General features: G+C 40.2%; 4 protein-coding genes across 5 annotated transcripts in view; 3 read left to right on the top strand and 1 right to left on the bottom strand.

The window, feature by feature from the left end:
* Window positions 1-14,617: 14,617 nt before the first annotated feature.
* On the top strand, window positions 14,618-22,606 carry nubp1 (nucleotide binding protein 1 (MinD homolog, E. coli)). The gene is made up of 10 exons (XM_054607227.1): window positions 14,618-14,709; window positions 16,129-16,233; window positions 16,399-16,532; window positions 17,406-17,474; window positions 17,562-17,594; window positions 17,701-17,791; window positions 17,899-18,053; window positions 20,174-20,284; window positions 21,359-21,545; window positions 22,038-22,606. The coding sequence occupies exons 1-10, from the start codon at window positions 14,679-14,681 to the stop codon at window positions 22,088-22,090; spliced, it is 969 nt and encodes a 322-aa protein (XP_054463202.1). The 5' UTR covers window positions 14,618-14,678; the 3' UTR covers window positions 22,091-22,606.
* A 6,995-nt stretch (window positions 22,607-29,601) lies between these two features.
* Window positions 29,602-43,173, top strand: ciita (class II, major histocompatibility complex, transactivator). The gene is given in 23 exon segments (XM_054607222.1): window positions 29,602-29,714; window positions 33,217-33,279; window positions 33,599-33,646; window positions 33,874-33,945; window positions 34,460-34,564; window positions 34,662-34,727; window positions 35,258-35,305; window positions 36,375-36,581; window positions 37,010-37,060; window positions 37,264-37,377; window positions 37,475-37,534; window positions 37,637-37,854; window positions 38,050-39,268; window positions 39,271-39,382; window positions 39,705-40,241; window positions 40,562-40,741; window positions 40,868-40,939; window positions 41,043-41,123; window positions 41,227-41,310; window positions 41,483-41,566; window positions 41,714-41,797; window positions 42,215-42,298; window positions 42,627-43,173. Coding segments are annotated over 22 exon segments (3,657 nt in total). The 5' UTR covers window positions 29,602-29,714; window positions 33,217-33,224; the 3' UTR covers window positions 42,703-43,173.
* Window positions 43,174-45,222: 2,049 nt separating this feature from the next.
* dexi (Dexi homolog (mouse)) lies at window positions 45,223-49,804 on the bottom strand. Of its 2 annotated transcripts, none has more exons than XM_054606942.1 (3): window positions 49,643-49,804; window positions 48,431-48,955; window positions 45,223-47,661 (listed from the first exon to the last, which is right to left on the bottom strand). In XM_054606942.1, exon 2 carries the CDS (start codon window positions 48,850-48,852, stop codon window positions 48,583-48,585), a length of 270 nt encoding a protein of 89 aa, XP_054462917.1. In that variant the 5' UTR covers window positions 48,853-48,955; window positions 49,643-49,804; the 3' UTR covers window positions 45,223-47,661; window positions 48,431-48,582. The 2 variants fall into 2 exon arrangements, with proteins under 2 accessions (XP_054462917.1, XP_054462918.1); XM_054606943.1 differs by lacking the exon at window positions 49,643-49,804 and adding an exon at window positions 49,205-49,352.
* clec16a (C-type lectin domain containing 16A) overlaps window positions 49,433-72,089 on the top strand; it is a 44,739-nt gene continuing 22,082 nt past the window's right edge. The window contains 16 exon segments of the mRNA XM_054606944.1: window positions 49,433-49,754; window positions 50,902-51,030; window positions 52,724-52,857; window positions 53,512-53,660; window positions 55,464-55,569; window positions 57,722-57,727; window positions 59,090-59,213; window positions 59,557-59,731; window positions 60,709-60,759; window positions 61,276-61,392; window positions 67,602-67,871; window positions 67,873-67,921; window positions 69,295-69,406; window positions 69,520-69,620; window positions 70,397-70,516; window positions 70,885-70,994. Coding sequence (XP_054462919.1) covers window positions 49,681-49,754; window positions 50,902-51,030; window positions 52,724-52,857; window positions 53,512-53,660; window positions 55,464-55,569; window positions 57,722-57,727; window positions 59,090-59,213; window positions 59,557-59,731; window positions 60,709-60,759; window positions 61,276-61,392; window positions 67,602-67,871; window positions 67,873-67,921; window positions 69,295-69,406; window positions 69,520-69,620; window positions 70,397-70,516; window positions 70,885-70,994 — 1,827 coding nt within the window. The 5' untranslated portion in view covers window positions 49,433-49,680.

Here is a 72,089-nt window from a genome sequence, read left to right as displayed (position 1 = left end):
TGTCATTCTTACTCACAAGATCCAATCCTCAAGCTTTCTGTCCAATCATTTTACCTCTTTAAACTGTCCCAGTTTTGTATCTTTTTTTTTTTTTTTTTTTAACCATTCAAATGGTTTTCACCTCGTTCTGTTTTTAAGTTGTTGTTTAAGAAACAATTTCATATTTGGGGAAATAGGTTTCTTGGGTTTTCTTGCCAACAGTTAGACGAGCAGATTGATACCACTCTCATATATGTTTGGTAAATATGAAGCTCCAGCCAGCAACTGGTTAGCTTAGCTTAGCTTAGCTTAGCTTAGCAGCACAAAGAATAGAAACAGGTAAAACAGTCTGTCTCTGTCCAAAGGGAACAGAATCAGCCTTCCACCACGGTGACGAAGAGACTCCAGGAAGTCTCTGTGCTAGGTGAGGCTAGATCGTTTAGATAAACTTCCAGCCGAAGGTGTAAAAGGTGTGTGTTCATACAATGCCACACCCATCTCTAAAGGCATATCTGACTCTGGGGCCGAGTCAACAAACAACTCTCGACACGCTCCATATGCAAATAATTGATAACTGAAAAATCAACACTTGACTGGAACCTCAGCAATTATCCAGCATGCAATGGTCTGCCGTGATCTGCTTACTACCTGGTTCATTTTACATTATTACCTCAGGATTTCAGTTTTTTTTTTTTTTTGTGCCTAGTCATCAGTGGTCCGATGTTACCAGGGCGACGGGATGGGATCGTTTTGTAGGGTCATAAGGAGACAGTTAGTTAGGACAGGCACGAGGTAGTGAAGAGGGCATTGTCAAGGGTTGGTATGCAGCCCATAATTCTTTGCATTTTCCAGGCGGCCACAACACGGGACTGCCATCGCTGCTGGAATAAACGAGGAATCCAGCCATCCAACCGGATACAAAGTTTGACATTCACAGTTTAAAGTCTTTACATCTTGATTAATGTGAGCTTCTTCATACAATTAATTAAATTCTAGATATAGAACACAGACACACAGACTCTGTAAGTCAGGAGGGGCACATTAGCCAGGCTGCCCAGGTGACCCTCTCATGTGACATTGGGCTTGGAGATGCTGTGTGCTGTTTTAAGCCAAACTAATTTGGGACAAACATAGCACTGAGTCTGAGAGCTGCTGATTAAATTATATCCCCCCAAAAAGTTACATCTAGTCAAATTAAGTGGTAACAAGCTTCATCACATCATTTATGCTATTTATACAAAAAATAAATAAATATATATATATAAACTGGGCGGCACGCTGCGGAAATGAAGTGTGTCTCCTTGCAGAACCAGCTCTCAAATATCATTAAAACATTTGATATCCTCTTTTAAAGAAAATTGTGTGAGTGGTATACATAATAACCCCAGTGTCATTAAATTTTTTCCTTACATAAAAAGTGAAGAATGATTATAAATAGAACCAAAATGTGACGCTTCACCAACGCCTCCAGGAAAGATTCCCAGAGTGCTTCAGTCTTTTTACTTTTCACTGACTGGCATGTATGATTCACAGTTAAGCTCCAATGTTAAATAAAAATGTGACTTTGAGGCTTTAAAAATGACTATGATACTGCTTGACCCTTCATTGTCGGCCTTCCATGTTCTTATATCAGACAGCGGGAAGGAGTGCTGTTAGGATTCTTTTGAAAAGCCTCTGGACGCTCGTGTTGCTGTGAGACAATAGCAAGTAAATCCCGTAATTACACCCATTCTCAGTTACCCGGTTGCACACATTCACGTTTGCAAACGCACAGCATGCACAGGCTCATTGAAATTCACAAGAGTTAAAACATACTATGTGCATACTCTCCAGAATCCATACAGATAAAGTGTTGTGCAGGCAGGAAAGGGATGGATGGACTCTGTATGTTGAGCTGATGCTGCCTCATTGTAATGCTTCATACAATGGACTCTCTCTCTCTCTCTCTCTTTTGCTTTCTGTTTATGCCTCATCGGAATCTTTGCCAACAGACAAGCATGCACACACACCTTTTCTGTATGTCTTCTATGTTTTTATATGTTTATTGATGTTTATTACAGACAAAGACTGTAAACTGACACAGGATTAAAATTGTTCTCTATTCTGGAGGATTTGATACCTTTAACATTTAATTAGATTCTGGATTTTTGTGGTCTGAGAGGTCTTTTGCATGAATAGCATCATAAAAGTGGATATCTCTTTTTTTTTATATTTCTGTCCGCCTCCTGTGTGTCACCCTTCTGCATGCTTGTTGTCCTTTTCAACATAGCATCGCTGCACATAACAGCACCCACACTCACTCACACAGGCCCACGGCTAGTGCCTGTTTAAACAACAAAGCAATCCCATCATCCTCAGCTCCTCAGGGGACTGACCCCAAACACACACACACACACACACACACACACACACACACACACACACACACACACACACACACACACACACACACACACACACACACAGGAGGGAACAGGTTTAACCTCTTTTACAGGTGTCCTCCACACAGGTAAACACCAGAGACCCACTCACACACATATCATCTTCTTGCTATTGTATTAGACATATAGGTGGAGACAATAATGTGTGTACACAGCTCCACCCTGTAAGAAGGTTTTTTCTTAGTACAGTGTAGTGTCTCGCCTGGGGCAGAAATAGGTAATTGCTGCCTCATGCTGTTTGCTGTGTAGTCTTCATCTTTAAGACAAGTATTAGTATTAACCCGCACTTTTTTCTGCAATCCTTCATCAACAAAAAATCGTATGTTATGAAGTATTACTACGTAAATAGCCTGAATGAGAGATCTTTCTTTTTCTAAAGAAGTATTCCACCCAATACTAAAGAAATGCAGGAATAGGGTTGCTTTTCTCCCCCAAAATGTGAAAAACAATACAAAAAAGTTAGTATTGCTCACCGTGTATCACTTTAATTATATATGGACATGAGTGTTATGGTTGAAAGTGGAAAAAAAGAACAATAGCAGTAAAAAACAAAACAGCAGCACAATCTTAGTAAGCTAACATTGTGAAATACAGTGTTTTAGAAAGGCCATTCCATTTCTGGAGTAAAATACCAAGAAACAAAGAGTATTGCATAATAAACGTGGAGGAGGTCCAAGTACTGCAAATCTACATGTAAACATCAAAAATGATCAGTGGTGGAGGAGGTATTCAAAACCTTTATTTAGGTTAGAATATTGTACATTAATGGTACTCATTATGCAAAATGTTTAATATATAATAATGCATTATATTTGTGGAATAATTTATTGTTTTGTGTAAAATCTTAACCTGCAACTCTTGCTGTCCAATTTATGTTGTGTGAAAAGCACATTTCTAGAAAACGATGGATGGTTATTGGACCACGAAATGCATTCCTCTTACGCAGCCCCAGCTTAAAGCTCTCATTTATTACATCCAAGTCATGAGGAGAAGCAACCGATCTTCAGAAAAATGAATACTATCTCTGGAAAACTTCAGCAGGTTGTTTATCATCCTTTACTACTGTTCTGTATGCATTTTCAGAATTCCTCTATGAGGCTCGAAGTCTCCTCTGTTCATCTGGGTGAAAAAAATATTCAAAAAGATCTTTCAACGCACCCAGGTAGCCGAGAAATTGAAGCGATAACTTTATTATCAATTATATTGGTATCTTTTTTATAGCTTTACACAGAAAACCACATTACATGTTACTTGTGTTTCACAAAAAAGAGCAGGCATGTTTGTAATTTGTGACTACAATTAGGATACACAGTCACAAAAGGAGAAACCAAATTTTTTTTTTTTTTGCCGTTTTTTTTCATCTTTATGGTTATTGGAGTTCTTGAAGCTTCAGCAATAAGTGTATCCAGGAATTTGTTGATTTTTCAAACTTCGCCTGGTATTGAATGCAGAAGTCTATGACTCAACTGTTACTGAAATAGAAGCACAAAGTGGGACGCCTCTTTCTCTTCCTCCTTCTTGTTCTGCAGGGTTTAGTATTTACAGTTCCTCCCGTGTAGAGCAGCAGTGCAGCAAGCATGTAGGAAAAAAATCTGATTAAATAGAAGGTTAAAGGGAAATGTCAGAATAAAAAAAAAGATATATTAATATATAAAACTGTTCTTCCAGAGATATTTTGTTTTGCCTATAACACGAAACTCCTTTAAATAAACTTCAGCGAGTGTCTCCTGTGTGACCATCAAAACAAAAATGCTCTCCTTGCCCGGCACTTCTACTACCTGGATGCATGCCAGCACACACACACACACACACACACACACACACACACACACACACACACACACACACACACACACACACACACACACACACACACACAGAAAACACACACACAGCCAGACAGGAAGCAACCCCCACCTCTCCTGTTCCTGTTTCTCACAGCATGGATGTGTGTGTGTGTGTGTGTGTGTGTGTGTGTGTGTGTGTGTGTGTGTGTGTGTGTGTGTGTGTGTGTGTGTGTGTGTGTGTGTGTGTGTGTGTGTGTGTGTGTGTGTGTGTGTGTGTCCGTGCTCCCTCTGTACAGGCCTTCTACTGGAGGCAATCAGCAGGAGACAGATTGAGAAGCAGAGGAAAAGAATGACACAAAAACATAAGATAGAAGATAGCGGAGGATAAAAGCAATATTAACGGAGTGTGGGGGAAAAAAATGACAAAAAAATTATACAGAGCAAAAAAAAAAAAGGATACAATGACCAAGTTTGAAAGATGTGATTGTGGGACAATGCTGGCGGTCTAACTGTTTTCTACACCTCCCTCCTCCCTCCCTTCCTCTCCACTGGCAGTGGGAGGGAGACTCTCAGGCGGTGTTCACACTGACGCAGACAAATGTGAAAACTGTTTACATTCCTAAGGCATTCTCTAATCGTTTCCACACACACTGCACTCAGTTTTCACGCAACTATAGTCTAACAAAAGTTGCGTATTATTGCAAATGGACATACAAAATATGAAATAAAGGCATTGCTTTGGCATGTTGATGTTGTCCGACAGCTCCGTGAGTTTAAAATACTGGTTTTATGGAGGACCGTAAATGCTGGAGCACTAAGATACATCAGTGCTCAGGTGAAAATCTGCACACAGAGAGGTTTGACACATACAGTCATTTAAGAGTTTTAAAAAATAAAACAACACTATGAACACATTTTCAGATGTATCCATGGACCGAGGAGAAGCTCCTTGTGACAACGCCACCTTAAAGAGAGCCAAGGACTCGTGTGCTTTTGTCTTAACTGGAGTAAGCAGTAGAAAGTACCCCAAAATATAAGACATGTAGCTTAAAAACAGCAGTCAAAAATATAAATACAACAACTATTACTGCAGATATTAAAGACTAAACTGGCCACAGCCTCACATGTCCACTTTTCTAGTGGTCCAAACCAACAAAAGAGCTGGAGTCCAAGAGAAAGAAAAGGAAATGAAATGATAAAACTTATTTAACTAAGCTGACATCAGCATTTGCATCAACAGCCTGAGGGAGACATCAGGTTTCAGGAAGCAAACAGGTAGTAATACATTCAGCAGCTGCACATTTTTGCCTCCACCTTCCCTTTCTCCTTCTCTCTCCACACCACCCATCCTGGTCAACCGCGTGTATGTGCGTGTATGTGCGTGTGTGTGTGTGTGTGTCTGCGTTGTAAAGATAAAAGATCACACACAGTCATACAAACACATGCTACTTTCCATTACATTTGCATCCCCAGATTTTCATTCATTTGTTTAAGCACCTGGCCACATGAGACAATGTTGGACAGAGAAGCAGCCATTAGAGCAGACTGGAATTTAACTGAAAATTTAAAATGGAGAAAGAAATGAAACTGGGAGTGGACTGTAGAATTTAGGTCAGGGTTTGTCTCTATTAAACACATGCATGCACACAAATAAACAAAGAGGGCAGAGCCTCCCGAACCCGACAAGACAACAAGGAAATGACCACTGGCACTGGTACTGCACTGAAATGAGGGCAGCCATTAAGGATCTGTTATTTACACAGTTATCATGGTTTATCAGCACTTCGTATCTGGAATGCAAACAGTTTATTCCAGGTTCATATTCTGCTGTATTTCAAAAGTTCGAGCAGTTGTAATTTTAATATTTTTCTAATTTAAACATGTCTCCAAACCTTCAGTGTCAAGTCATATCTGCACAAAGTCTGAAAGTTAAAATGGGAGATTAAATACAGTATTTAAATTAACAATACGTTGGCTTTTCTTGCCTGTTTGTGATTGTGTGTATTTCTTGATGTCAGAGTAATTGTGGCTCGATCACATACAGCAGATAGTTTTATTTCAATGATAGGAAATGCAGTGCATCCTTTTCTCCTGTTGAATGCAGAGGAAAACACTTCTATCCAACTCTGTGTGACCAGAAATAGGCTGATGTCTAATCTTCCTTCCGTTACATAAACACTCTGACAGTCGAGGACACACACAACTGGCCTCCCTTCCTCGGAAACAAAGATATTTTCATTGTCATCACAACTGCCCGCCAACTGTCAATTCAGACACACACCCATGCGGAGAGATAACGCCGGTTATTCTGGGGTTATTCTGCTCAGGCGGCGAGTCGGGACAGCTGAGACCTCTCCTCTCTTATGACCTCTGACCTCTTCAGACTGTTTGTGTGTGTTTGTTCACATGTACGCGTAGGCTCTCTTCGCCTTAAGTCACTGTGATGGAGGCCGTTTGAAGTGGGATGGTTTTGGCAGGCCGAAGGTCAAGCAAGGATACGATCCCCTCACAAACACACCGCCGTCTCACGCTCACACACACCAACACTGTCTTTTAAAACTACTTCAAAATAACATCAACTCATTAATCAGCCTGGGACTGAGCAATAATTCAATATGATAATTTAGGATCTTACAGTAGAATTGTATCCTGATGCAATAATATATATATAGAGAGCTCGTGATTCACAATTACGTCTACTAAATTGATAATTACAAGCACATTCTAACTCAGTTAAATCAAACTATTCTCTCAGTCTGAATACTCTGTATTTGTGTGCATGCATGCAAACATAGTCAGTGCATATCTGGAAACAAATATATATGTATATTTTTACATTTTTACTGTTCTTTTTTTGCACTACAGTTCTTCATAAAATTATACTTTTTATTTGTCAAGTATTGACAAACAGGAGTAAACTAAAGTAGTCTTTACCATGTGGTTATTTTATATAGACTTTATATTTATTGAACTACCGGTAAACATATTGTTATTTATCATTATTGAAATATGATTTTTTTCTTTTTACTTTATTATGATAGAATATTTTGGCCAGATAGCACTACATAATCGTGGTAGTTGTTTCTAGTTTCTAAAGGGTGGATTAGTTTGGTCCAGTGAGCAGGGTGGTGTATATGGTCAGTGGTTTGAGTTGTGGGCTGGTGTGATGGAGGCTGGGGGATGGAGGCACAAAGATAGAATCGATGTCTGGGATTCCTCTGGCTGCAGCCTGACCAGAATAACTGCAAGAAATATCTGAAATTCCATGTGGATATCATGTGGGTGCACATATGCTATTGCACAGTATCTTGGAAGATACTACATATAGAAATGATTTTCCATTTTATATATAGAGCATTTATTTATATTTGATATACTCATTTATATTGACATTAAGCCACAAAGAACAAAAACAAAACAAAAACACAAATCAAGATTTCTGCAAAGAACGGGGAATTTTAAAATGTGGGATGCAGTGTATGGGAAGCTGGTGAGGGATCATGTCCTACGCTTTCCAAGAGTATGGAAAAATCAGTACAGTCTTTGCAAATTAGGGGAAAATTATAAATAATATTAATTGTTTTCTTAGCATTTCATCGATTATAATGTCAGGACACTGACTTTTAGCTGAATGTAGTCTCCTCTGAGTGCTCGATCCAGAAATGCATCGCTTCTTTTTCTGTGTGCATCGTTAGGAGTCTGTCTCTCTTCTCTGAAGAATAAGCAATAAAACAAACAATCTTAAGTATGATCTGGATGGGTGACTGGTAGAGATTTGCATGTGTTATCACTCAGGTAGTGTCCACACACAAACACACACATGAAAGCATGACCAAAAATGCATGCACGTACATGTACACAATGTGTCTCTTATGATGGTGAGCAATGATTTTGCATAGTCTATGTTTAATGTGCGTGGGTGTGTGTTACTTTGCATCATCGTTGGGTGTGGACTCTGCTCTGCAACAAACATTCCTGTTTCTGGGGTGAAAGGGGAACTTTAAAAGTCTCTCTTAAAAGCAGGTGAAACCTCTCGCAGTTTATTTATTTAAATGTCAAACACTAATGTCAAGATATTTGGCACTCTCTACAGACACACACATGAGTGTCGGCCAACAAGGTGCCGTTAAAATAGTCTCCGAGGGGATGACCCGACGTGACCGTAGCAGCTGAGAATTTCGTAGGAGAGGGAGGAAATAGAAGAATGGAAGGGGAGAGAGAGAGGGGAGAGAGAGAGGGGAGGATCAGAGGCGGGAGAACGATGGAGGAGGATCTCAAACCACACAGAAGTGGTTGTTTAAAGAGCTGAACCTGGTGCATTCTGTCATCCTGCTTCTGAGACTCTGGAACCACCGGGCCACCCTGACTCTGTCACTGATTTCAATGAGACCACCTCGTTGGACCAGCAGGGTGCTGCAGTGCAGATCTCAGCCAAACAAGTCTTCCACATTAAACTAAAAAAATATTTTTTTTTTGCAATTGACTGTTAGCTAAGCCCCGCCCTCTGGAGCCCACACTGTCACTAACTGCACTCACTGAATAAATATTATCGATTAAAAAGAAGAAAAAAATAATTTGTGCTTGAAGAATATATCAAGGATGTCAAACTGATTCAGCAGTGAAAACAGATTAAAGAGATAAAGGTAGAAGCTAAAGTCTACAGATCACAGTATAACACTGAAACACCACATCACCTGGACAATGAGTTAAAGAACAACACTGTTCATGTAAAGCCGGGTAAATCTTTATTGACTGTTTCAGTAATTACAAAGCAACATACGTTGGTCAGATTAAGGCACAAAAACAACTTCATTAGGGCTATGAAAATATTGTGGTTTGGGTAAAGAAACAATCATTATCAAGGTTTAAAAGACATTGACTGTTGTTGGGAAACCAGTCCCTTATGTTTTTTGGTCCTGATCATCCACCCTGACCTTCTCCATCTGTAAAATACTCACAATTATCAATGTTGCTAGATTGCTTTGTCACTTGAACATAAACAAATGTTGTTATGGGGTTGTTTGCTGATTATTTCATTTTTCTTGGGAGGACAGTTAATAAAAAAACCCACAGGTTTAGTTCTGCAAAAAAGTTGGCACTTTGTGAACTTTTACTGCAGGGCAAATATGTCAAACCGCACATTACAGTTTATTTTCCTTGTACACATCCACACCAAGGCAGCCCATTGCACTGTTCTTCCAGAGCAGAGACAAGAGCAGGAGTGTAACGCGAAGCTTGGCAGAGCATTCAAATTAGGACCCCCTGCTGTTCGCTTACTGCTGTCACAAATAGGCAATTATACACCAAGCTCTAAGATACCTGAGTGACGTTTGGAATGTGAAGAGAAAAGATTCAGTATCAGCCGTCGATGCAGCTCTCATGAAATGAAATGTTATCCACAAACTATTTGTTTCCTTCTGTACATCTGTAACCGCTCCATTACCAGATCACACCCATCTTTTTTCCATAACGACTCGCTTCCTGTTTCCTCTTCAGTTGTGTGACATCTCGCTTTCACCCGAACACACACAAAACTTCCTCTGTTAATCCTCATAGAGAAAGCGTGAGTTATGTTAAGGCCACATGGCGTATGTGTGTGTGTGTGTGTGTGTGTGTGTGTGTGTGTGTGTGTGTGTGTGTGTGTGTGTGTGTGTGTGTGTGTGTGTGTGTGTGTGTGTGTGTGTGTGTGTGTGTGTGTGTGTGTGGCATTGTTCCCGGTGTGATGACTGACCAAGGCTTAACTTTAGTGCTGAGTAACTCTGTGACCGAAGTCTGACCTGAGTCTATTAGTGTGTGTGTAGGTATTTGTACTGCTATCTTTGTGAGAGCCAATATGAGTTTTAGACTTTCGGAGTGAGGACCTTTTAGGAATGTGAGGACATTTTGGCCGGTCCTCAAACATTCAGAGGCCTGTTTGAGGGTTGAGACATCATTTTAAGGTCAAGGTTAGAATGAGGTTCAGTTAAAGGTAACTGTTGGGGTCAGATATTTGGTTGTGAAGGTTAACGTTAAGGGGCCAGTGGATGCATTATGCATTATGTCCACACAAAGATAGAAGAACGAGGCTGTGTGTGCGTAAACCACTTGCTGATTCGACAAAATGTGCGTGACTTCATGATGGACTATCTAGTCTAGTGTGTGTGTGTGTGTGTGTGTGTGTGTGTGTGTGTGTGTGTGTGTGTGTGTGTGTGTGTGTGTGTGTGTGTGTGTGTGTGTGTGTGTGTGTGTGTGTGTGTGTGTGTGACTGACTGACTGACAGATGATGTCATAGCTCAAATGAACTGCATGCATTTGCACAAAACTCACAAAATGTTTGAAATGTTTACACTGATTAGGATTAATAATTCGTACTGGACCTCTTTGTTTTTATGAAAAAGAGAACAAATCAGTAACTATTGAACAGATTTCTATGAACTTTTCTACAGACATTCATGGTCACCTGAGGAGGAATCCTACTGACTCTGGAGATCCCCTGACTTTTTAGTGCCACCATGAGGTTCACATGAGTCCTTAACTTTTCATCTTGTCCCATCATCAGGTCCATTTCAATTCTACCAATATTTAGTTTTGGATAAATATTAACATTCCATCAGCCTTAGCTGTACTTTGTATTTACTGCTAATAAGGAAATGTTATCATGCATTGTTTTGAATGGATTGGATCAACACCATGCTGCTGGTAGCTTCATATTTACCATACAGACATTAGAGGATGGTATCTCATCTAACTATCTATCTGATCTCCTCAGGGTCATCACACCGCATTCGTCACATTTCAAACACATTTTAATTTCAAAAGAGTCTTTCTGCACATTCAAATACCCATACTATCATATTATTTAGTATGCCAGAGAAATATTTTGATATTTTGTCATATGCAGTGTGACAAAAAAAAAGGGTGTAATTCAGAATTATGCAGTATGCAAGCAAGAATGCTTTTCTAACAAATCTGACCCACAATCCTCTGCATAGCTGATTTATGAGAGGATCAGAGGAGTTGTAAGTAAAAAGTAGCATGTCCCAGTTGAACAGTACGGACTTTGTAAAGGCAGCTGTACATAAAGTAAAAAGTATTATATATAAAATAAGAAATTTGGATCACAGTGTTGTCATTGGGTATTTATTTGTTTACTTTCTTCCTGTATTCTATCAATATGCAGTACAAGTGTATGAATGTACCTTATTGTGTGTATACACATGAGCACTCACTGCCACAATAGAGGTTTGATTCCCGCTGGGCTCATCCAGTTTAAATATGCATGATCTCATATGGATAAGAGTGTCCAACAGAGTTTGTTTTGTCCCTGTCTAGAGGTATAGCAGAGCATTGTGTTCAGAGAAATGTCAGCTTCTCTCTCTATTCAAGGAGCTAATTGAACCTTTTTGGCGCTTCCGTTAAAGGGTGTGGAGAGTCATGGGAGGACTACTGAAGTAAAAAGAGGAAGGATATCATAGCAATTTCACAAACCATTCTTCCAAGTCTCCAGGTTCACTGTTGTCTTTCTCTGCTTAGACTTTCAATTTCCCTCAAGGGATGAATTAGACACTTAACGACTGCTCCGTCTCTCTGTGCCTCACCCTTCTCTCTCCCTTCTCTCTATGTCTTTCTTTGTGTCTGTACCTATCCCTCTTTTTATTATACTTTTTTAAAGGTATACAAGGTACTAAATGCAGCAGTGGTTTGTATAATGTGTGTTGTTGCTGCTTTGAAGAGAGTAATTCAAATTGTGCATGTATCATTTTGTTGCAAAAAATGCCATTTTAACAAAGGATCGTGAGGTTTTGATTGCGGTGAGATTTCTGTCTCCAAGTGTTGTGTCTTATTTTGCTTCTGTTAAGTTTTGACAAAATGAACCAAAATCTGTGTAAGCAACGGCAAAAAAAAACAACCTGTAATGTAATTTACAATCTTTGCATTCCGATTTGATATCCCATTTTTTCTCCTTTCTTCGTGGATGTGTTCTCCACTTCGCACAAATCAGTGCCCAGACAACACAATAGGACAATCTAGTTTTAATAGACTGTGTTCTGGCCAACTGTTGATTGAAAGACTACAGTTTACTAAAGAGAAAACTGTGAATAAAGCTTGTGAAAGGTTTGCATGAATACGTTTCTCAGTTACTGACAGATGGACCAACACAAAGAAAATATCATATTACACCCTCTTGACAGGGCAAACAATTGGGGGAGGGGAGGGCACAAAAGCACACACACACACACACACACACACACACACACACACACACACACACACACACACACACACACACACACACACACACACACACACCTAACACTTCTCCTTGTTCTTCGATTGCAAAGCCAGACAAACGATATCTGTCGACCAATCACCTTTTCCTGTAACCCCAGTGAGCCAATAAAACAGCTTTGTAAGTTTAAATGTGTTTGAACAGAAACAACTGTGGGCAACAAAGACACATATGTTATAATGCAGCACAATGTTGATGCCGCTCTGGTCATAATTACCATGTAACACATAATAAATGTGAGTAGTTAGGCGATTCAGGAGGGCCATAAAGTGCTTGTAAAGGGTACTAATATCCTCAGGAGACATCAACAACACAGTTTGACATGAGTAACACTATTGTGTTGTGTAAACAATGTATATACTGAATGTGGTAGACCATCTGACATGTATGCTTTTTAAAAAACTCTACAACACTATAGAGTTGTTTGCCCTATATGTGAAATCTTTCTCCATTTGAATCACCTTTTTGCACTGTGGGAGCTCATGTGCCAGGTGTGTGTGTGTGTGTGTGTGTGTGTGTGTGTGTGTGTGTGTGTGTGTGTGTGTGTGTGTGTGTGTGTGTGTGTGTGTGTTTGTGTGTGTGTGTGTGTGTGTGTTATGTCAGCAAAGCTTGCCCTGAAAAAATGTGCATTGCATGAAATCATACTGTACATTATCAGGAATCAGTTCAGAACTATTCATTCCAGTATCTTATATTCAAAGTTGTTTTAAACTTGAAAACAAGCCCCTAATCTATCTCTCTCTCTCTCTCTCTCTCTCTCTCTCTCTCTCTCTCTCTCTCTCTCTCTCTCTCTCTCTCTCTCTCTCTCTCTCTCTCTCTCTCTCTCTCTCCTCTCTCTCTCTCTCTCTCTCTCTCTCTCTCTCTCTCTCTCTCTCTCTCCTTCCTCTCCTGAATGTGGGGGAATGTGTATTGCTCTAACTTTTTCTAAATTAATCAACAGCACAACCTAGTGGACAAATGTATTACTTTTTATAATTTAGCTCCAGATCACCCAAGTTTGAAACTAGGGCCCTTTTTGTCAAAACTCTACACACAAAAACATGTACACAAAATGAATAATATCTTACATTGCTTGCAAAGCAAACACTTTACCAACCATATAAACTCTTCTAAAAATGTTATTTTTGCATCACAACTTTACACACAAACACCAAACAAATAGCACTTTACACATGCAAACTGCACACCGATGTATAAAAAACTATTATGTTAAGTTGTATTTATCGTAGCGTGCTGTTAATATAGACTATGAACACAAATGCAAGAGGGAAAGAATCAAATCAACATGAACAAACTTACATGTACTCATGATAATTGTGTTAAACACAATACTGAGGAACACTGAATGCTGAATGAATGCTGAATACTGTTAGACACTGAGTACCACTAAGAATTAAATGGAATACTTTTCCAGCTCACTGCAATTCCCAATATCAGTCAGTCTTACAACAATCTTGTTTGGTACACCATTGTGACAGCTCTGTAAATAAGACAGCTATGGTTCAATGAATTATTATGCAACACTGAAGGTTTAAACATTTGCACATTCATGTTCAGATGTTTTGTCTGGTTGAAAACTTCCAAAGTATGACCTTGTAAATGTATGGTGATGGCAATTCACCAACATGTATAAGATAAATAAGATAAGATAAGATAAGATAAGATAATCCTTTATTAGTCCCGCAGCGGGGAAATTTGCAGGCTTACATTGCAGCGTATAAGAGTAAAGTGCACACAAGAGACATAGTAGAAGAAGACAAGATAAAAAATAAAAAATGAAAAATAAAAAATAAAATAAAACAAGTATTATAAATAAGCAATAAAAAAAAACAGTAGTATCATGTTGAAGGAAGTTAATAAGACCTTTAGAAGAATCTCATAACCATCGTATGGCATTGTATGACTCTGAGGCATGAGTGACATCAATGCAACCCAACATCAACTTCAATGATTACATGGAATGCACATCCAGAACACCAAAAGATTTATGAACAAATACTCTCCAAAAAATCTAGATATATTGGCAAATGACCTCATCTTGTTTTTTAGTAATTTTCTTGTCATTGTTTTTTCCCCTTCTGTTTTTTGTTTTTTTTCCCCAATTGGATGTCAAAGGTCCGCAACGTACGGATCGGATCGAAGCTGTGCGTATGCGGAACCTTTGAAGGGGGACGACTTTAAGCGGAGGACACTCGAGTAAAAATGGCAGACGTACCAGATAATGCACCTGAACGTGAGTTTTTAAACTTGTTAATATTATTACATATGTGTATGAACTGGTACTGCTGCTGCTGCTTTCTTTACATGCAATGAATAAACAGAAATCGCCTGTGGAGTTATGACGTTCAATGACGCACTTACTAAAATGTTTTTCCTGACGTGACATTGGTCATTTTTGCTGCCTCACCACTCCATTCAATGTTGCTGACACAGGTCTCAGCCTCCAGAGTCAGTGTGGAAAATTCAATTCAATTCAGTTTATTTTGTATAGCCCAGAATCACAAATTACAAATTTGCCTCAGAGGGCTTTACAATCTGTACACATGAGACATCCTCACATCAGCTCAGGAAAAACTCCCCTAAAAACCCCTTTAACAGGGAGAAAGAAGGAAGAAACCTCTGGGAGAACGACAGAGGAGGGATCCTTCTCCCAGGATGGACAGAATGCAATAGATGTCATGTGTACAGAATGAACAGCATAACAGAGATACAACACATTCAATGTATATGACATAAATGATTCATATAATAAGAGTAGTAAGTAGAGTAACGAAGGAAAACATGAAGACTACTTACATTACATTACAGTCATTTAGCAGACGCTTTTATCCAAAGCGACTTACAATCAGTAGTATATTACATATCATTCACCCATTCACACACTGATGACAGGCTACCATGCAAGGTGCCACCATCAGACTCTAACTAACATTCATGCAACATCCAGTCCACACCGATGGCAAGCCTTCAGGAGCAACTTGGGGTTAAGTGTCTTGCCCAAGGACACATCGACTGCCGAAGCCGGGTATCGAACCACTGACCCTCTGATTGGAGAACTACCTTGCTCTCCACTATGCCACAGCCGCCCCACTACTACTTATAATAACAGCAGCAATTATTATAGTAGATTTATAATTCTGAAATAGGGATAGTAATGTGATTAATAATAATAATCGAAGTAGCAGTGGGTGTCAGTCGGCTCACAGCAGGAGGCACGACTACGGTCCAGGTACCACAACGATTCATGGAAACCTGCAAAGCGAGAAAGCAAAAAGGGCTTCAGGGTGGAAGTAAAGCTAAAATGCTTAATGGTACAGGTAATAGTAATAGTAATGTGACTAGTAATAATAATGGTGGTAGCAGTCGGTGTCAGCAGGGCCGTAGCAGGATGCACGACCACGGTCCAGGTACAGCCACGATTTATAGAAGCCTGCGAAGCGAGAAAGCACAAAGACTCCAGGGTAGAAGCAAGTCAATAAGCGTAATAGTACAGGGAATAATAATAGTAATGTGACTAATAATGTATAAATATTTCAACCATAGACGTGATTTAATCATTAGCAACCAGAACATGTGTGTTTGGTTCTGATCAGTTTAAGATGATCTAATATTAATAACACACTCGTACCTGCTCTGTGTTTTATCCTTTCAGACTGCCCGGGTACAGAAAGTGAGCAAGCAGGAAAGTCATCGTCATGTGAGGGCTGTCCCAACCAGAAGATATGTGCTTCTGGAGCCACCAAGGCCCCCGACCCTGGTAAGACTGTTACCGCATCTTAATATCCTAATAATTCATATACAGTTCAACCAATACATGTGGTATTAATGAGATGATTTAAAAAGGAAAGGTTAGAAGCTTTAGGTGAACCCTTGTTTTGAGAGTCTCCTCCCTCCTTCATCTCCTCCCTTGTCTCATCTCCAGCCATAGCAGAGATAGGAGCGAAGATGTCAACAGTCAAACACAAGATCCTTGTGCTGTCTGGAAAAGGAGGCGTGGGGAAGAGTACCTTCAGTGCTCACCTGGCTCACGCTCTGGCTAGTGACAGCACGAAGGAGGTAATATTTAGATTTTTATCTTGGTTTTCAATGCGCTGAAACCATAGAGCCACAAGCTGGTATTTCAAAAAACAAAACCAGTAAGGCTCCAAATTCTCCAGCCCATTTGCTGTGTGCTTTGAAGCTACGGTGTACCTGAGGTTTAGTCTAAAGACAGTGACTGTTTCTTGTGGAGATCAGCTAAACGCCTCTAGGGGTCACCTCTGACATGGTTAACAGAGGTTTAAGATCAGAAAGCAATTTCCATTAGGGCTGAACCATTTAAAAGAAAATCAAAAAAATCAAATTGCCTTCCCAATGCAATAGCGTAATTTTGCTGATGATTTTTACATCATTATTAACAGTTTTCTCATTAAAAAAAATATACAAATGATTGATTTTTTTTTGTGAGCATCTGTACCAAACAGAGATATTTTCTTAAGTTTTAAGATAATGATGCTTAGGCCAGGACATCTCTGCAGCACGATAATATATATATTTTTTTTCTTTTTATTATTACACACTTTTCGCTTTTAACAAATATTGCTCCTCCTGAGATTTGAACATTGCAGTACGCCAGCTGCTTTTAAACGCCTTCATGTTCTAGTTTAGCTAATCCTGTCCATAACCCCAGCTGAGCTGTCAGTGACACAGCAGTCAATGTTGTATTTATGATAACTTAGTTGCTGTGTATAGTAGAGTCATGTAAACAACTTTCTGTAAACCACAGACCTCACTGGTCTTGACTGTTTTTTGAGGATATAAGACTCGATGTGGAATGGAAGGCCACGACAGATGTAGTTTTTTACAAGATTACAGAACTGAACTTTCAGATCAATTCATCTTATCACAGACTCCACTACCCAGGAGGCTAAAGTGTGTCTCTGTTTTCAGGTTGCCCTGCTGGATATAGATATCTGTGGTCCATCCATTCCCAGGATCATGGGCTTAGAGGGAGAACAGGTGAGTCGTGGGCAGAAATGTTAACGGCAATACACAAATATACTGTGAAGCTTTTACTTCAGAGCTGTAATCTGTAATTCTGTTCAGGTTCACCAGAGCGGCTCAGGATGGTCTCCTGTTGTGAGTCAATTTAAACAATGCTGCTTTAGTTTTTAATATTTCATTCTTTATAGAAATTTGCATATTTCCTAAACAAATATGTATGTGCGTGTATTGTTTGTTGCAGTATGTGGATGACAACCTGGCAGTCATGTCTATTGGCTTCCTGCTAAGTAGCCCTGATGATGCTGTGATTTGGAGAGGACCAAAGAAGAATGGTAGTGTGTGTGTGTGTGCTTTTGTGTGTGTATGTGTGTGTAAAATGTGTCAAACTGTTTCCAAATGTCCCACCATTATAAGCTGTGTGGCGTTTGTCTGAAATCAGGGATGATCAAGCAGTTCTTGAGGGATGTCGACTGGGGGGAGCTGGATTACCTCATCGTGGACACGCCCCCTGGCACCTCTGACGAACACCTGTCGCTCGTCCAGTACCTGAGCTCCACCCACGTTGACGGAGCAGTCATCATCACCACACCACAGGTAGCACACACACACACACACACACACACACACACACACACACACACACACACACACACACACACACACACATGCTCACATATACAACCCATGACGGAGTGCAGTAACTCACATGAACAGCTGCCTTTACATCCACTGTAAAGGGAAGTTCCACCACCAAATATCATCTTCGTCTACCTTCAATCCTCCTGATTTGACTACTTGTACTTCAGTTGGTGATTTCCTACATTTCTGAGAATGAATTTCAGCCACCTTGAGTTGTTCATTCAGCTGTTGGTTTTTTATGTAACGCTAGACAGTCATAATGATAGTGATACTAACACCAATAACCGTAAACGTTATTAACAGACAGAATCACGACCCTTTACTCAAAACGCAACATTGCTTCAAACGCCTGCATTTTGCAGTCATCTTATGCTGCGTTCACAAGCAATCGGACAGACGCCCTTCACCTTCTGGACAGCATGGGAAGAACAAACAACAGTCTGACTAAATGAAACAAGAGTTATGGAATAAAATATATTAAATAAAATGATTTTGTGTTATTATTCTAGCGATGCAGGAAGATATAAAATGCAGCTTTCTCTAAATATTCTGTTGCAAACTTAAACAACTTTCTCCGTTTTGAGAGAGATGCGTAACTTCAGTTTTTAATTCAGTCGCAGAGGACTGCAAAAAGTTTCAATATCTTAAATTTTGACGGCAATATCTTCTACCTTTTTTTTTATTGTTGCAATATTCTTTGCCGGCCTCATCTCATTTTACCGTCCTGCACTCGTCCACTGATATGATATCGGGTCTACCGTCTGCCTGATTCCACGTGAATGCAGCATAGATGCAGCAGCATAGAGGCTACTGACCATGCTACTGGTTACTCTGTGTTTTCATGAGACAGCAAAGATAATTCCAGCTAGAATGCCATTTTCCTAGACAAACAATGTGCAGTTTGCAGTCAACACAAGGTTTTGTTGTAATCTCCCTAAAGAAAGAACTTTAGCAAACAGGAAACACAAAGGAAGAAAACCACAGAGAGGAGGACCTCAGTTTGCCATTACGCGATGTGTTTTGAGTAGGGTGGGATCTAAATTCATCTCTAGTGGAAAACCCCTCGCTTCCATCACTGCTGTGACTGTCGCCAGTCCTCCCTCCACCTCCACCTCCACGTTTAACCCACAGCTGAATACAGCACGCTACCACCCGCTGTGGGGGGGGGGGGGGGGTTATGGAAAAATAATGCTGTGAAATGTTAAGCTCACAAGGCTGGTTGAGGGTCTTAAAATGAATCCTAACCTTCACTAAAGTGTGTCAACAGCCAAAACTTCACCACGCTGTATTTACCACATGACAATATTGAGGGGTAACCAAACTTTCTGGAAGGTGCTGGCAGATAAAGTAAACATGATGTGAAAGTGGTCTGAGACACTGACCATCGTTTTCTCACTGAATTCATTTTGTTATTGCATAACAGTCGTATATTCACAGTTGAACATTGGGCAGCAAAGTAATCCCGGTGCATCATTTCAACCATAATCATAGCTGTTGTTACACTCTCACTTTGTTTTATAGTTTTATTCAATAAAAAAACTATCTGCAACATGTAATTATCATATGGCCACCGACAGAGGAAGCTGTTTTAACATAAACCCATAAAAAGTCTATGATCCAGTGAGACTGATGCAGTGACTACTGTCACCGCATCATAAACAGTTATAATCCACCATGTTTAGTAGTCATTTGTTTATCAGTTTGTAAACAACAACATAATTCCCGTGCTGTCCCTTGTAATGTAACTTGTAATGTCGTGTCCCTGCACAGTGTTTCTCACAAGGAACCATTGTTCTTCTACCAATCTGAACAAACACTTCCTGATACTTAAATTAGACCTTGACTTATGATGTCAGACAGCAGTGGAATCATTTCCTCATTCCTCCAGCTTTTACTCGACCAAACCAACATAAACATTTCAATCTGCACAGTCTATCCCTGTAAACCATGATAGCAGTTGGGAGGGAAAGGAAAACTGTTTTCACTTATTTCACTAGTGTGTTAGTTCCCTCCCCATCCTCTCCTTGCTTCACCTTTCTCTTTCTGTTTCTCTCTTTCGTTCTTTCTCTCTCTAGGAGGTATCGTTGCAGGATGTGCGGAAGGAGATCAGGTTCTGTCAGAAGGTCAAGCTGCCGATCATCGGAGTGGTGGAGAACATGAGTGGCTTCGTTTGTCCTTCATGCAAGGTCACTGACAGATGTGCATACACGGTGTTGCAAACAGACGGCCAGACACACACACACACACACACACACACATAAAAAACATAGGCGAAACCAGCAGACGTCTGGACTGTTTTGGCAGACAGCCACAGGAGGCAAAGAGAAACAGTGGATGGAGGGCACGGTAGAACAAACATGACCACTGAGCTGTCACTTCATCTGTTAGAGTGAAACAAGTTGGGACTGGCTGTTGCTAAGGAGCCTTAAAGCTTCATGATCTTCTTTAATCTTTGCTACAAAGATGTTCTTAAAAGTGCTACCGTTGCTGTCTGAATTAGGTCAAACACAAGCTAGCATTAGGAAGCTGGTTTCTGTTGACACACAGGCCGTGAGAGAGTCACAGATGCAGTATGTGTATGCAGTGCACAGGATAGGACTGATTCTTTTCACTAATTGTGACACTGCTGGCATCAACACGCTGGACCTCTGTTGAATTAGGTCAGTCACTTTAAAGGGGGTGAATATTTATGCAAACACTTATTTTACACTATATATTTTTAATTAATTGACATTAGTTTGTAAAAATCTGTTTTCACTTTGACATGAAAGAAGCTTTTTTTGCAAATTCTTGTCAAAAAAGCCAAATTATATTGACCATGATTTCATGTATAAAAGCAACAAAAGGGGAAAACATCCAAGGGGGGTGAATACTTTTTATAGGCATTGTGAATAAAGGTCCAATAAGAAATAAATAGATTAAATAGATTAATATAAGTTTTAGTCAAACTTTGGTCGTTTTACTGTGTAACTTTTAGTAAACAAAACTAATGACATTTTAATCCAATTTTTGGATCTTCTTAGCGCTGCAGTTGCCATGGTTACAGGTGTCATTCTCGTCTCTGGCCAGGTAAAAGGCTAAGGGTAAAAGGCCGTGTTGACTTGTTCAGACTCTATAAATATTAACTATAAAATGTAACTCTGGCTGTTCATTTCATTCCTGAGCTAAGCTTGCATAGAGAGCGTACTTGTAGTTTGTGGTACTTTAGTATCTAAAAATGCATACATGGCTTATATTTTTCTTTGTCCCCTCTCTTGCAGAACACTTCACAGATCTTCCCTCCCACCAGCGGCGGCGCAGAGCGAATGTGTGCGGATCTCAATCTTCCCCTGTTAGGAAAGGTACCTCTAGACCCGAGGATAGCGCGAAGCTGCGACGAGGGCAAGTCTTTCCTCAGCGAAGTCCCCGACTCTCCCGCTGCTAAAGTCTACCTGAACATCGTGCAGAGTGAGTGTTTACAGGAACAAAAACCCAACACGCGTACACAAGCGTCTGAGACGTCTGCTTGGCCTCCTCCCGCTTCATATTGTAGATTCGGTTACATTTCGGAGACAGGAAGTTTGACGCACACACGGATTCCAGTGAAGTCCCTTCTTATTTTTTTGATGACTGGATGGTTTGCTTGAAGTCCAAATTCCGATTAAATGTATTGAAAGAAGAAGTGATCACCAACAATTAATGGGAAGCAGTCGACTAAAAGGGAAGAGGGAGTGAACGAAATTCAATAACTACTTGTGGGATTAAAGTTGAGGAGTCAAATGTGGTTTGTGTAACAGAAGATTCACATTGATTCAGCAGACAGTTAATAAAAAGGAAATACACGCACACACGCACAAAGATCTTTAAACACAAAGGTATAATATATATGTTACCTTGGAAATCTTCATCAAATCTACCGTTATCATCCCCATCACAGTCCACTGCTCTCTCCTCCTCCAGGTATTCAGGACTACTGCTCCAACCGTGTGACGGAGGAGAAGAGCAACACCTGAACCCGCTCCGATGGCAGCCATATTGGACCAGAACACAGAGCGAGATGGCATGATGAGAGTGTGGTAGAAATGATTAACTACTGAATAAGAAACACATTTAGGAGAGCAGATATCATTAATAATGAAACATTCACCAAAAAGCCTGTCAGAATTATGTCAATATAATTGTAATTCATGACAGGCAGCAGCTTGGTCAGGACCTCGCAGTGCAGTGGAATATTGAGAAAGAATTTCAGCTTTATAATGATGGTTTGTCTTCTTCAAATATGCACTTCAACCTAATTTTGAACATGAAAGCTTGCATCAAAAAAATCAAACATAACCTCAAAACCACCACTCTGGGGATACTCTGTATATAACATTTTTATACTTGAGCTGAGATAAATACACTTTTAAATCCTTGAAGTATAATTGATATAAGGCAATATGACATGTTTATCTGAAAGGATAAAGCTGACGATATTCTTATTTGTTATTTTCTTATAATTAACATTAAAAAAAATCAAATAAAAATGGGTTGTTTTGTCTATCAATACAGTCAGCATTACACAGCCTCTATGTGACTCCAAGTGAAAAGCCAATTGTTTCAATCTGAAGATATAAACTTGCACTGTAGTTTTCACTAAACTTTAGGTGAAACTGGAGTAAATAATGTCTTTAACGGGGACTATTTTGGCCTGCGGATTAATACACGAGGTGTTCTAGACTGTTTATAGCAGCAGGACGGGATTTACTCAAACGTTCAGTGCCCTGTTCATCACATTAAAGGAACATGTCTTTCAGTGAAACAGTTTGGGGGTTTGGAGTGCAGGAGGACCCGTTTGCAGATACAAGAGCAGGCCGACTGGTGCAGTTAATTGATTTAAAAAAAAAAAAAGCCTTACAAACCGAGTGTCCAAAAAGCAGCCAGATACAGGTACAAAACTCCACGCAGCAATGCAGACAACAAAGACTGACTGACTAAAGACCACCAGAGCACAGAGACTTTATACATAAGGAAAGAATCAGGGACAAGTTACAGCAGGGTTGACGAGGAGCAGGTCGAACAAATCGGTGTCAGAGGAAGGAAACACAAAGGCAGGAAGGACCACGAACAAAGATGAAAAGATTCAAGAGGAGAGGACTTGAAACAAATGAGAGAAAGAAGAAAAACCATAGGACCATGACAAACAGTGGCTCAATGATTTGTTTTAATGGAGTTTACAGCACAGAGGAGCCATATGAGGCTTTGTACACAGGCATACTTATGACTTATTCGTTCATGTTCAAGGTGGAGACCTGGGCAGAGGCCAGAGGCTCGGTCTGGTAGGCGCCCCCCCATAGGTCATGAAGACATTTAGTTGAATGTGTCTTTGTCCGGAACTGTTGTGGATTCTAAATTACTGAATATAAACAGTTAGCTCTCTTCGTAGATGTAAAGAGAAAGAGACTCTCCGAATTGTGCCGTAGTAAAGGGGATGCTCTTTGGGGAAGTTAAATCTCTGATCGTCATGGAGGAAATCAAACAGTTGTGTGAAACGTATAACCATTCACTACGAAGACATTTTGCAGTGAGCAGGAAGAGAAAGTCAAATGATGGTATCATCATTGGGGTTTAAACCCAGTTGATCAAGTCCTTTACATACTAAACGCAGTATCATCAGCATAGTGTAAAAATCCTAACTTCTGTTTTCATTTTGTGTTTATGTAAGATATGAGTACTGTGTATATCAGGAAACTTAACTTTCTAATTTTTCTATTGAAGACAGTGACCAAATGGTGCATGTTTTGAAAATGTTTCAATGGATAAATGCTGCAGGCAAAATATACCAATATTTAATTGAATTATTTTTTATAAGATTATTTGTTATAGACAATTGTTTTAGACAAATTGTATTGTGTTATGTGCTTTAACTGATTTATAAAAATAAATAAATAATATAAAATCACCATCAATGTTTTACTATCAAAGTTACTAAACTATTAATGCAAGATCCTTTTTGTTTTATGTGTTTTTAATCAATTATAATTGAGATAGCGTTGTCGTTAATATTAGAATCTGCACTTTGAGTGTTTTGACAACGTATTTCACTCATAATGATATTGACTGTGTGGCTAGTGTTTTTATACATGGTGTGAACACAGTTTAACTGAGTCTGACCATGTTCTATTTGTGTGTGTGTGCGTGTGTGTGTACGTGTACATATGCCATCGATGGTGGTAGTTCCTCTAGGGTTCAAAAAACACATGTGAAACTGCATCTGCATCCTGCTAACAGTTAGAACAACAGCCACACAGAAAAAGTATTTCTCACATGTATCTCTGATTGTCTAGGTTGCAGTCTGTTGAGTTATAAAAGACTTAAAGCACTGAAATGTTTTTTCTCCATGTAAGGAAATTCAGTCCATGTAGAAAAATACAAATCCTGCAAAAAATACAGTCAGTTTTTATTTCATAGAACACAAGCACAACAATTTGAGTGAAGGTTCTAAAGATAATAGTGTCCATAACTAATACTTTACCGCCTTAAGGATACAATGAACAGGAAGGGTACCAAAATAAAAAAACTGAACTATTTTTGATTTGGAATACTAAAACATTATTTCAGCTGCTTTATGATATTTGGCAAAGCACCAGTGTCTCTCGCTATTTTAAATGAACTATTCTTGACAAGAATGAGCACCAACAAATTCTTGACCCTCTTTCACTTTAACAAGCTGCCTTTCTATCATCAAAGGTGCTTAACTCGCAACTCAGAACATTAATATACCAGCAAACAATCATTAACTGTGTATAGATACACAGATACGTGTTTTACTCCCACAGGTAAACAGGTATTTGTTCTGTTGCAGCTGTTTGCGCTGTTAGCTGCTAACCACTGGCTCAACCATCAACAAGTTTAGAGCGGCGAGGAGGCAAACCCCTCACTCATATTTGTGTTTTGAATTTCAAATTTAACACCTTTACTTTCTGACCCTTTCTGTGGTGCAAGAGGTGTGACCGGAGCAGTGATACTAAGGAAATGATGTATGGTAATACAAGACATGGCAACTAGGTGTGTATTGTTTAGCCAAACCAGTTCTATTCCCTAGAGTAGACAATAGAGTGGACTATTTAATAGTTATGGTGTATACAGGTTAGGTCACTTGGGGTCATGTAGCACCTGGAGGAAAGAGCACACTGTGGTTAGCACGGCTCGGTTTATGTGAACAATTGTTGTATTCCTCTGATTGCAAAACAAAGTAAATGTGTGGAAGTGTTAAACCATGATGGGTCAACATTTAATTTAGAAAATAAACAAATGCATGTCCTCCATTGTTGTATTCTGACACAGAGGGAAACAATGACCCATCAAAATCTGGTGATCTTTTATTTTCGATGCTGCTCAGATATAAGGAACATTCAGTGAAAAGTATCATAAGCAATATACATATATATATATATTATTCTTATTATATCAAAATGTAATATATAGCAATATATTTAATAATCAAGCATGTATAAACAAATGACTACTGTACTATGTAAATGTGTTGACATAATGTTTTTATTTGTTATAGAAGTGAGTTGTTTGTGATACTGCACTCGAAATGATATGTGTTAAACTAACAGCATGAGGAGAATGATGATGATGATGAAGAAAATAGCAAACTATTTGGTGTTATTGGACAAAATTTATTCTAGTTTTCTTAATAAATAACAGGGTTGATGTAGGAATATTGATGGTAGTATTCAGTCTGCAACTGAACAAATATTCTCCTTGTGTAAGCATAATCTAACTTCACCTCCCAATAATGACGACACCTCTGTTTCCAGGAAATAAAAGTCTTTCACATGCACTCCGATACAAATAGCTGAAATGATTCTAACAAGACAACCTCCTCTCCAACCACAAAAACACCCCCCTCTTTAAATGAGAACGCCTCCTGCATAAAATCACTGTGTCCCTTTAAAGAAATAACAACAACCTGAAACTCATTCATCTCTGCTAGTAGCTGTCTTTCTTTTAGACATCAATGTCCTAGGAGCAGAGGCTGTCGGCATGGCCCAGTTTGATGAGGTTCCTACCTGGGCCTTTGCTGCCGGGATCCGGGCCCATCAACTTACCGAGTGGATGGCACCTGCAGTATCTAAACCAGGATCTGATCTGATGAATCCTCGAAGATCTACCTCCCACTGGCACCTCAACCAAGGCCAGATCAGCCAGGTGAGCAAATGTGGGCCGTCGATGTTTAGGGGATCTGACCTCAAACAGGCAAGATGGGAGTCTGTGCGGTCAGCGGATCAACCCGACAGCACTGGGTCCAGGCCAGAAAAACATCCCCTGTATGAACATCAAGTTATTCACGGAAATAATACAAAACTAGTTCAGGAGTTGAAAGGGGAACCACTAATGGACAAACTCTACCTCTCTTCTACGCCGATAGTGTGTGATGAACAATGCTGTCTCCAATTAGATGATGAAATTGCAGAACTGTTGAGAAATTCAGAATCAATGCAGAAGCCAGGAAGTGATAGTGAAAGTGTGGATGAGGGGAATTTTGGCAATGAGAGGGAGTGGTTAGGTGAGGTAGAAGAGGTAGAAGGAAGGAAAGCTGTCCCATTGTGGCAGCACTGGGACCGAGGACGAAGGATGTTGCTGCCCATGGCTCCTCGTATGACTCCTGGCTGTGCAGAAAGTGAAAACACAGCGACAGGCAGGGAAGCACAATGCCCTGCTTCGAATATGGAAGAGGAAGCAGAGCTCGCAATTGCTTGCAGGACATTAGATTTGTATAATGACAACTTTAAATGTGCAGAGGTGGACGTTAGGGGCCCAAAATTCAAACTGGATACAGGTGGAGCACCAAAAGGCCTTTGTTCTTCTACAGGCGACAGCGTGGAGACACATTTTTTGAACTTGGATCATTGGGTTACCACTGAAGCGGAAAAAAACGCTGCACCTGTTCAAGCCTGCGCTGCAACAGACGGGCTGGAGGGAAATCTGGATTTCTGCTTGGAGGCCGACAGGACAGCAGTCAACCTGCTCTGTTTGATGAGAGAGGTGCACTGTGGCGCTGACGCAGGATTTACGGACGACATTGCACATTTATTTTCTCCCTGTGCACCAACAGACACTCATACTGACGCCCTAGATCACTCTTTTTGCTCAAACACAGATCAGAGCATGACATTAGGCAATGCAGAAAACATTTTCAGGACCTCTTATAGCACAAAAACGTGGAGCACTGGAGACTCCCACGAGAATGAAGAGGCTGTGGATCCACACTGGGGTAAGTTGGCACTCAATCCTTATATCATGTCCCCTCTTGTTGTGCTTTCTATTCTTCTACCATGATTCTGTCTGTTATCGTTTCAATCTTGTGCCTTGGGTCATAGGAAAAATGTCAAAGCCTTGATTCATTGGTTGCATGGGGGCTGAGACTAAGTTCTCCTCCGTCCAGGATCTCCAGGTGCTTTCCATTTTCCCTTTGGTGCTTTCCACTCTAGATCACCTGTATGAGATGCAGGCAGTGTTTGGTTGGGCGTGCCTTACTTTCAGTTTGGTTATGAGTTGATCCCATTCAGCCAAATACCAAACGTGGTTCAAGAGGGTGTGCACTTACCACGCTGGTATTAAAGAAGAATGTTGTTTCCATCTGCTGGGGAGGACAGTGCATACGATGATGTCATACAGTCAGAGCAGTTGATATTCATACTGTAGTTTTGGATAAAATCAAATTAGTGATTTCTATTAATAAACATTCCAAAAATATAAGTCAATCTCACATCTCTGCCGGCTTGAATATTACACTCAATTTGAGGAATTAAAAGGCACACATGGTTTGAGAGTTTCTGGTTGACTTTGCCGTGAGAAACCTGCTATCAGTATAATCACAAAGTTGAGGCAGAGAACAAGAATGTTTGGACTGAAATAGTGTTTGGCCACTTTCATGCACATGTCCGTCAACAGTTGTTATTGTTAATCCACTATCGCGTGGTGCAGTTATTCAGCTCAGTTAGTGTTGTTACAGTTCAGAATGACATTCGTCTAACTTGAGATCATGCTGACTATTTCCAAATCCAAGCTAAAGGCCCACATGTTAACCATTGCATTTGATTCATTTTTATTTCAATCTCATTTATTTGTGATTTAGTTTTATTTTTTTTTTTTTTATCTTAGCTTTTGTTTGCTCGCTCATATTGTTTTCATCATGTGATTCTAATGTAATCTGTAAAGCACTTTGTTTGGGTATGAAATGTGCTCTATGAATAAGTTTGCCTTTCCTTGCCTTCACAAAAGACGACATTCTCTGAGTCAACTTCATAAGTATGGACAACCATCATAATGACTTGAACCTCACCTTCCTTTGTCTTTGCTTCCTCCCACCTACAGTCATCTTGCTCACACTGTCCAGATTCCATTTCCATTTTCCCACAAACTGCCACATTCCTCAGTGTTGACCATGGGTGTGCACGTTTGCTTCAGTGGAAAGGTTTTTGGCAGTATCAATTGGTGGACAAACAGGTATTAATGGTTCAATGTGTGGCAACATGGCACAAAATAAGTGGTTCATCTAATAAGTGTTGAGGAACAAGTAGAGCCAGTACTGTGCATGTTTCCTTGAACATCCCTTGATGTGAGTGTGTGGTGTTGCTTTCACCTGTTCTATAGAGATCACACAGGGAATCAGTAGTAGATTTTAAAAGAGCATATATTCAATATTGTAATATTTGGAACAGAAACAATACAAGGACGGCTGAAAGCGACCTGCTTTGAAAAAATGCTCAACATGCAAAACATGCAAAACATGCAAAACATGTATCCGAAGTTTGGTAGAGCTCATACTCTTTTATAAGAAAGAGGACCTTAGACATAGATGGAAATTAGGAGGGGAAGTGGCATGTCAACCATAATGGTGATGTTAGTAATAGATAACTGAGACTTCATTTTGTATAATAACTGATCCGTGCCAGGAACGTGTGGAAAAAGGTGAATTTTGAGTCAGGTGATGGCTGTCTTCACATCCAAAGGGAGGTTATTTTTTCGGCACCACAGAAATGAGTTGGAGCTGGCATGGTCCATGAATGGATTTTTAATGAAGGAAAAGAAAATAAGTGGTAGTCTGAGCACACAGGGACTTAAGAACAGGAGAGGCGTGTGCAGTTTAAACTCTGTCCCTTTTTGTTTCTTAGACTTTTTTAACTGAAATGAATCAGTAGCACCTGCATTGTTTTGTCTATTTTTTGCTTTTTTTTTTTGTGCAGTGAGATATTCAGATTTTAGCTTCGACTGTGATCCATCACATACCCAACAACCCTCTGTGTTCATCAGATCATTTTAAGGAGTGATAGGTTTTTTCAACAACTGTTCTCATGACTGCAGTCTCTAGAAATAAACTGCTGCGGTTGAATCCCCTCAATCCATACCCCCTCAGCTTGCTATCTCTGATGCGCAAAGTGCCAAAGTGAAAGTAAAAGCGCAGTTTACTGTTAGACAGTTGTGCGCACTGACTAGAGGTACTGCTCAGTTGAGGATGTAAGGTGCGTTTAGAGAACACACAAAATCTGGGAGTTTATCAAACAGGTTGGGGGAAAAAACAAAACAGCTTTACAGCAGGAGATCAGCGGACCTGAGCATCATCCAGTGAGGCCGGACAGGCAGGTAACTGTTATCCCGAATTGGAGCGCACAACTTGGGCATGTTTATCCAAAGAGCGCAAGCATGGTGTAGAAATGTGTCAGTGGGAAGCGGGCGGGGTCCTCTCTTATATTGTTGGTGTAATGATTTCAAGTTGTCTTACTGGTTAACAGTCTGATCAATGCCATGCATTATTTAGGTAGCTAATTAAGAGAAAAAATACTTTATAAAAATGCATTTAAATAACCTTTTTGCCCCCAAAAATAATGCGTTTTTATAGGCTTCTTCCAACAGCTTTGTTTCTTTTTTTGCGCTTCCAAACTTTCCAAAGTAGCTCCATTACGCATGAGTACTGTGGATCTACTCCAACATATCTGCATGTGCAAAATGGTGCATTAGTAAAGGAGGGAGTGTTGGCAGGGCATGGTGGTGAAAGCATTGTATCTGGGGGGGGGGGACTTCCAGGGGAAAAAAAGAAAGTAAACACTAAACGCATGCAACAGTCGGAGGGGGCCAGCAGTGGATATGTTCACTTATCCATGATTAACATTCAAGGATTTCTGCAACATTCAAGGCTTTTCTTTGTTTTCTGTGATAACCACAGAGGCAAAGCACGCCTGCTGATTGGCAAGTTCCTCATAGCTTTTTGTTTGGTATGTTATCAGGTGACAGGTCAGGCACTGCTGTTGCTTTTAAAATGGACTAAAATGGCACCTGATGTATTATCCTCATCCTTGACAGTATCCAGAAGGTGCACGAGATACGCCTGGCGTAAAAGGAAACTTCGATGTGGTTTGATAATGTGCAACAAATTTTGTTTATTGGTTAGTTGAAAGTCCACCGTGGATACAACGAGTCTGTGTTCTGGCTGGGACTTCAAGGGGGTTTTTGTATGGTAAGGGTGTGTGTGCAAGACTCTGACAGTTTATAACCACAGGCTGCTGCCACACTGTAACCTGAGATGTCATAAAACAAACATACCTGCCATTCTATTTGGCACCTGCCTATCTTAGACTTGAAAAGTTGCATGGCCCAAATACCTGTGTCTAATTTTCTTCAAATGTTTCCTCAAGAGGGGCCTCTAGAGTGGCGGAGTGGGATAAGGCATCGCATTGGAAAGGGATGGAGAGCCCCAATCATACAGCTGACAGTCAGACAGATATTAAATATAATAACCCCCAAACTGAGAGAAAAGTTAAAACGCTCCTTGGTGGTTGTTTAACCCCTCAAACGCCACCTAACGTGAATCGGTTCAGAAGCTCTGTTTTTCTTTTTGCGCTCCATCAGCTCCAAATCACAGGAACTGAACTTGTGTGCCACTTATATAAAATGACCAACTTCCTTTGTGGTCTTTCAGGCAGCAGTCACTGTTGTTTAGTCCACCTACATACCAGCTGGACTGGGTCATCGGAAAATGTAGTGATTTATTGTGTCCAAAGTAACCCAATGTGTCATCGAGACAAGCATTTAAACGGCTCGTTTGGTGCCAGCAGTGGGTTTGTCTCGTCTCTCGTCCAAGTTTCAAAGCTCATTCAATACAGTTTGATAATGATTTGAAGTATTTGTACAGTAGCCGTATCAGGAATCAACTGAAAACCATCACCACTTAGGGTGCTTAATGTGTGCCCGAGGATCCTCCGACTGAGACCGTCAAAGTCACGACACATGTAAGCAACCTTCAAACAGAGAGCTGCAGACCACTGAGTCACAATGCTACCCCTAACTTTCATTTATGACTATTGCTTCGTGCACCATGTTGGCTTGGCCTCAGTTCAACTGTAAAAGAGGAAGAAGGGAGAGAAGAAACGTCAACAGTACATTCTTGTATTGTTAAGCATGCAAGATACAACAGACATCTGATGGAAAAAGGAGATCTTTTAGTCTGTGTGACGAGTCAGGACCAGTGTCAACAAGTCTTAGATGATTATTAATTGATGATATTATAAGAGGTATACTATTATATAATATCACTACTTTTAGACCATATGCTGAAGCTCTACACCTTTGAGACACAAACAAACAAATCTATTTATAAGAATCCTGGGTCTGTATTCATCAAACTTTAACTTAAAAGTATCACTTAAAGTGAACATTTGAAGTTTGACTAAAAACCCTTTTTTATGTGTTCTGATTTATAAATACTAAATGGTAGAGAGCTCTGGTGGATTCTCTGGCTGGTTATGTGAAGCCCTTTAGCTTCCTGGATACGTGCACGCACGTTTTGTGATGACTATAAAAAATACTGCTACATTGTTCATGGTGAATAATACGTTATCTCAGTCAATCTGTATGATTCAGAACAGGATTGTTTAGCTTAACACTAGAACAAGATGCATTCTTCTGAACTGTAATCCCTTAACACACTTGTCATAAGACGTTACAGCGCACCATGCATTTATCAAATTTAGTGCTTTTAATTCCATATATCATATATTATTATATGCAAACTCACGCGGGTGAGGTGATGAGTTGATTGCAGGCAAGTGTGCTGGTAGGCTGGATCCAGGTGAGTGGCAGGACATAAATGAGACACAAACAGGTAGAGACAAAGAGAGACAGAGCGGGAGTATGGAGGACGAGAGGAGCGGGAAACACGTCTGTCAAGTCAAGGCCATTTTATTTGTGGGGCCATTTGTAGGATCCATACTTCAACAAGTGATTCAAACATGATAAAGAAAGTGAAACAATAATACAAAATAAAAAAATATAAGGCAAGATCACCACATCCGTCTGATAGACATAAACCACCTACACGCACTTTCTCAAATAATACACGTACGCCTGAGAAAATAAAAGAGTTTTTGATTGATAAATACGTCTTTGCTTTTAGTTTAAAAAAAAATCTTAAAATGAATTCTCTTAAATGTACTTTGATAAACGAAGCCCCTGGTTGTTAATGTTTGTCCAATAATCTATTTTGAAGGTGTTTGACCCCTTCAAACTGACAAGTTTGTTACCACACCAACAATTAATCTAATGCATACACAACATCATCTAAGATAATCTTTGAATATCTATTGCTCAATATGGGAATGTTTGCTAATAGAATTATTCTCATAAATTATCTATATCACCTCGACTTGTCTGCTGCCATGTAATGTTATTCTCGTGCATCTATGTGCCCTTTATACCTTTGCGTAGGGACAGACTCTACAATGTTTTGGTACTGTTCTGATTTTGTACTTTAGGCACAAAGATTCAGGAAGTCCTGTATAAATTGAAACCCTTTTTTTCTAATTTGTATCTCTTTAGGATAACACTTATCTATACTTGCTTCTCATCCTTTGTCTATTTTTTAAGAGAACAATGACAGCAGCATTGGTTTTAAAATGAGATTTAGAAATGAGGAAATTCTGAACATGAACGTCGGAATATGTGTCAAGCTTGATAACAAAAAAACTCCTCATCTGATGCTGTTTGGGAGGAGCCAATCAGTTTAATACAGCTCTCCCGCAACTTACAGTACTCAAGCGTCAATATCTTAATTTCATAATTTTATGTTATGTGTGTGTTTGTGTGTTGTCAGGTATAAAGATGCAGGATGTGGATCAGGACCCGTTTATCTGTCCTTTCTTGGGAGATCTACCAGGTTAGTATTGTTTGAGTATGGGTAACCTGTCTAGAACTGAATGACCTGGTTGAATGCTCAACATGGATCAACACACTGTTTTCATGGAAAGCTACTATTTTTAGCCCATTTTATGCAAAATATGAAGCAGACCATGTTTATTCAAATAACCAGCATTTTTTAAAAATACACTGCAAGTGCAAGATATGATGACAGAATAATATACATGCAGGCCCAGTGAATTGTGAAAATGAAATGATTCATTAGCAAATATTGAATAAAAGATATGAAAGCAAACTGTTGTTTTCTCCAATAATGCTATTTTTTGTTTTTGTTTTAGATGATTTATCTGAATTCTTGAATGATGAATACCTGGGGAAGTTTTTGGGTAAGTGAAAACCAAACTTTCCATTAATTTACCATGTGCAGAATGGAATAACACACTTTATATTGGCTCAAATTATTACACATAAACACACATGTTCAAGAATGTATGTATGTATGTATGTATGTATGTATGTATGTATGTATGTATGTATGTATGTATGTATGTATGTATGTATGTATGTATGAATGAACACAAAGGTGATAAATTGTCTGATTCCCTCTACGCAGTTCCTGACCTAGACACAGATGTGCTCTTTGATGATCCATGTTTGAATTGTGATGACGAACTCAGCACCTGCAGTAAGGAGCTCTTCTTTTCATTTTGCAACTGCTCAAACATAACAAGCACTAAATGTGTGTAAATGAGAAAAAGTGGATATTTAATAGACACACTGAAACATATAGATCAAAAAAAAAATTGTAAATAGAAAGAGTTAATCATAGAAGGCCAGAGTTCATATCACAAAATGTTTTTCTACACATTGGGCTTAAATTAGAATGAATTTGTTGTGAAAAATTTGAGACATTTTGCAGTATGGTGTCTGTAAGACCCCAAACACCAAGTAACTAAAGCCAATGCCAAAAAAAACAGAAGAGTTAAGAATCTACTTCCATGGTGATGTTTCAAGTCACAGTTTTATTTTACCGTCTACCACTTCCTTTTTCAAATCTTCAACATGTTTGGAGAAACATGCTTCACTGCCCTGTGTTTTTCAGTTCACTACCGATATGCATGAGAATAACAAACATTTCTGGTTAATTTGTCTGTTAACTGCATTACTGACACATTAACTTCCTCTTTCTAACATTTCAGGTGCTCTACCCATGCCAACAGAGCTGTTCGGCCCAGACAGCCACCAGCAGGAACAGGAGGACAAAAAAACAGGCAAAACAAATAACAGGAGAAAAAGACCCAGAGGTAGATAACCATCCATCGACTAGAACATTCTGCAAGTAATGAATCAGTTTCACTTGCTTGGAAATTTACACGTTTTGTTTATATTTCTCCTCTCCAGTTGCACGGTCACAACATTGCACTGATGAGAACACACCGTCACGGCCAAAAAGACAAAGAGCAGCAGGTGACCTACGCAGACTGTTTGGTTTCTGATCAATAAATGGCGTGGCTCTAAATGTTAAATATGTAACCTGCACAGTGTCTTGTCAGCCACCAGCATATCTTGTGGCTAATGTTTTATAATTCTTTAAACCATGCTGCTGTGTTTTAGAAGTCTGTGTTTTGTTGACTGTCTCAGGCCGCCTTTTGTTTAAAAAAATCAGTCTATTAGGAAAAACTTTCAACATCATCATGTTTTGTTATGAGATGATGCAGTGCAGATTTTTTTCAAATTAATCTGTACTTAAAGCTTATTAGCATGCAACAAAAATGTCACAATGGAAACCGAGGGCTGCATGGGACAGCAGGAAAACACGCATCAAAAAAATCTTAAACTATACAGCACGCATTAGCAGAAATGCTAAGATGCTAACAGGTTTTGTAGTCAAGGAGCACAAGCTTGCTAATACTATATTTTCCTTTATAAATCTCTGGTGGGTTCATGTGAGATTAGCTTAGAACCACGTTTTAATGTTGGTTCTTCAACTCTTGCAGGTCGAACAAAAACCAAAGTTGCACACTCTGAGCCATCTGTCACTCAAGGTAAGTTTCTAATGTTTCTGCTGTAAAATGATGCAATTCTTAGGGGAACAGATGGACATTGTACATTTTTTTTAACATTTAAGCCTCTTTACACTCACACACATATACACGCAAACAAACACTAACAATATCAATATACAGTTCCACAGTCTCTCATAAACAAACACACGGAGCGAGGGCCTATGTTCTTCTATTAACACAAATATTTCACATATTATAAGAAGTAAGAAAGAAATGTTCAGAACTGAAACATTTCATGCATTTTTTACTTTTGTCTACTCTTTAATACATTCACGTGGATGCTCCATTAAACCTAACTTTTTTCACATCTTTCATACATTCTGGGTATTGGTCAATATTTCTATCCTACTAAAACTTTTGAAATATATGAACCCCCCTTCAAAATAAAAGCCCCATATACTAACTGTATTTTAACATGAAGGTCAGGATGATGATTGTTTTTCAAAATAAAGCCTACAACTGCTTCTTCATACAGATTACACCTTAAACATAAAATTTATAGAATTTAAATTACATTTTACAAGCAAGGCAAATCCACAAAAAATTGTGGCTAGAGTAGAAACATTAGACTCATGGGTTAAAGGGATGTTGGTTGGCTATGCTTGACTTGGTTCCTTCATGCCATTAGATTGCAGATCAAGAAAGAGGAAGTTTAATTTTGAAGTCATCAGATGAGGACAAGCTGATAAGATAAAAGAAGAACCTAATTTGACCCGGTTTCCTCCAGATCAGTTTGGTGCTTTTTAGATATCAAATTTAGTTCTCAGTTTGATGAAAACTATTGTCATTCCAGATGGGTTGTTGACACTGACTTGCTGTACACTGTTGTAAGTTCAGTGCCATCAGTCATTTTTTATTCTTTTCAGTCTGCTAAAGTGAAAGTTTCAGTCTTGACACAAAATAGTTGGATCTAAATCCCTTGTTTTCCCCTTGCAATCTTAACTATCAGCTTGTTTTTTTGTCCAATCCCAGATTTTTGATACGCTCAAGGTTAGCAAAAACCTGTTTGCAGGAAAAGATAAGGATGTTGTCTCTGCTTCTGTTGCAGGAACTGACTCAGGGTCAGAGCCGAGTGCAGCAGAGAAGGTAGGCGTCTCCACCTCTCCACCAAGAATCCTTCATCTCCATCCCTCCATTCAGTTTGTCACCATCCCAGAAACTCAACAATATAAGGTTGTTCACACACTGAGGCTCTCTCATCCGGTTATCGGAGTCCCACTCCCCAATACAGCTGCTTCACCTACTTTCATATTAGGTGAGTAAAGTATTCACATACATGCATGCAATGTTGATTTTGCAGTCTCATTGTGCTACATTTGAGTCAAATAAGCAAGCACGTGGCTAGAAAACCTTTTTGTCTCTGTCTGTAATAAGTTAATGTATCTAGTGGCCTGCGGAGTCCCCCAAGGCTCAATCCTTGGTCCTCTGTTGTTTAAAGCCCCAACCCCTTCCCACAAAATCATTTAAAAATGACTGCTAGTGTTTATATTAAAAAAGGACACTGAAACTCACAGTAATGGACGCCAATCTGCCTGTAATTAGAATGCAAGATTTTAGATTTGTTCTAAATCTAAATCTAAATCCACTTCCTAAACCCCACCCTATCTATGTCTTTGTTTCATTTTAGACATTTTGTTTCTGTCACATTTAATTTGTTTACTCTAACAACTATTTCTAATATAGTTCCCGCTGACTCGCCATCCTTCCAACGGCGAGTGCCACCGCTCTCCCCAAGTGAGTATTAAAGTATTTAATCTGGGATGTTCTGTACATGTGTTTGTCTGCCGGTCTTTACTTCATGTGCATGAATACAGAGATCTCATTCTGGCAGTGTTATGTAGGTTATGGTTCCATAGGCAGCAACATGGACGCCACTTTCTGCCAACCTCTGTGTGTATGAATGCAGGTTCTTAATAGTTCTTCTATTGTGTTTGTAGTGGACGGAGCAGTAGCGCCAGTCCAAATGAGTTCACCCCCACCTGGATCTCTGTCAGACACCGCTAGCAAAGCCATGTCTCCCAGTTGCGTCTCACCCCTCTCCCCCAACAAAGGTGAGAACCAGTTACTCTCCGATTCCTTTCTCCTTGTGTGTAAATCACCTTGTAGTTATTGCCATGTTACAAATACCTTGGCATGTTGCATTTTCAGAGATGTCTCCATGTAAGGAATCACCGCTTCCTCAGTCTCCCACTGTCGTCGAAATTCCACGTATGTTACCACATGCTTTTATTCCTCTCTTTTGAAAAACATTCTTGTACAAAACATGGAGAAGCAGGTCCAAATTCAAAAAAATGTCTTCTTCTTTTTCAGATGTTGTACAAGACTACATTCAGGAAGCAAAAGCATACATGAGTCACACCTGCCAGGATATGGAGGCAGGCCTTAGTTTGACTTCTCATTACGTAGATGTGAAAGTGAGCCAGAGAGAGATTCTTCGCTCTGGAAAAAACACCAACAAAGTCCTGGACAAGGAACTAGTCATTACGGGGGATACAGATCGGCAAAACAGCTTGTTGGGGCTCAGTCAGGTTAGAGTTTATCTATAATTTGGTAGTAAAAAAAGTTATAATCTAGTGCTTTTTTAACACAGACAAATTCAACACTATGTAGTATAATAATTTAGATTTGTTTATAAGACTATTCAAACAGGTCAAAAACATTGCTGAATTCACTGGCTGCAAGTCGCTGCTCCTTACAGTATATGTTTGTCTTTTTCCACTCAGATATTCGAGGGCTCAAATGGAGACAAACCAAAAAGCTACATATTGCTACTCGGCAACGCTGGCATGGGAAAAACCACCCTGATCAGAAAACTGTGTCTTGACTGGTCCAGAAACTGCCTCCCACAGTTCGACTTTGTCTTCTTTTTAGACGGCAAAACCCTCTCTTTATCAGAGGCGACCTATAGCCTTCAGACCCTTCTATTAAACTTCTCCTCTTTTGCTCCTTCCTGCATGGACCCAGAGGCAGTTTATGCTCAAATTCTCGCAGCCCCTAAGCGTGTGCTCATCATTTTTGATGGGTTTGACGGGTTGCGGGACTATGAAATTCTGCTCCAGACTCAAGAAAAGGACTTGATAACGTCATTGCACAAAGACAGTAAAGCACAAACCTACACAGTAAGACAGTTATATTCTGCCATCCTTCAGCGGTTCCTCCTTCCAGGCTGCACTCTTCTGCTCTCCACTCGACCAAGAGGCACTGCCATTCAGCTACTCAAGCGGACGGACAGTCTATTGGAGGTGTGTGGATTCACCCCTACACAAGTAGAGACATATTTGTCCCAGTACTTCACTGATCCTGACCTCAGAGCACCTGCTTTGAACTGTTTAAAAAACTGCAGCTATCTACAACTCCTCTGTTGGAACCCTGGACTATGTCAGTTGGTCTGCTTGGTTTTAGAACAGTGCAAAAGTTTGGAGGACCTACCGAGAACTTTAACAGGGCTCTGTCATCAAGTGCTTCGCCTGGAACTGGAAAAGGAGAGTAGGAGCACACACTCCGAGGCGGAAACTCAATCAGAAGAATCTGTGCAATCAGTAGCAAAACCGCATTCAAGTTCTCAAGGGAATAGGCGTCGCAAAAACACTCAGACAAAGGCCAGAGCTCTGGTTCGCACTCGCTCTCATATGCAAATCGATAAAGAGGACGATGACTTTATTAGGGAGGGGATGAAGAGTGTTGGCGGGGAAGTACATAGAACAGATGGAGAGCTGTTGTCCCAGCTGAGTTCTCTGGCCTGGAAGGGCATCAAAGCAAACTCCTCAATCCTCCCCACTGGACGGACCATATCTGCCAAACTCCAGGCGTTCGGACAAAGGACGGGGCTTTTCTTCTTTTACAGCCTGAGGACCAGGCAGGTCGTCTCAGGGGAGGAGAGAGAGGGAGTAGAAAGAGAGGACAGAGAAGAAGTGGGAACACGAAAGAATGGAGAAAAGTTGGGAAAAAGGGCGGGACGTCTGCGGAAAGCACTGATACAAGTGATGACCTTATCTTGTTGTGGGCCAACCCTTTCCTTCAGAGTTACCTGGCAGCGGTTCATCTGTCTCTGTCAAGGTAAAAGTTTCTTGATTCATTAAAAGAAAACATGCCTCTCCAGTGTTTGCATTAGAGTCATATGGATAAAAGAGATTAAATGATAAGTTGTTGACTGAGTGAATTGAAGGCGGTTTTAAGGTTTTATTCAGGCATAATATCTTCTGTTTCCCTTGATTGAAAATGAAAGAGCATTTCCCTTTCCACTCCCCCGCGACCCTTAACTGGATAAGCGGTTACGGAAGATGGATGGATGGATTTCCCTTTCCACTCCCAGACATTTTTCTCTCTTATTTCAGCACTCTGGATTTCCCTGACCCTTCCTTCCTTTCTGTTTCCCCAGGACCGTAACAGACCGGGCCTTCATCCAGACCCTCCCTTTCCAATCTTGCCAGAAGGGACGTCGGCGGCCTCAGAGGGAGGAGCTCGAGCTCACTCAGCGATTTGCTGTCGGGCTCCTGTTCCATGACAGGAGAGAGCTGCAGAGGCTTCACTCATACACAGAGACATCCTTCAGAGAGATGGTGGCCGCCAAGCAGGCTTTAGTAACAAAACACATTGAGGGTCTTTCCGATGGTGACCTGAGCCCTGCCCAGGTCCTGGAGGCTTGTCACTATGTTTATGAGGCGAGTTCCACGCATGGCCTTGGCAGCAGAGACAGTGGCAGCACGCGATTAGTCGCTCACTTGGCAGAAGTTCTTCCAAAAGACCTGACATTTCATGGAGTTCCACTCAGACCGTCGGACGTGTTCGCTGTGCAGAACGTTCTCGAAAGGGGTGGAACTAAAGGAAAGAGGTTCTGTTTGGATCTGGAGGATTCTGGGATACAGATTGCAGGACTCAGAGCTCTGGTGGGGCTCAACAACATCAACACATATAGGTACTGGTTACAATTCACATCTCAAAAGGTTATGCGTATTAATGGAGTTTCTCAAACCCCTTCGCCAAACAGTGGTTTCCAATAATAGCTTAGCAATGCTAGTAGCGTTACGTCTGTCAAGCTTTTGATTTTGCAAGAATCCAAAGGGATGTGCATGCAGCTGTAACTGTGATACTTAGCAGAGTGGTGTGGTTTTCATCATTTTTATGTCCGGCTAACTAGCTTACTACCCACAGTAGCATTTTTTGGCAATTGATACCTTCATCAGTGTCCGATGATATTCGAGTGATGCTGATGTCAACCCCTTGGGTGTCCTCTAGGGCATGCATTGCTGATGTAATCACCTTATGGGAGCAGCTTGAGCGGAGTGGCGAAGAAGTGCTCCTACAAGAGACGGTGTCCAAATTCAAGATCAATCCTCTGAAGGCCACACAGGTGTGTCACATAGAGCACCTGGCAAAGCTGGTGAACATTCATACGCACAAGAGGCTGTCGGACAGGTAACACACTACACTACACTACACTACACTACACACACACACAAACATAAAGATAAACACAGTTGCACTTTGCAACCTACAAACTATGTGTCCAGCTCCTGAAGTGTGTGTTGTGTTTAATTGTAGTTCCAGCCAATCAGATTCCATCCTGGCAGAGGGAGTACCAGCTGTCAAAGAGCTGCACCAGCTGGAGTTCGAGTGAGTAAAGCTCTGACATACGAACTGATGATGATGATGATGATGATGATGATGATGATGATGATGATGATGATGATGATGATGACATTATCTTTCTCTCTAGGCTTGGTCCAGAAAAAGGTCCCCTGGCTCTTCCCAAGCTTTGGGAGCTCCTGCCAGGTCTACATAACCTACAGCACTTAGAGTAATTATACACTTTTACTTCTTGATCCGTCTCAGTTCATCTATCTCTAAGTGTATATGTGTTTGTTTCTAGTGTCTGACAGTATCTCTCTCTCCTCTTTCAGTCTAGAGAACAGCAAGATAGGGGACCAAGGAGCAGAGAAATTGGCCGATGCTTTGGTCTCACTTGGTTCCCTGGAGAAACTCAAGTGAGTATAACATGTTGACCCATTCTCATCTTGTTTTAATCTCCTCTCTCCTCTTGGATGATATAAAAAAAAAGCTAAATTTGACCTCATGATACAAAATAATCAATCTAGTTTTTGCATTGTAAAATTGTTATGTACACAGTGTGTTAACTCTCTACTTGTGGGTTTCTAGTCTCTCACAGAATTGTATAGGAGACCAGGGGGTTAAGAAACTAGCAACCACGCTGAGGGAACTGCCCAAACTGCACAGTTTAAGGTATATATATATACACACACACACACACACACACACACACACACACACAAACACACACACACACACATATATGCCACACCCACAGTGGCACATACTGTAGACCCACTGTAATCTCACTTCCCTCTCTCCTCCCTCTACTTTTTCCAGTCTCTACAGTAACGAGATTTCTGATGAAGGGGCGGAGAGTTTAGCAGCTGTCCTTCCGCATGTGGCTTCGCTCACTGACTTGGAGTAAGACTCACTTTTTCATGAGACATTTTGTGATTGCTGTGTATATGTGTCCGCTTTGGTAACTTGTCGCCCTCATATCTGACTCTATAAGTATACCAGCAACAGATATCTGGTAGAAACACAGAAAATGCCCTCTTGGTTTATTCAACATGTGAGAAAATGTACCACATCTGTATTTTGTACCCTCAAAAGGCAGAAATTGAAACACACACACACACACACACACACACACACACACACACACACACACACACACACACACACACACACACACACACACACACACACAAAAAGAGGAACCAGTGAAATATGATTAGAAACAAGTCAATGTCTCTCAGCTGATCTGTTAGTCTGTAGTCACCAATATGACACATTGAAGAGACATTTAAAGGGTAAACTTTTTTTCTTTTTTAACAGCGTAAAGTATAATAAGCTAACAGACGTTGGAGCACGGAGCTTGGGAGCCAGTCTGAGTAACTGTAAAAAAATGAAGACACTGAGGTGAGAAAACCCATTGTGTGTGTGTGTATTTGTGTATGTGTGTGTGTGCGTACTGGTACAGCTGTCTTTGTGAGGACCAATTTGAATTTTAGACATTTGGAGTCCTCACTTATGGACAGACCTTCAAAGGCCTGTTTGAGGTCTCAGACTTGGTTTCAAAGTTCAGGTTAGAATGAGCTTTAGATTAAAGTACCGGTTGGAGTCAAGTATTTCGTTATTATGGTTAGCTCCACAACCGAAATTAAAGACTTGGTATTGTTATTTAGTTTCCTTCCCGGGGAAAGTCAAATAGCATCATAGCATCTCTTTCCATCTCATCCTGTTACAGGATGTGGAACCAGTGTATTCCATACGGAGTGCTTGAGAGGCTTCAGCAGCAGGACCACCGGATCCTTTGGCAGTAGAACGATATGAAACCTGGACGTGGACTTCTTATCGTGCATCTCATGCATACATGTTTACACTACACAAAACTTTTTCTAAAGCATGTATGCTTAAGAAACAGTAACTGGAACAAATAAAGATAATAAGAGAGAGAGAGAACACACTAAAACAAAAATGGTCAAATTCTCTGCTGCTTTATTCATGAGTTCATTTTGACAGATTCAGTCAAAGATTCCACTTAGTGCTACGAGGGAATAATTCAGCATTACACAGTACTGCTTGTGTGTACCGTAATGCTTGGTAGAAATTCAAGAAGCACATTTGCACTGTAATACTTGTCTGTATGCAATTATAGATCGGTTTTCTGTCTTAGAGGCATACTATTTGATGTGTGACATTAACAGTATTTTTATTTGCACTCCTATGGCTGTAAATGAGACATCGCTTAACAATCACATGGTACTTTAATATAAATAAAATGTTTCATGTTGTCACAAGGTACATTATTTCCTTTCCTCTTTTTCACTTTTCCTTTTATATGTTTATTGAATTCATCGGGTTATTGACAGCTTTTTTTCGCTTCCTTCGCAGCAGGTTTCTGTTCTCTATTTTGATGCAAACTGACCTTTACATTGGTTATGTGTTAAAGTGTCTGCAACACTGTGAAGTTCATCATATTACTTTATTTTTTATTTCCGAAAATATGTTACTGAGTGTACAGAGTGAGGGCAGACCCAAATCTGATATCACACTAAAATAGGTATCATAAATACTTGATTATCACTTTATAATGTTTCTTAAGGTGTGTACCTAGACATCTACCAGACAGGGAGGATGTTGAGTTGCACTGTGGGAAATGAAGGATTCAGTGCTTTGGTGGCTGGACCCATATTTGAGACTAAAAGTCAAGATATCTGAAGATATGATGCTTTGATTTTGAAAATTCTTTGTCTAATCTGTTTCTTGTAAATCCTGCGCCATTGTGGGAAAGGAGAACTACATTTATGCTGCAAATTAAACACAAATAAATATCAGATCAATCAATGGCTCAAATATCAGAGAACAGACATTTAGACCTGGTTCCCCCAGACCTCCAAACAACCACCCACCTGTTCATCAGTTCAAATAAATACATTTTTGAGTCTCTTCAACTATTAAAACATTACATTTTTGCTTTTCATCACGTACGTCATAGATGTAAAGTACTCCACACAATCTAGCTTCTTTTGTACGTTAATATTCTATCGTATTTTGGTTGTGTAATTGATTTTAGAAGGAAGAATACAAGTAGTTTCTTTGTAGATTGGTGATAAAGGCCTTAATATTTATGCACTCTCTCTAAGAATTGAATTACAGAATCTTGGTAAACTTTATGGCTGAATCACAAATATTACTCGCATTACAGACTAAGTTTTTCGGGATCTTTCCTCAGTCAGAAACAGCATCTCATCAGAATATGGTAATTAGCGTCAGTTGTCAATCACTGACGTTCAGTTTCTAAATAAATCTGAAAACCAGAGGACCGCTGATCTGTCATGGATTTTCTTTCTCAAGCACGGCGGCATCAAAGTGTTCCACCATAGCTCCTATTGTTCTCTGATGAACTGACGCTACCTAGAGGACAAAATGTAAAGTGACACCAAAAGAGCACATGGCAACAAGTAAACAGTCTGAGATCAACATGTAGAGAACATTTTTTTTTAAAATGTCAAAATAAACCATGAACACACATTGAAAATGGATTTTCTTTCTCAAGCACCGGCGGCATCAAAGTGTTCCACCATAGCTCCTATTGTTCTCTGATGAACTGAACTGTATTTTGTACCCTCAAAAGGCAGAAATTGAAACACACACACACACACACACACACACACACACACACACACACACACACACACACACACACACACACACACACACACACACACACACACACACACACACACACACACACACACACACACACACACACACACACTAAAAGAGGAACCAGTGAAATATGATTAGAAACAAGTAAATGTCTATCAGCTGATCTGTTAGTCTGTAGTCACCAATATGTTGACACATTGAAGAGACATTTAAAGGGTAAACTTTTTTCTTTTTAACAGCGTAAAGTATAATAAGCTAACAGACGTTGGAGCACAGAGCTTGGGAGCCAGTCTGAGTAACTGTAAAAAAAATGAAGACTGATTTCAGATCTTTCCTCAGTCAGAAACAGCATCTCATCAGAATATGGTAATTAGCGTCAGTTGTCAATCACTGACGTTCAGTTTCTAAATAAATCTGAAAACCAGAGGACCGCTGATCTGTCATGGATTTTCTTTCTCAAGCACCGGCGGCATCAAAGTGTTCCACCATAGCTCCTATTGTTCTCTGATGAACTGACGCTACCTAGAGGACAAAATGTAAAGTGACACCAAAAGAGCACATGGCAACAAGTAAACAGTCTGAGATCAACATGTAGAGAACATTTTTTGTCAAAATAAACCATGAACACACATTGAAAATGACAATAAAGATCAAGGTGAAATTAAGCTGGCTATTGCTCAAAGTTTATTAAATACACATCGGAAAATAAAACTCTGTTACGATCCATAGCTTATTACAGAATGTGCATGTCTGCAGAGAAGCAGATGTGGAGGGGATGACACATGCACAGGGTAAAGGCGGTATGTCGATGATCCGTCACGGTTCCACGTGTGTCACTAAAGTAGATCAGAACCTGACGAGCACAGTGTGGCATCATGCTGGGAAATGGCACAAACTGTCTGATACCTGCAGCTAACACCAGTGATTTATATAAACAGTTTTCATACATTTGTTTTTCAGCATTTGGGCAGCGTCTTAAATATCTGAATGACCCAACTCATCGTACAGACTTCAGCCTGTTAATGCCCTCCGCCTCCAGCATGATTGATTACACATGATCCACTATTCATCCTGCTATAGATTCACTGACTTTTCATCAAATTCTATACGAACATGTTTTACACTATTTCATGAATATTAGTATCCTGAGCTTTAGTGTCACGTGATCTGAGTGCTGCTTCAGATGAATTCTTAATCTGTCACTGATTTATACAAAAGCATGAACAATAATCCAATCCAAACATCGTAAATGTCACCACAAAATATTTCATACTGGCAGCCTTAATCCAATGAGAAGAAATAATTTGGTTATCAGCAATCCTTAATCAATACTGGTTGAACTCCAGTATGAACTCTCAGTCATGCATGGCTTCACAGATCAGTTTTGAAATGATAAATTTCATCATCTGCTCATACTAAACTGTGCTGTCGTTAATGTTTTTGACAGTCGCTGTTCTGAATTCATTAGGCGACGTGAACAATTATCTGGTAATATATAGTGTCGGTGAAACACCATGTCGGTGAAAGGTAGTCCATCAGAATGTAATGTTCAGGTACACTGACCGTCGGGCAAAATGAAATTGTGGCTAAAGATGGATTAGAGTATGAAACGTGCATGTGCAAATATTTTGAAATGTTTTTTGTCTCTACAACTCCAGTTATTTGGTGGGCAACAACCACATTGCTATGATTATTATGCACAATTTGCTTATTCTGGTAGACAGGTGCTGTAAGCAGTGAAAAAACACTGGTTCTTTTGTATTGCCTCAAAACAAAAATCAATATTCCGTTAATCAGCTGGGCTATAAGTGCTCTTCACTGACCTACAGTATGTACAGTACCTTCGAGGCTTACACACACATCTAGTACGTAATCGCCTCATTGCTTGAATCCAGTTCATTATTGCTGCCAAGAATATACATCTTATTAACTGAATTCTAAATCCATAACAAACTGAAAAGAAGAAAGTGGGATAAAACAGAATCTTGACAAACTAAACCAGGTCTTTAAAACACACAACCAATATCATGCGTTGAGTATTTTTTTTTTTATGTGTTTAACACACATTTGGAACATTAAAACAAACATGAATGCAACAAATAAGGGATGAAAAAGTCAAATATCTAAAGCACATCTTATTGGGTTCTCCTTCAGCCTTTGACACGACTCATACTGAAAACAGTTTGACACATTTTGGCCGGCTGTGATCACAGCTATCATAACTATTGCTGTTAACTTCTAAGTGGAAATGAATAGATCTGCATGAGACCCCAACTACTAAAGTGATACAGATCATCAGAAGGCATACTGTTTCAAAGAAATAACTCTCCCTAGATACTTTCTGCATTACAGTTTAGCGTGTGGCAAGTGTGGTGTGTTTCTGATTCATAATAGAGCTTGAGAAGATTAGTGCTCTCCTATATGTTACAGTTTCACCTTTCAGAGTCTTGCCAGTCTACCCAGAGTTCCTAACTGTGCTCCTGAGAATGTGTACCTCCCTGAAGCAAACAAACAGCATGGGTGACCTCAAAAGACATATTTTTAAATTACGTCTCAAGGATGCGCGAGCTTGCAAAGTAGCAAAGCATTCTGAAAACTTTAAAAAGACGAATAAAACTAGTGGTACTGTAGATGCTTGAGTATGCAACAGACCTACAGCGGACATTGTTTTCACGCCAGTTCCTTTGCCAGTTCTTCTGAAATGACATTTCCTTCAGCCGTCGACCACAAGTCGAGAAATGAAAATGCCATGTCATATCATATCAGACAACTGCATCTGCTCTTGCTGCAATGCAGACGACCTGAGTCATGCTCCACATCTCTGGTAACATTCGTTTCCCCATCCACGGGGAACAGCCGTCTCTTCCCCCTCAGAGCACAGTGTGCTTCTTTTTTATCCTTCACTGTGTCCGAAGCGAAGCACACAGACGCCACTCCTAACCCCATGGCGTGCCACCAGTCATTTGCGATTAGGATGGCGAGAGACCGACCGACAGCTGAGCCATTGCAGAGTGCTCTTCCTCCTCCCATGGGACAAGTGCTGATCATGTGGCCGGCGGTGCTGAATCTCCTCCTCGGGCTACCTTGTTTTGATCCGGGAGAACCTAGAGCTGTGACCAAAACATAAAAAAAAAAACAAGACACAGATGATCATGACCACAACATTTTGTATAGCTTATGTTACACTGGTCATAATAAGGGGGAGCTTTTTTGGATACAAATCATATTTAAAAATCAGCAAAACCTCCTCTATGTAAGTTTCTTGCTGTTTGCTCTGTGAGGTAACCACTGGATCGTGAACATACATTTATTTATATACTGTACATTTTTATTCCTGTTCTATCTTTATTTTGTTGTATAGTATGTGTATTTATTGTCTGTGTCTGTGTAGTTGTATAGTATGTGTATTTATTGTCTGTGTCTGTGTATTTTTATGTTATTTATTGTCTGTTCTTGTATAGTTTATTTTTGTCTGTGTCTGTATAGTATGTGTATTTATTGTCTGTGTAGTTGTATAGTATGTGTATTTATTGTCTGTGTCTGTGTAGTTGTATAGTATGTGTATTTATTGTCTGTGTAGTTGTATAGTATGTGTATTTATTGTCTGTGTAGTTGTATAGTATGTGTATTTATTGTCTGTGTAGTTGTATAGTATGTGTATTTATTGTCTGTGTAGTTGTATAGTATGTGTATTTATTGTCTGTGTAGTTGTATAGTATGTGTATTTATTGTCTGTGTAGTTGTATAGTATGTGTATTTATTGTCTGTGTCTGTGTAGTTGAGCTGCTGCAACACTTGAATTTCCCCCATGGGGATCAATAAAGGAATATAAATAAATAAATGGTGGGTTTTTTCTGATGTCTTGTGTGCTCTGCTTACTTTTTTTTTTTACTGAAGTGTCAGTGTGAGAAGAAGGCAGCAACAGCATCCGTTTTGAGGGGCCACATGGGTGACCTGGGAGGGTTTCCACTGGTCCAATCCGTCCCAGTCCACGACTTAAATGTCTCTGACCTTCCTCCAGCACCGCCGGGTCACTCCACATACCCCTCAAACACATCCAGCTCCGTGTCCGTGTCATAAGGGACAGAGGCCGGATCGGACAGCACCCCGAGGTCCACCAGAGCCTGGTCCATGTCCTCAGGAAGAAACACTATCCCCACATTCAGGACGATGTACTCCATTAGAAAGGCATAGTAGAGGATCAGGACGTTCACAAAGAACAGGCCCAGATAAAACATATATGGGAGGTCGTCCAACAGCGATTCCACCGAATCTAGCTGGGCATAAATTGGCTGTGTCATAGAAGAGAAGGAGAGCCACGGGTTGGGATGTTGCGGGGCCAGGATGTTGCGGGGCTAGAAACCTCTGCGGGGTGATGGGGCGTCCATTTCTGCTGCTCCCGACCTGCAAACAGGGATTGAGAAGCAGCTTTGAGTGTTAATGTAGCCGAGGAAAAAGCAAGTGAACACAGGCAGACTGCATAGATCACAATAACCTGCAGACAGCATTCAAATACCACGTTTTTGACATTGATCTGTCAGGTTTTAACGCCATGCCTGCTGGAAACGGCATAAACAGCAGCATGCAATACTAGTAAAAACAAATGCAACCTTTTCTACAAGTTAAGATATTTATATGGATTTTTTTGCATACCGGGAAACACGAAACATTCACAAAAACACGCTTCTGCCGATGGTTTCACAAGTAAACGTCGCTTCTAACATGTTTAACCAACTACATCAAAACAGTCCCGCCCACAACGCGTCATCCGGAGCATCGGCTGTTTGATTGGCTCGCCGCTCGGCAGGCTCCGTCGTGATTGGTCCTTGCGGTGTCTATCAGTCAAACGGGCTGCGTCGCGTGTTTGTGACGTCACAGCGAACCCCGGAAGTCACTGGTGTAGTTTTCGAACGCTCGCTTTCAAGAGGCTGTCATAGGGGGAAAACTACAACTCCCAAGTAGAACGCTTCAGAACCCTGTTACGTAATGACCCCTCCGCGCTCCCGTCACCTTCTGTTTGCTAAGCAGCTATCCACACGGGACAGTGGGTGTAATGGGTGGATACTGACGCCCATAATAGCAAAAAATTACCCGTGTGTCACAACAATACAATCCTTAAAATCGCAGCCATGTTCGGCCGGTCACGGAGCTGGGTTGGAGGACCGGGGAAACCGAAAAACATCCATTCCTTGGACCATTTGAAGTGAGTAGCTAGCGTCCGAGATGCTAACATTAGCCTCTGTGCACGCAATAACTCATTGGCACTAAAAGGTGTATTTGACGTCACAGCACTTTAAGATGTCCCCCATCACAACAGGTGCAACTAATGAGTCATTGGAGAGGGAGGTGATCAAGATCAGACACCTGTGTGGATGCACAGTGCAGGGGGGTGGGTGGTTATTACATTACACTATCTGTTGACTTTTCTTTTTTATACATCCAGGTTTTATTTGTTACTATCCTGGCTTGCAGACATGTCTCTATATAACATGTTAAACAGCTGCAGTTATGCCTGCAGATTTAAATATGTTATGCAAAACATGAGCAATTGTGCCTTTTACCATTAAAACTAACATTACATTACATTACAGTCATTTAGCAGACGCTGAAGTATATTCAACATAGAGAACTACTATTCACCAGAAGTCATAAGTGCATCTCCTTTCTTAAACAAGCATCTAAGAGCATAAACAAACTAACAAAATATTTAACATTTTATTGAGCGATGTTAAACAGCTGCAGTTATGCCTGCAGATTTAAATATGTTGTGCAAAACATGAGCAATTGTGCATTTTACCATTAAAACTAACATCACATTACATTACAGTCATTTAGCAGACGCTGTTATCCAAAGCATCTTACAATAAGTGTATTCAACATAGAGAACTACTAGTCACCAGAAGTCATAAGTGCATCTCATTTCTTAAACAAGCATCTAAGAGCATAAACCAGAGCAAAAGTACAGAAACAAACTAATACGAATACAATAAGTGCAACAGACTAATACGAATACAATAAGTGCTAAGTTGAAGGCCCAGGGTAGTACTACTTGAAGAGGTGAATTTTCAGCCTGCGCCGAAAAATGGGCAGCGACTCTGCTGTCCTGACGTCAGTGGGGAGTTCATTCCACCACTGAGGGGCCAGGACAGAAAAAAGCTGTGACGGGGGTCGATTGGCCGCAGTGGTCGGGCGGGGGTGTAGGGCTTGACCATGGCCTGGAGATAGGAAGGAGCTGTTCCTTTCGAGCTCTTTCTGCTGTTTGGAAATAGATTTGTATAAATGATTCCCGAGCTGTGATTTATTATCACTTTTGTCAACTCATCTTTCCTTACTTTATGCCGTTTCATCAGGTACATGTACCATGTCCTGACCAAAAACACCACAGTGACGGACAACAACCGAAACCTTCTAGTGGAGACCATCCGCTCCATCACAGAGATCCTCATCTGGGGGGACCAGAATGACAGCTCTGTATTTGAGTAAGTATGAATCAATGTCTTTTTTTGACAAATCCCTCACCTGTACCTGCAAATATGCAGATGTGACTACTGTGTGGGAATCAAAGTGACATCTTTGTATTTACTTATATTTCGACCTGAATTCATATAGGCAAGGTTTGCTAAATTTTGCACACTCTTTAAGAAACCTCGAATTCATGCATTTGACCAGAAGCATACAGAATAACTCTGAACAGGCAAATAATAGATAGATGGATAATCATTCTCAAATTCACACTCGGACCCCCTCGTTTTTTCTATATTTCAACATTCCCAACAGCGCAGTGTTTTATGCTATGTTCTCTGACTGCTGCCCTGCTCTCTAACTGTGAACCATAACTTAAACTTTGTGTGTGCATCAAAGAGATTACTGATTTTCTTTCTAATATGCTGGAAAGTAGTAACATTATGAATTCACCATACCTGTGTGGAAAACTATTGTATATTATACATATTTAACTGCATTTCATTGCAAAACCCCCAAAATGAACGGTTTTATCCTTTTACATAAAAAGCAATGATTATTTTATTTAAAAAAAAATAAAAAAAAATTGCAAGCCTTCGACAGTTACACCACTGTAGAATTTCAGTCATTTCTGGGAAATGGAGCTCATGAAACCATGGTGTTTTGTTTTCAATCAGAAGCAGCTCTGCATTAGTGCTGCATGTCAAAATGTTTCTGTTTATCTACTTGGCCAAGTCTGGTGTTATTATATGAAACAGGAAATGGCTTTGAAGAGCTGAGAAGCCACAAAGGATGTTGAAAGATTACTTTGTGTGATTAGGAAACCCTAAGAAGAAACATGGACAGGAACAGTCATTTCTATTTTTCTATTTCTCTTTGTTTTTTTAAGTCATTGGCTGTTTTTTTCCAGAAGAGTGGAACTGAGACGCAGCCTAATTGCAACGTTATGATAATGATCTTCTTATGGATGAACAAAACAAAACATGACATTTCTATGGAGCAAAGTGCCTGAGTCCTCTTGTCTTTCTGAACTCAGTATTCTAGAGTTAGCCAGTCTGAGATCTGCTCCATCTCCTTTCTTAAAAAAGCATCTAAGAGCATATACAAACTAAGAAAATATTTAACTTTTTATTGAGCAATGTTAAACAGTTGCAGTTATGCCTGCAGATTTAAATATGTTGTGCAAAACATGAGCAATTGTGCATTTTACCATTAAAACTAACATTACATTACATTACAGTCATTTAGCAGACGCTGTTATCCAAAGCGACTTCCAATAAGTATATTCAACATAGAGAACTACTAGTCACCAGAAGTCATAAGTGCATCTCCTTTCTCAAACAAGCATCTAAGAGCATAAACAAACTAACAAAATATTTAACATTTTATTGAGCGATGTTAAACAGTTGCAGTTATGCCTGCAAATTTAAATATTTTATGCAAAAGATGAGCAATTGTGCCTTTTACCATTAAAACTAACATTACATTACATTACAGTCATTTAGCAGACGCTGTTATCTGAGATCTGCTCCAATGAAAAGTAGCTTGAAGTGACAAATTGCATGTTTGTTTTTTTTTTGCTTGAAATTGGCAGTATGTTAGGAGAGACCAAAGATGACCATTCTTCTCTTTGTTAGTTATATTTCAAGATCAAATCATCATGAACTGACTCCTGTACGTGTTTGTCTGTACTTTCCTGTATGTGTTCAGTTTCTTCCTGGAGAAGAACATGTTTGCCTTCTTCCTGAACATCCTGCGGCAGAAGTCGGGGCGCTACGTGTGCGTCCAACTCCTCCAGACTCTCAACATTCTGTTTGAGAACATCAGCCATGAGACTTCCCTTTGTAAGTATTTTAATTTATTTATTTAACATGTCACATGTATTAATTTATTTAAAAAAAAAAGAAAAATTGCTAATATTTTTTAATAGTGATGGAATTATTTTCAGTCTAGAAAATTTGGGCAATGAAAAAGGCCCATAGTTACTGTTATTACAGGAGTGAAGTATTGGATGGCCCCTAAATAAACAGCGCGTAGATGTGTCATGTTTTTGTTTTTTTTAATGCATTTTGTAGGCAAAGCAAAGCAATGCATGGCATGTTGCACTGCCTTTTTTTGTTGAAATGTACAATGCAGAGCAGCCTGCTGCACTTTGTTGTTGCTAAGCAACCAAACACTCAGCAGAGGATATACTGACATGCATACCGTGGGCTGTTACCTTATTTAAAGTTAGCAAGGTTTGCATTGAGGGCAATTTTATAGGTATTTAAATTCAAAATGATGGTGTCCTGTCAGCAGGAATTAATAGTCTTTTCTCATGTTCTTCTCTGATGATAGTAGAGCATAAATCCACTCCCCTCTTTAGGTGTTCAGAATGCCCTTCTACAATCACTGGGCTCCTAGATGGATTAAAGCAAGATTTTCAGCATTTCACAAAAGGCCTTCTTTCTAAAAACGTGCTGTGTGAACAAGCCTGATCAAGTCTCTTCTCTTCTCAGATTACCTTTTGTCAAACAACCACGTGAACTCCATCATCGTCCACAAGTTTGACTTCTCGGATGAGGAGATCATGGCCTACTATATCTCCTTCCTCAAGACTCTGTCACTCAAACTCAACAACCACACCGTGCACTTCTTTTACAACGAGGTGAGGCTATAGACAGATGGGGAGGTTAGAGGGAAGAAAAAAATGAGAAACATCGAGGATCTTTCAGTCAATGTCAACCGTCATCATGCTTTCTATATGACAAAGAAGTCAAAACAGATGAAATATTAGAGGCTGAGAATTAAGTTGAGTGAGTTATGAAACGGATGATTAAAACTAGCGAGACAGACTGAGAGAGAAAAAATGATAGCCTGCTGCTTAAATCAGCAGTTACTCAACCCATGATATTTTAGCTTCCTGTGTAGATGGTTAGATTTGGCCGATCTTGTCCACAAATCATCTTTCTCTTCACCAGCTGTAATCAACACAAATGTCAACGTCACTTTCTGTTCTGTTTGTTTTATTATCTCAATGACGGACCACAGTTTTCACATCTTGTTTCTCTGAAATAGAGTTTCCAAACTGTTCTCATTCTTTATTTAAAACTATTCATAGACAACTATCATTCAGGCCTTTTGTTGAGTGTGTCTTTGTGTGTGGTAATAGACACTAAAGAGAACTGACCGCCTGAATAATCGCTGATGACGTTGTTGTTGTTGCCCCTCAGTGTTTCAGCACTATCTGTATTGGCCTGTGTGTGTTGGGGAAAGTTATTGGTGTACTGTTGATGGTTGCTTTGCCCCCTGACACCAAGACCAGACCCAATGTGTAGATCTGAGAGTATTTATGTATATTGTTCGATAACCTATAAGTTATTCATTTTATTTTTATAAAATATTGACTTTATCATTTAAAAATAAAGTAAAACCTGACCTTTTCAAATACATTTAAGTAACTTAGCTGACAGTAGGTCAGTCAGAAAGCAAATCATATCTATCCTACAAAACGGCAAACCTTTTTTTCCCCCACAATTTACATAATAGGTCATTTTTATACTTTATTCCTCACATCATTTTTATAAGTCATTTAGTAGTCATTTAATGTAGAGATTTGCTGTTTAATCTCCTCCAGAGGGCGCTATTGGATAGCTTATTACTTTGGCCACTTCTGTTCCTGTCAGAGCTACACAGAGGACCCACTTTGGTTTGGGTTTGGTATCAGGGTCGGGATTCTTCATTTACTGTGACCTCTGTTTGTTTCTGGCCCTCAACTGTGATTGGCTGGGGGTCGCAGTGACTGAGGAATGGTTGGGTAGAGGATTAGGCACTGGCACAGAGAGAGATAGCTAAGATGCAGCTGGTTTGTTGTACACATTTATTGAAAGCAGCATGAGGGTATGTTAGTACACGTTGTCCATCTAAAGTACTGTTAGATTGTTAAGAGCAAAAGTCCCTTTAGTGCAGTCTTTTTGCCTCTGTCATGTTTCAGGTTGAGCCAAAAACGCCCAGATCAAAAGCTTACAATGTGTTCTTTTGCTCGATACTAATCTTTTGATATGAAGTGCAACCTCTGCAAGTCAAAGACAAAGTAGGCTAACTTATCTGTCCAGTATAGCATCCCTATTGACTGGATTTTAAGAGTCATGTAACATTTTGCATGAATTCTGTAAGATTTGAGTTGTCCGCCGAGGTAAATTTAGGTAAATTCTCTAGATTTAGAGAAATTCTCCCTCTGTAGTGTCATACAGTAATTCTGTAACACCGCAAAATAATTCTGACTTTTGTGTCTTTGCCCAGAGTTGCACTTTAACATTTATGGAACATAAATACTTGGAAGAATTTCTTTCCCCACTAGCTGCTTTCTCTTTCTCTCTCTCTCTCTTGCCCTGTGGCCGTTCGGCCTGAGCGTGGCGATGCAGTACAGTGCCTTGCTCACCGGCGCCCCCTCTCTGTCTCCCACACACAGCACACTAATGACTTTGCCCTGTACACCGAGGCCATTAAGTTTTTCAACCACCCTGAAAGCATGGTCCGCATCGCAGTCCGGACCATCACACTCAACGTCTACAAAGGTGAGTGCCGGGAACACACGTGTGCACACACAAACACCCCCGAGATGCTGGGACTGTCCACCGCCTGTCTATGTACTCCTGTCCTCTTCCTGCTGCTGCTTCTGGTGCATGAGCTTGACTAACAGGTAACACTGTGACAAACACACACAACCTGCTTAATTCTTGGTCTTAAATGTTTCATTGCTTTCTAATGTATGCGATCTATCTTTTATTCTAGTCTAACAGTGTGTTTTAGTCCAAATAATATCATTTTAAGCCATTTTATTTAACAGAAACAAAAAGGTTTTCTAAAGGTCCTGCGTTTAAAATTGTTGATGAAAATCTGTTCATTATTAAAAGCCACCTGGTACTATAGTCCAAGTATTTCACGTATCTCTTAGCAGGTGTCTGTACGGCTACACCTGATTGCATCCTGTTTCTTTACAGTAATACCATCTGCCTTTTTCTAATGATATCTCACAGAGCAAGTCTACAACACAGACTAGAAATGCAATAAATATTTGCTCAGAACCTGACCGATAAAAGCTGTTTACCTCTAACAGGCAGCTGAAATGGCAGAATTACAGAAAATATGTAGAAATACCTGCAGTTCAGAATATAAATACAGCAATATCTGACTTTAACCCTTCAAACTCTGCAGTCATCCAGCAGCTGCGTGGGTCCAATACAGAAAATGATCCACTTAGTTAAAAATATCATCAGTTCAAGACTCTTATTGATTGCAATGTTTAGGGTTGCGTTACCACAAGGTTCTCACTGATTTCACATGAATATATTTTCTTATTCAAAAGGAACTAACTCTTCAGCAAGTCCACTCTTCCAAGCATGCAAAGTAGTTGTTGTTGAAATCTTTTCACCCAAAAATCAATTGAAACCTCCAGGCTTTTTCAAAATAATGCCCTGTGAGTGCAGGAGCAGCACCACAGTGATGCTGTGAGTCTGTAAACAACAGGATTGTTCTAAAGGCTGTGTTGATTTATGCACTGTGCTGCTTCAGCCTCTGCCGCTTCTTCCTGCCGTCTCTCTGGGCTCTGAGCTGGTTGCTGTGGCGGGTGGGTGGTGAAATTCAGCGTGTTTGGCTTTTCTCCACACATCATGCTTTTATTCACTACACATAACATTTCCTTTCCTCAACATCCAGCCACTGCAACATGTCAACTATGGCGTCCTGTCTGTTTTAGCCCTGCATGTAACACTTTGCGCCGTACAACTATGTGTGTTACATTGTCCATAAAGTCTTGATTCTGTAACTCCCTACAGTGACGCCATTACAGTTAGCTCAACTGACTTTAACCATAAATACAAGTCATTTATAAAGTAACATAGTGGTATTGGTAATGCATCATCATTGGTGGTCTGGTCCATGGGCTATGCTTTAGTAAGGAATCTGTCAAAGAAGGAAGCATCAACTCGAGGCCGCTACTCTGACTCTGACTTGTTGACATTATCTCAGAATTGTCAGGAGACCTCACAGAACATCTGTCTCCTGACGACCAGGCTGAGACACTGCTGCAATGGAAGCTATTCATTGCATGCAATCTTGTGTCTTATTTTGGCAAAAAAAACAAACCCCTTGCTACTGAATTTCCTAAATGAACCCATAACTTAAATACTTGCAGTGTCGCAACACAAAATGTTGCAAATGGATCAAAAATGTTGCAATGAAAACCATTTTAGCATAAAACGCTGAACATTTCGCAGTTTGATGCTTCCTACTGATTCCTCGGGTCATGTACTGCAACAAATGACAACCTGGAAAAGGATTTTATCCAGCTCTAAGATTAAATAAGCTAATGTCAAGATATTTGAATAATTGCATTGTCTAGTAATTGTTACTACGCTAGCTTTGTCTCTTGTAACATGCTGTTTGCTTCAGTTTTTCTTGTTAACGTGCTACACAGTAAGAAAGCAATGATATCCTGAACTTAAGTTTAAAATGATGAGGAAATAAATGAACTCCTTTGCCAGATGTGCCGTTGTTTGCAGTTTGTTAATAAACCTGCAGAGTTCTTCCCAGCCTCCCCCCCCCCCCTTTACACACATTAACCCTGTGTCTGTTTCCCCCTCTCCCTCCTCCTCCTCTTCAACAACCACTCTTCCTCTCCTTGTCTCTCTCCTCCTCCCTCTGCGTGCCCCATCTGCCTAACTCCAGTTTCATGTAAGTTGGTTCCATTCATTCAGTCTTGTTTTTTTTTTTTTTTTTTTTATGGCTGGGTATCTTAGAGACATGTTATGTCTTTTTTCTTTCCATATGCTGTTACCAGTTGTTTGATACATTACAGTGATACAGTGACAATGTTAAACTTGTCTATAAGCCCGTCAGGGTTTTTCTAAAATAGTTAATTTAAGCATAGTTGTTGTTATTCTGAAACCTGTCTTTTATTCATTTTAAAGCCTCAAATTTGAAATGTTTACAAACATTTGTTCGAGTTATTATTATTATAGAGTTGTTATTACTCATTACATGTCAGTGTTTGTTGATACCCAGCCCTAATTGTTATAAATGTACCAGTATGAATATCCTTGCAATTTTTCTTCTTGAAAATCAATCTGTATCACACACCTACATACATGCAGAAAACCCTGCATACTTTTACATATTTATTTTCCTTGGGATTAATCGTTGGTTAGTTCAGTTGAGCCTCACATGGTGGTTGTTTTTTTTGGGTAGTGTGTTGGACTGTTTTGCTCACTGTGGTTATTTAGTCAGTTTCCCCCTCTGCTTTAATTCTCAGTTTATCCACTAATGGATTAATCTGGAAGGCCGTTGTGACTCTGACTAGTGGCAGCTTGTGATTTGTCTTTGTTTTCTGCTAATGTGTAATTCATTCATTTGATTTGGCCGCTCATTCATCACATGTGTCATTTTGACCGACTGTGACCAGGCAGTGTGAGTTTGAGACGCATGGATTAGTCTGACCTTTTATCTACTGGTGAACTTTGACCCTTTTATGAAAACAACACATTATTTCTGCTGTCCAATTAGATATTAGGGCTTTTGATACAGAAACCCTTTGCCCAGTTTTTAAAAAAAGTACTCCACCAATTTAGCATTAAACTCCTATAAAAGATTGACAGACCCACGAAAAGGCAGTTTAAAAAAAGGAAAGATTGGTGCAGAAGAAATACTGTCATCTATATTCCATTTTAATGTGAAAAATAGGTGGAGTTCCTATTTACATTCTGCACATGAACACCTTTTATTTTGTTTTTTAAACAGTCGCACTGTCACCTAAACGTGCTTTCCTCTAAATCCAACTCCAGTAGTATTCCCTTTTATATCGTAAACCAGTTCATGTACTTAATTTGACGTAGCATGGCTTGTTAATTTTTGTAATTTGTCTCTTAATTTAAATGGTTTTCGTTGTTCTTTTATTCATATTTAATCGTCACATTCTGGTATTTCTTTGGGATCGCAAAGTGCGCGTACGTATGATTATGTGTGACTGTGTGTGGAGTATCTGATACTTGTGGGCAGCCTTGGGAACCTGGATGTTAATCCTGACTCTTGCCTCTCCAGTGGACAATCAGCACATGCTGCACTACATCCGAGATAAGACGGCGGTCCCGTATTTCAGCAACTTGGTCTGGTTTATTGGCAGCCATGTCATCGAACTGGACAAGTGTGTGCAGACAGATGAAGAGTAAGTGCCTTCTATCATTCTGTTTCTAAGTGTAATTCTCACTGTGCCCTCTAGGGGTCAGCAAGTCTCTAGTTTGTATAACTTATCCTGGTGCTTTTTCTCTACAAGGGCATGATGCTTTGTATACATTGAATTATACTTTCCCTTTTTTTCTTCCAATCTCTGAATTCAGCCTTTACATTTTCTTTAGTTAACTTTCACGTTAGAAGAATGTGTTTTTCATTGCGCTGCACACCATTGCAGCAAAAATAAGTCATACATTATGAATCTGCACGTACACAAGGATCACAATGTTTTAATAATGTTCAATAACCATCTCTCTGTTTTTTTTGTTGTGTGCCAGACATAGGAACAGAGGGAAGTTAAGTGACCTGGTAGCGGAGCATCTTGACCACCTGCACTACCTGAACGACATCCTCATCATCAACTGTGAATTCCTTAACGACGTTCTGACCGACCACCTCCTCAACCGCCTGTTCCTGCCCCTCTATGTCTACTCTTTGGTTATCCCTGAGACGGTATGTGACCTTCACCTGCATGTTTAAATGAATTAGGTTACACTGATGATAACGGGTTCAAAGTGCACAGCTTGTGTCGTATTAAAGATGCTTCTTCCATTAGCACATGATGTGCTACGCGCTTACATGTTTTTCCAAAAGCCAAAGTGTTAAAGAACACATCAGAGTACAGTCCACGTACAGTTTTATCTGAGTTGCAGCCTTAACTGGGATAAAAACGTTCACATTCATAATCACTTGAAAAAACGTATAGTTTAGTGTATTTGTTTTGTTTGTTAAATGTCCCAAAAAAGTAGAAAAATTAACAAATATTTTATTTAAAATGATATTAAACGGACAAAAGCAGTGAGTTACATTTGAAAAGGTGAAACCAGTCAATCTTTGGCATAATTCATGACTCAAAAGATCATACCAGTGTGCACCATATGCTTTAACTTACATTCTTCACATATATTATTATATTTTGAAATGTTTTATTCCTTCCAGGGTCCATCAAAACTAAGCGACACTACACTATCGTCTTTCAGAGACTTAAAACTTAAATAAAGCTAACGCATCATAGTGGAACAAACATCCTCGTTAAAGTTACTTCATTTTTTATTTTAATGAATTGTGTTTTAATGGAGTTATTAGTGATTTGTGAATCCATCCTGGTGCTGCATTCACATGCTGATGTGAAGGTCTGATGGCAAACCATCACCATTCAGTTTCCACATAGTATTGCATTCATAAGATGTTTGCAAACTCAACAGGGATTTCAATTAACCATCAAACATGAATGTCATGAAAACTTCTCATAAATTTGACAGTTGTCAAAACCACTGGTACGGTCTTCTAAACAATTCAATGATTATCAGACTAGCACTATGCTTTGTCTCTCATTAATCTCATTGTACATTTCTCTATTCCTTTCATCTTCTTATATGTACTGCTGTATGTGTGACATTGACTGGCCTTTCATTTTTCTCCTTCTTTAGTCCGAAGAGCGAAAGATTAACCCTCAGGTGTCCCTCTACCTGCTGTCTCAAGTAAGCAACACACACATCAGATGTGTTGTTTTGTGTGGAGTAAAATGTCTACAAGCCACTTTGGTACATTTAAGGGCAGTTGTCCAGTTCTGAAACTCTCTACGGGAACTGAATTCACTGATATTTTTGTAACTGAAAAAGAGTTTCAGCTACATTTGTGTTTTTTGTTGATTATTGTTTGTGCCTTCGCTTTACTTTTCCATGTAAGCTACACCTGTCCGATTAGGAACTTTAGCGTGCCTCCAAGTTTGACTTTGAAATTTAAAGTATGCTGTTCAGACTTTTATTTGACATTAAGTACAGTAAAAGAGCAGTAACAACTAAGTCCTGCTGCTTATTGGGAGGAGTCACATATGTGGGGATATTTTGTGAGGGTCACACGTTTGTACATTTTTCTGGTAGAGTTATAGATACATTTTCTTTACATATACTTCATTTAATTTTGAACAAACATTTCTTGTTTTAAGAGATGTTTTCGATTACCTTTTTAATTGTGTATATCTGTGTGTTTCAAAGGTGTTTCTGATCATCCACTATCAGCCACTGGTCAACTCGCTGGCCGAAGTCATTCTCAATGGAGACCTGTCTGTCTTCACCCCACAGATGGATATACACAGCGCACACAAGAATACGGTAACGCTCACGCACACACACACACACACACACACACACACACACACACACACACACACACACACACACACACACATTTGAAACACAGTAGAACATGCTGTATAAACACACAGTACAGACCAACATGCAAACCAGAAACAATAATATTCAACATAAACATAAAGGACTCACACAACCATCAATAAAAAACACTTATTTGCAATACACACACACACACACACACACACACACACACACACACACACACACACAAAGCAGAGTGTACATTGTGCCACAGGGTCACACTAGTATATACTCATACACACAACAGAGTACAGCGCACAAACAAGAACACGCACACCTACGCAGGCAACCGCATGGATACATGTAACACACACACACACACACACACACACACACACACACACACACACACACACACACACACACACACACACACACAGACAGACAGACTTCAGTTCCAGAAGTGTGTGTAGGTGGCTATGAGATCGTGGGGTCATGGTTTTCTCCATTCTAATTGTCTCCATAGTTTTTTTTTTCTTTACATTTTTTCGAGCAGTCTCTCCTTTGTTTTCATCTTTCCTCCCCGTCTAGGCTCTGGAGCCTTCTCTGAACGTCTCTTTGTGTTTTCATCTGAATGTTATTTCCCTTTTCAGTTTGTCTCCTTCCTACTATCTCCCCACTGTCTCCCCCTTATCTTCCCCAACTGATTCCCCTCATCTCTCTTTTTCTGACTCTGTCAAACTCACATTTGCTTCATCTCCCGTGATTCAGTCTCTCTCCCCCCCCCCCCCCCCCCCTTTCTTGATTTTTTGACCATCTGTTTGTAAAGCAAGGTGGGTGTGCTGAGCTAGTGAGCGTTTCTGAGAACTCCTGTGGTTATTCTCTCTCTGTGACTGTGTGTGTGTGTGTGTGTGTGTGTGTGTGTGTGTGTGTGTGTGCGTGTGTGTGCGCGCTAGACCTGTGGCTGCTGTAAGAAGCAGCCCACCTTTTCAGTGAATGTGAGTTGAGGCGCGATGTCTTCACAACGTCGGTCTACCACAACAGGAGGCAGCCAGACCCAAACTAGTAGCTTCCAGCTACTCATTCAACTGTGCTTTTCTCTCTCTCTGCGTTTTGAGGACTTTTAAAGTGCCACATGTTGCATTTTTAAACATAAGTGGAGGCAGTTTCCCAAAGATAAGAGAAGTATAGTGTACATAGTAAATATACAATCCAGGCCATGGTAATGGTCTGGATTTTAGGCTATTCTACCAAATTAAATAAACTAGAGAAACAGACTTGAGATGGTTTTACTTCCATGTGCTTTTTTGGACAGGTAATCCTGCTCATTTTCTGTGTTAGTTCCTCTGTTCACTATATTTATTCTCTTCTGTTTTGCCACTGATCAACTTGCAACAGGAGCTTTGATGGCTCCCCTTCTTCAGAGGCACCACAGAATTTGAAAAGGCCCATGACTTGACTCTTTCTCCATTCTGGGGTCAAATAAAGAACATAAGACACTTGCATTTTGCGCAATGGCTTATTGTGCAAAAAAGCCTGAGATGCACAGAAGTATTGTTCTTTTTTTTCACATGCATCTTAGATTATGGAAATGAATTGTTTCTGCCACATCAGATACAGCTCTTGGTGTGTTATTGTTTGGTTTATTGTAGATGAAACAGACACAGAAGAAGCATGGGCTCTGTTTTCTGTGCAGGTGGTCAAATGGTTCTTCCTGTTTGTCTGTGATGTGGCAGGAAATTAGGTCACATGATGGAACACTGACAGAGCAGGCTCACCTAACCCAAATCTCTTTCCTGGAAGTACTTTTTTTCTCTCTCTATTTTGTACACATGTTTTCTTGCAAGTGCACCAGATAGATACATGATGTCAACATTTGGATGTCTGTTCGTGTGTAGGTGTATATATACAGTGGGGGAAATCATTATTTGATCCCTTGCCGATTTGCCCACTGACAAAGAAATTAACGGTCTATAATTGTTATGTTAGGTTTATTTTAACATTGAGAGACAGAATATCAAAAAAAAAATCCAGAAAATCACATCATATAAAAGTTATAAATTGATTTGCATTTGATTGAGTGAAATAAGTATTTGAGCCCCTACCAACCAGCAAGAATTCTGGCTCCCACAGACCGGTTAGATTAGTCCTCAACTTGCTACCTGTATGAAAGACATCTGTCTCAATTCATTACCTGTATAAAAGACACCTGTCCACAGAATCAATCAATCAGATTCCAACCTCTCCACCATGGGCAAGACCAAAGAGCTGTCTAAGGACGTCAGGGAAAATATTGTAGACCTGCACAAGGCTGGAATGGGCTACAAGACCATCGGAAAGCAGCTTGGTGAGAAGGAGACAACTGTTGGTGCGATTATTCGGAAATGGAAGAAACACAAAATGACCATCAATCGCCCTCGGTCTGGGGCTCCACACAAGATCTGGCCTCGTGGGGTATCGATGATCATGAGAAAGGTGAGGGATCAGCCCAGAACTACACGGGAGGAACTTGTTAATGATCTCAAGACAGCTGGGACCACAGTCACCAAGAAAACCATTGGTGACACACTACGCCGTAATGGATTAAAATCCTGCAGCGCCCGCAAGGTCCCCCTGCTCAAGAAGGCACATGTACAGGCCCGTCTGAAGTCTGCCAATGAACACCTGAATGATCCAGAGAAGGCTTGGGAGAAGGTAATGTGGTCAGATGAGACCAAAATCGAGCTATTTGGCATCAACTCGACTCGCCGTGTTTGGAGGAAGAGAAATGCTGATTATAACCCCAAGAACACCATCCCCACCGTCAAGCATGGAGGTGGAAACATTATGCTTTGGGGGTGTTTCTCTGCTAAGGGGACAGGACGACTTCACCACATCGAGGGGAGGATGGACGGGGCCATGTACCGTGAAATCTTGGGCGACAACCTCCTTCCCTCAGCCAGGACACTGAACATGGGTCGTGGATGGGTCTTCCAGCACGACAATGACCCAAAACATACGGCCAAGGCAACAAAGGAGTGGCTCAAGAAGAAGTACATTAAGGTCATGGAGTGGCCTAGCCAGTCTCCAGACCTTAATCCCATAGAAAATCTGTGGAGGGAGCTGAAGCTTAGAGTTGCCAAGCGACAGCCTCGAAACCTTCAGGATTTGGAGAAGATCTGTAAAGAGGAGTGGACCAAAATCCCTCCTGAGATGTGCGCATACCTGGTGACCAACTACAAGAAGCGTCTGACCTCTGTGCTTGCCAACAACGGTTTCTCCACCAAGTACTGAGTCATGTTTTGTTAGGGGATCAAATACTTATTTCACTCGATCAAATGCAAATCAATTTATAACTTTTATATAATGTGATTTTCTGGATTATTTTTGTTGATAATCTGTCTCTCAATGTTAAAATAAACCTACCATAACAATTATAGACCGTTCATTTCTTTGTCAGTGGGCAAACTTAAAAAATCGGCAAGGGATCAAATAATTATTTCCCCCACTGTATATATGTATATATTTTTTTTGCACATGCAGCTGTTTCAGTTGTGTGCATTTAGGAGAATATCTTTGCCTAGCAAATTGTGCCCTATTTTGATGTGCTGCTAGGTGTGTTGGTGCAAGTTTGCCTGAGCGTGTGTGTCTGTGTAGGTTTGCCTCACACGCTCCCTGACCTCCATCAGTTTCTCAGCATAGGCTCAGAGTGTGAGCGGTTTACCAGAACATAGTCAGCTAACAGGTGCACCACGCACGCACGCACACACACACACACACACACTCACACTCGCTCTCGCTCTCTCTCTCTAATGCTAGTCTGTGGTTTATGTCTGACAGAACACACACCGTGTTTTTAGCAGCAACGACAGAACAATGATAAGTGCTCAGACTTCCCCAATAATACAGATGGTATATACAGGTATCAATGTTTTTGTTGGCAGGCTTTAGGCTGGATTACAGAGACTTGGAAATTAGGTTTATGCTTCAGGGTAATGGTATAAAAAAAGAAAAGAAAAAAGGTTGGACTTGATCTGAAACACAAACTATTTTAAACACATTTTAGGCTTTAACAACCACATTCCTGTATTAGCTTGTTAGTTGCAATCCTATTAAAGAATACCTCTGTGAATACGTCTCTACAGACCGAGCTGAAATGAAGGAGTTCTCTGGCGTTGATTCCTTACAAAACCACCTTCCCTTTTTATGAGAACATGGGGGGAAAAAAAGCCAAATAGGGAGACAAGAGTGGATGAAGGAGAGAGGGAATAAAGATGAATACTCTAGCATTCATGATCATCAAGCAATGAATAGGTTTAGTCAGAGAATAGGACTGAAACAAAAAACGTTAACTTTAGTTTTTACTTCATGCGGCTCACAGCTTCTTCCAGTAAATGTGTATTTTGAGAAGCTGCCGCTGTTTTTGGCATACAAGGAGGATGGGCTTCATCTTCTGACTTTGCGCGCCAAGTGTACATGTGTGTATCAACGTACATATGTCTTCAGGTGTGTTTGGTGGTTTGTGTTAGCATATGAGGTGAAGTGAAATAGGGGGCCACCTAGTTTCAGCTTAAGATATCCGATCCTCTTCCTCTTTACCTCCTTAAACAAAGTCAATTGTTTTTATATAAATGAAACCACTGAAGGCAGATTATTTTGGTATTCAGTGGCCCTTTTATTTTTGCCTTTGGACTTTCTCTAGTATTGATCTTTTTGTTTATTTGGATCCTCAATAGCTTCTAGGAGACCAAAAACAGCCTTCACAAAAGTGAATATAGTCTTACATGCATATACAAGATACACTCAGAAACAGACAAATGTACAATTAAAGTACAATTGCAATCAAACAAATATACCAACCACAAGTTTGCATGATTTTACATAACATCACAATAATCAGGCACATTTTTGTTTGTCTGAATAAGTAATAAACTTGCTACTGAGGATGGCTCTAGTCTCAGTGCTAGTCCGGTATAGTGTGCTGTAGCCGCCTTGTTTTGAGCCATTACATCACATGCATCTGTACTCTGGCCTCACACACAGGGGTAACCATGGTGACCTGTGTTTTTTTTTGGTCCACCCCTCTAACTGAGCTGTACATCAAGGTCAACTGCTTTATTGACCCTGATATTCGCAGATGCTTTCCTTGTTTCAATATGTCTAAAAATGAAAATGAAACCGTAGATTAGTCAAGTTTTTAAGTTACTGAATACTGTTGGACTGTTTGCATTCTGTGAGAGACAGTCCGGATATATTTGGCTAAAGAGACATGACTCGAATGCTAACCTGCCTTTGGGCTCTCCACTGAGCTAAAGTCCAAATCATACTATGTTTATTCTGATAGCAGCAGATTTGTAAACTGCTTCGTCTGACAGATTACATGGCTCCATGTGACCCTGAGTACATGCTCAATTATTTCTATGTTCCTTTTTTCTTATAGTCATTCTAATTACCTTAATCTGAAGCAATAAAGTAATTGTATCACTAGAATTAGTAGTAAATTAATCAATTATGTGATTCTTCAGTTTTACTGTAAATTAGAGCTGACCTCTCTTCTCAGCATCTTATCTTTACCAGCTGTTTCCTGTGTGCATATCTGCGTTTTGGTGTATATTTGAGGGCTATATATAAGAAGTGGGCTACTTATATTTCCAGTATGGCCTCACCGGAAGAGGCTTTTGTGTGTTAACAAACTTTGATCATCAAGATAGTGTTAGAAGGATTTACTGTAAGGCTTGGTGGTTGTGAGCATGTGTGAGAAGATTTATGCACATCAGTTATTAAAGTAGGTTTTTGTTTTATGTTTGTGTTCATGAGTGTCTATTTTTTTTTTAGCATGCACTTCTGCCAGTAAACGGTGGCAGTGACTTTGCTGCCTGGAAACAGGACAGTTGTTTTCATCATTTCATCATTAACTGACTAAATACTCCCATTTTCTTTTTCTCACTTGTTCTTTGCCTATTTTCTGCCTTTTGTATCGGCACATACTGTGAGGTATGGTGCTGTGTTACCACTGTGACACCACTATATATGTTAAAAAACACAAAACAAAGTCATAGAACGGCTACTGCTTTATTCTAACCAAAAACATCTTTGAAAGGACATTGTAACCAAAATACTTCCAACAAAATGTAGAGTTGATAAAAGAATACAGTGTGTGTCACCTCCAGGCATATGGTTTCCTTCCATCTCACACCCTTGCCTCTCTTTCCTTCTCTAAACCCCAGGCCAGTGCAGGAGGTGTGCGTCGCTTCACCAAGCCCCCGGAGTCTCTGGAGCGCTCCCTTGAGCTGTCTCGCCATCGCGGCCGCAAGAGAACTCAGAAGAGGCCAAACTACAAGAACTTGGGCGAGGAGGAGGATGAGGAAAGGACTGGGGGAGGAGGTGGAGGAGTAGAGGAGGGCTGGGACGACGAGGCCAAAGGCGGAGAAAGAGAGGGAGGCCGAGAGAGGGAGAAGGGAAAAGGTACAGAGGGAGGAGGAGGAGGAGGAGGAGGAGGGAGGTGGGAGTTCTAAGGGAAGCAGAGCGAGTGGGGAGACGGCGGAAGGTGAGTGTGTGTCTAATTGGACACGGCCGTACAGGGCTGTGTTTCTCAGTGTTTCTTTACTGCCATCAATCAGAAGCACTCTCCCATGATGCACCTTGGTGACCCAACAGCCACCACAGCAGCAGCCCTTGTCTCAAAACCGAAAAGAGAGAAACTAACTCTTTAAAAGACAGCATAACTAAATTTAACTTTTATAGCAATTGTTGTGCTTTGTATTTTGAGTGCTTAATTAAGTGTGCAATTTACTATTTCTCTCAACTCCATGCATCTACTGTTGCTTGTCAAATTCACATTAGACTTTGCAGCCTCTTGATCATCAGTAAGATAGATCTCAAGTTATCGACATGCTTAAATGCTGAAAAAGGAAGTGTTAAAAACAACACATGTCAAAGAATGAAATGGCATTAAAATTGAAATCAAAAAACTGCAGAAGTAAAACTGCAGAAAGAAAGTAAATTAAACTATACAATTCCTCTTTGGATAGTTTTGAGATGAGCCTCCCCCCCCCCTCCCTCCTCTAACGGCTGCTTCCCCTGTTTGGCACCTTTTTTTTTAATTTCCCCATGGTTACCACGGCTCCCCCTTACCACATTGTCCAACACAATCTCCATGACAGCCGACTGTCCATTTCCACGGTGACACACCATCCATCCTGTGCTCCTCACCTCTCTGCCTGTCTCTCACTCCTGCTCTGTGTGTTTGTTAGCATCTGAGTATCTGTGTGTTATTTTAAAAAATGTCACCATTTAACTCATCTGAATGATTCCTTCTCTACTTTTACTGAATAGACTCTGTTTGCAGAGAGTCTTTCTGCAGGGCAGCACGATCTTAATTGCTTCTGAAGGCACAAATGCACAGAAATACGTTTTACGGCCTGAGTTTTAACACAAATTACATCGTGGGCTGCAGAGGAACAGACGGTTTCAAAATGACATGTATCATGCATGGTGGAAAGATTACACCCACCCTATTTAACTGATTGATAAAATAAGAAACTTTTGAAGGATAGATGGTTTCTTAGGTTTCATGCTTAAAATCATTGATTTAAATATTCCTTGCATTTTAATGCATCATTTATTTAATTGTATGCATTTATAATCAGTATGTTGTTCCTAATAAATAGTAGCCGACACTGATGGCATGATTGGCTCATCTTTGGTGCCTTGACACATTTTTCATCTTTTTTGAACCAGTAAAGGGTGAGAAGGAAACGCATCAGACTTTACATTCATATTCACTGGTGACAGAAGCCCATTTTTGTCTTCATTGCTGTGATTGTTGAGGATGTGTGATATTTCTGTAAAAAAACTTTTTACACATCTACGGATACATATGTAAGAAGGTACAAAGTGTGTGCATGTGTGTTCCCACAGAGATAGAGATGGTGGTGATGGAGAAGTGTAAGGTGTCGGAGCTGACGGAGCAGAACATCACTGATGAAGAGAAGACCGCTGCAGCCACCCGCACACACACACAGAGGAGCAGGTACACGCATGTCTAAACACACCAAACTGCTAGGGTCGCCCTAGACGTGGAAGGAATGAATTAAAGGAAGGACTGTCGTGTTTATGGACTGATGAAATCTTCTCTCTCTGCAGACCGTTCTTAGACATGGTGTACAGTGCTCTCGACTGCAACAACGATGACTATCACGCCCTGTTCGTCCTCTGCCTGCTGTACGCTGTCTCACACAGCAAAGGTCGGCCTCTCTTTTCATTTCATTTGGTTGGTGATAGTGGCCCAATCTAGATAACTGGTAAATGGAGATAACTGGCCTCCATAGTTGAGGTCCATATAGAAAATTATCATTGCCGTTCTGTTGCCAGGGCAACAGCTTTGGTCTGTTTACTTCCTGTCAGACACTGCGTTAAGAAACGTTGCAACAGGCAATACAAAAGGTCTTAATTTGAATGTTTTTGTTGTCAAGTTTGAAAATGTCTCTGCACACAGCTGCTTACATTTCTAAAAACAGGACTGACTCAACTGAACCGAATACGTCTGGTTCATTTCTGAGTCGTTTTTGACACAGAACTGTTCATTTCATACCTTGAATCAGATCAATGTTGTTTTAATATTCACTCAGTTGTTCTCAGATGTATCTAATATCTTGGCAACTCATACAGTCTAAAGGGCAATCATGCAGAAGTTTACAATCTTCCACAGTTTTGGCCACAGGAACTATGTCAGGTAGGTCTGTCTGAACCATTCTTGGACTGATTAGAATTAGGTGGTCAAACACGTTTTTGGCCATAATTCAAGAATCCATAAGATAATTATGACAATTTAGCACAAATGTCTAATAGGATAAAGTGATGACATTTTTGGAAAGAGATGGATGTTAACTGGTTGGCAGAGACAAACAAATGCACAGCAATAACTGTTTAAGAGAGGTGTTGATTCAGCTGAATGACGGAGGACGTAGTTTGTGGTATTGTTGAATTGTGTTGTTCTACTGACAGGTCTGTCCTTCTGTAGGTATAAACCGAGATCTTCTGGAGCGTCTGCAGCTACCTGTTCCTGACCAGGAGAAGAGTTCCTACAGCCTGGTGCTGGTCGAGAGACTGATCAGAGTTATGAGTCATGCCGCACAGCCAGGTAACACACACACACATACACTCACACATAACATGAAGTTACTAACCTAACATATAATGTCACTTACCTAAAAAAAACAGTATTTATTTTATTCAAGTACAATTGAATGTAAATGTAGTAGAAGATGTTGTTAGACGTGTAACTCAAATTTGAACACATTTCGCTCAATTAATCACATATTATCATCTTACACATTATTCCATGCTTTTGCTTTGTTGAGCCAATATGGAGAAAAATGTCCTCATTACTTATTCATGTATTTCTCTCTCTCTCTCTCTCTCTCTCTCTCTCTCTCTCTCTCTCTCTCTCTCTCTCTCTCTCTCTCTCTCTCTCTCTCTCTCTCTCTCTCTCTCTCTGTGTGTGTGTAGATGGTAAAGTGCGTCTAGCTACTCTGGAGCTGAGCTGCCTTCTATTAAAGCAGTCTGTGCTTTCTGGAAACAACTGTTTAATCAAGGATGTACATCTGGCCTGCCTGGAGGTACAGTACACAAACATATGCACGCTTTCACTCATACATACTGTAAACAGGTGGAAAGCTGGATACTGTGCCACTCATAGCAGTAACTGTATCACTTCCTCAGAACCTGTAACTGCAGGGTTTTGTGGTCATGACTAAAGAAATGTTTCAGCAGGAACATTCGGACCACCCTTTTCCTCTCCTCCAGCACTCTCTCCCCCAACCTCACATCTCAGCTCATTAGCTGTCTTCTCCTTCTCATTAACTCCCTCTGACTCCTATTCCTCTCTCCCTCTCTCTCTCTTCCTCTATCTGCCCCGGCTTGCACAGCACTCAATTTTTCTTTCTCATTCTTCTGGGAATTTTATTTGTTTCCTCTTCACCCAATTCAGGTTAATCCTCCACACCCTCTCTTTGTCTGCGTTCCTCTTTTTTTTTTTTTTTCTTCTTAACGGGCTTCAGGAAGTAGTTGCACTGCTACTTGTGTGATGCTTTTTATCAGAATTTTGAAAAAAAACCACCATCTGACCTCCCTGAATTTAAAAGTGAATTAAAACCTGACCATGGTCATTTTAAAAGTCCAAGTTTCACCCACGGTTGACATCGTTCACATCACAGGGGGTTTCTGCTTGAAGAATTTCCCACCTCTGACACAGTATAACATTAATGAAGAGGCCCTTTCAATCTGGACTTTGCCGTTTTGGCTGAAGTGGTAATGTTGAGGGGTTTCCCAGGAATAAGGATCATAATTTTTAGTCAAAGAAAGATTATTTTGCTTAACTGGCTTTTGGCTCCCTTCCGTGTGCAATCCTATTGAAACACATTGACAAAAAACGGACCTTACTGACCCTGAAATAATAATTCTGTTATTTTATGGGGGCCCTTATCCTGCTGATCCCATTTCTTCCCAGCTGTTGGGAAATAGCTGACTAGTTATGTTACTAATGTCTGACAGTAAAACAGGCCAGAATTTCCAGGTTTAGTTTATTCAGTGGTAATCACACATGGCCTTCACTTCAGGAGGAAGGCGGGCTATCCTTCCTCTAGCACTCTGACCGCTGAGATGAGTAAATAACCAGGGAAGCATCTATTGCTGTTAAAGGAAATGGCCTTGCA

Source organism: Anoplopoma fimbria, chromosome 11 (assembly GCF_027596085.1).
Source record: "Anoplopoma fimbria isolate UVic2021 breed Golden Eagle Sablefish chromosome 11, Afim_UVic_2022, whole genome shotgun sequence".
Taxonomy (NCBI): domain Eukaryota; kingdom Metazoa; phylum Chordata; class Actinopteri; order Perciformes; family Anoplopomatidae; genus Anoplopoma; species Anoplopoma fimbria.
This window is presented reverse-complemented; position numbering and strand designations above follow the sequence as displayed.

Coding starts and splice junctions, on each gene's coding strand:
- nubp1 (XM_054607227.1), top strand. CDS start 14,679: ATGGCAGACGTACCAGATAATGCACCTGAAC. Junction 14,710..16,128: donor ACCAGATAATGCACCTGAAC/GTGAGTTTTTAA, acceptor TTATCCTTTCAG/ACTGCCCGGGTACAGAAAGT. Junction 21,546..22,037: donor CTACCTGAACATCGTGCAGA/GTGAGTGTTTAC, acceptor CTCCTCCTCCAG/GTATTCAGGACTACTGCTCC.
- dexi (XM_054606942.1), bottom strand. CDS start 48,852: ATGACACAGCCAATTTATGCCCAGCTAGATTCGGTGGAATCGCTGTTG.